The 60948-nt window shown below is 45.7% G+C and overlaps 1 protein-coding gene across 1 annotated transcript; it reads left to right on the forward strand.

Moving 5' to 3' along the window:
- Window positions 1-6736: 6736 nt before the first annotated feature.
- LOC145337431 (NACHT, LRR and PYD domains-containing protein 3-like) lies at window positions 6737-57398 on the forward strand. The gene is made up of 10 exons (XM_080182206.1): window positions 6737-6861; window positions 10637-10808; window positions 10912-10977; window positions 11843-13580; window positions 22715-22801; window positions 30525-30695; window positions 42849-43019; window positions 47756-47926; window positions 54897-55064; window positions 56358-57398. The coding sequence occupies exons 1-10, from the start codon at window positions 6820-6822 to the stop codon at window positions 56443-56445; spliced, it is 2874 nt and encodes a 957-aa protein (XP_080038332.1). The 5' UTR covers window positions 6737-6819; the 3' UTR covers window positions 56446-57398.
- Window positions 57399-60948: the final 3550 nt, after the last annotated feature.

Genomic DNA, 60948 nt, shown 5'->3' on the forward strand with positions numbered 1-60948 from the left:
ATTGTGGAGAGAGAAACAGAGATAACATTAAGGTTCAAACCAAGAGTCATCTTGGACTCTACATGTTTACTCTGTTTTCTTTCTCTCAGATGCTGCCGGACCTGCTGAAGTTTTCCAGCACCTTCTCTTTTTATACAGAGAATTGAACAGAATTAACAGTGACCCTGCATCACAAATAAACTCCCTGAAATATCACATGTAAAATGTATGACTGTTATGAGGAGTTTCCTGGTGTAATTTTACATGGAAAATTGTATTTATTACAGAGAATCAGAATTTGGAATCATCTAACACCACCATGGCTGAAGGATCAGATCCAACATCTTCAACATCTTCAACAAGAGTGAAAATGGATGTGGGTAGGTTCAGAAAATAACTCAAATAGTAATTTCTCACAGGACAGTTACAGATGTTGAGCAAGAATCTACAACTCAAATGTAAAATTAAAAGGAGAACAGGGGCGGAGCAGGATCCAAGTCTCAGATGGAGGGAGCTCGAGTTCTGGTACTGTCCAATAGATAGTTGGCATTGGGGACTATAAAGAGAATTGAGACAGTGATGAAACCTGAAAATCCCACTCAAGATTAATGGACCTATCCATGGTCTGCCCCTTCCCTGCTCTGATTCTCCTGCCCATTTGACACACCAACAAATTGCAGCACAGTTTGAACAACAATGAGTTAAGATCCCAGCTGATACCACAGGACAGGTCCAAACTCATGATCGAACTTGACTTAACTGATCCTAACTTTTATTATTTATGTAGTGTTTGGCTGTTTACTTTGGATGGCAATGACTAAACAGAGCCACTGACTCCATCCAACTCGGGTTACACACTGTCTGATCCCACTGACTCCATCCTCCCCAGATTACACACTGTCTGATCTCACTGACTCCATCCTCCCCGGGTTACACACGGTCTGATCTCACTGACTCCATCCTCCCCGGGTTACACACTGTCTGATCCCACTGACTCCATCCTCCCCAGATTACACACTGTCTGATCTCACTGATTCCATCCTCCCCGGGTTACACACTGTCTGATCTCACTGACTCCATCCTCCCCGGGTTACACACTGTCTGATCCCACTGACTCCATCCTCCCCAGATTACACACTGTCTGATCTCACTGACTCCATCCTCCCCGGGTTACACACTGTCTGATCTCAATGACTCCATCCTCCCCGGGTTACACACTGTCTGATCTCACTGACTCCATCCTCCCCGGGTTACACACTGTCTGATCTCACTGACTCCATCCTCCCCGAGTTACACACTGTCTGATCTCACTGACTCCATCCTCCCCGGGTTACACACGGTCTGATCTCACTGACTCCATCCTCCCCGGGTTACACACTGTCTGATCCCACTGACCCCATCCTCCCCGGGTTACACACTGTCTGAGCCCACTGACTCTATCCTCCCTGAGTTACACACTGTCTGATCTCACTGACTCTATCCTCCCCGAGTTACACACTGTCTGAGCTCACTGACTCCATCCTCCCCGGGTTACACACTGTCTGATCTCACTGACTCCATCCTCCCCGGGTTACACACTGTCTGATCTCACTGACTCCATCCTCCCCGGGTTACACACTGTCTGATCTCACTGACTCCATCCTCCCCGGGTTGCAGACTGTCTGATCTCACTGACTCCATCCTCCCCGGGTTACACACTGTCTGATCCCACTGACCCCATCCTCCCCGGGTTACACACTGTCTGAGCCCACTGACTCTATCCTCCCTGAGTTACACACTGTCTGATCTCACTGACTCTATCCTCCCCGAGTTACACACTGTCTGAGCTCACTGACTCTATCCTCCCCGAGTTACACACTGTCTGATCTCACTGACTCCATCCTCCCCGGGTTACACACTGTCTGATCTCACTGACCCCATCCTCCCTGGGTTACACACTGTCTGAGCTCACTGACTCCATCCTCCCTGGAATACACACTCTCTGATCTCTGACTCCATCCTCCCCGGGTTACACACTGTCTGATCTCACTGACTCCATCCTCCCCGGGTTACACACTGTCTGATCCCACTGACTCCATCCTCCCCAGATTACACACTGTCTGATCTCACTGACTCCATCCTCCCCGGGTTACACACTGTCTGATCTCAATGACTCCATCCTCCCCGGGTTACACACTGTCTGATCTCACTGACTCCATCCTCCCCGGGTTACACACTGTCTGATCTCACTGACTCCATCCTCCCCGAGTTACACACTGTCTGATCTCACTGACTCCATCCTCCCCGGGTTACACACGGTCTGATCTCACTGACTCCATCCTCCCCGGGTTACACACTGTCTGATCCCACTGACCCCATCCTCCCCGGGTTACACACTGTCTGAGCCCACTGACTCTATCCTTCCTGAGTTACACACTGTCTGATCTCACTGACTCTATCCTCCCCGAGTTACACACTGTCTGAGCTCACTGACTCCATCCTCCCCGGGTTACACACTGTCTGATCTCACTGACTCCATCCTCCCCAGGTTACACACTGTCTGATCTCACTGACTCCATCCTCCCCGGGTTACACACTGTCTGATCTCACTGACTCCATCCTCCCCGGGTTGCAGACTGTCTGATCTCACTGATTCCATCCTCCCCGGGTTACACACTGTCTGATCCCACTGACCCCATCCTCCCCGGGTTACACACTGTCTGAGCCCACTGACTCTATCCTCCCTGAGTTACACACTGTCTGATCTCACTGACTCTATCCTCCCCGAGTTACACACTGTCTGAGCTCACTGACTCTATCCTCCCCGAGTTACACACTGTCTGATCTCACTGACTCCATCCTCCCCGGGTTACACACTGTCTGATCTCACTGACCCCATCCTCCCTGGGTTACACACTGTCTGAGCTCACTGACTCCATCCTCCCTGGAATACACACTCTCTGATCTCTGACTCCATCCTCCCCGGGTTACACACTGTCTGATCTCACTGACTCCATCCTCCCCGGGTTACACACTGATCTCACTGACTCCATCCTCCCTGGGTTACACACTGTCTGATCTCACTGACTCCATCCTCCCTGGTATACACACAGTCTGATCTCACTAACCCCATCCACCTCGGGTTGCAGACTGTCTGATCTCACTAACCCCATCCTCCCCGGGTTGCAGACTGTCTGATCTCACTGACTCCATCCTCCCCGGGTTACACACTGTCTGATCTCACAGACTCCATCCTCCCTGGGTTACACACTGTCTGATCTCACTGACTCCATCCTCCCCGGGTTACACACTGCCTGATCTCACTGACTCCATCCTCCCCGGGTTACACACTGTCTGATCTCACTGACTCCATCCTCCCCGGGTTACACACTGCCTGATCTCACTGACTCCATCCTCCCGGGGTTACACACTGTCTGATCTCACTGACCCCATCCTCCCCGGGTTACACACAGTCTGATCTCACTGACCCCATCCTCCCCGGGTTACACACAGTCTGATCTCACTGACCCCATCCTCCCCGGGTTACACACTGTCTGATCTCACTGACCCCATCCTCCCCGGGTTAAACACTGTCTGATCTCACTGACTCCATCTTCCCTGGGTCACAGACTGCCTGATCTCACTGACTCCATCCTCCCCGGGTTACACACTGTCTGATCTCACTGACTCCATCCTCCCTGGGTTACACACAGTCTGATCTCACTGACCCCATCCTTCCCGGGTTACACACTGTCTGATCTCACTGACCCCATCCTCCCCGGGTTAAACACTGTCTGATCTCACTGACTCCATCCTCCCCGGGTTACACACTGTCTGATCTCACTGACTCCATCCTCCCCGGGTTACACACTGTCTGATCTCACTGACTCCATCTTCCCTGGGTCACAGACTGCCTGATCTCAATGATGATGTTTCAGCAAAATAATAAAATGTTTCTTAAGCAAAGAAAGAAAAACTATAGTAAACTACCTTTCCAGGGATATAAAAATTTACAATGTAACATTTTCATGAAATCAATTTGATGGTTTAATATTCTCAATAAGTGCATGAATGTCATTCGGCAAACTGTGGACAGATACACTACTCTCTGTAGCCAAGTGACAGATGTCTCCCAAGCACCCTCTGTGGATTTTCTTTTATCAATCCTCACTCTCAGTGCTGATCACACTGAGCCAACTTTCCTTATTATTTGTGAGACATGGGCGTCACTGGCTGCCCAACGTTTACCGTTCATTCCTAGCTGCCCTCACTGAGTGAGTTGCTAAGACATTTCAGAGGGCAATTGAGAGTCAGCTACATTGCTGTGGCTCTGGAATCACATGTAGGCCAGGCTACGTAAGAACGGCAGACTTCCTTCCCTAAAGGACATTAGTGAATCAGGTGACTTTTCCTGACAATTCACAATGTTTCCGTAGTCATCTGTAGATTCTTAATTCCAGTTTTTATTTTCTTAGTTCAAATTTCGCCAGCTGCCATGGTGGGATTCAAACCCAATCCCCGGAATATCAGCTGATTATCTGGATTAATAGTCTTTTAATATTAAAACTGGGCCATCACCTCACATGGATTCTGTTTGCCATATGAATGATTCAGTCTTTGCTGATGAAGAGTACGCTTTTGAATCTTCTCCAATTGATGTTTCTATTGAATATCATCTTCAGGGATACACAGCCAGGATTCCAGCCTCTCTTTTGTGTCCATCTGCCCTGGATCACCACATTAGATACAAGCTTCACTTGCCACAGGCTCTCTGTGACACGTAACCATGCTGACAGAACACAATTGCTTCATAGGCCTCAATAAGTTGTCACCAACTTCTGATCACATCCAAGGTCTGGCTTCTTGTAAAATGGATTTAAAATCTGCTTCTTGCAGTTGTCTCTACCTCTTGGGGCTATCACTGCTCCTTTCTTTAAGAACACTGAACATGGCCTTGTTCAGATTCCCACTGGAATCTGAATAAGATCATATTCAGTGTTGTTAAAGACTGTTTGGTGGCACAGTGGTTAACACTGCTACATCACAACATCAGGGAGCTAGGAATCGATTCCAGCCTTGGGTATCTGTGTGGAGACTGCACAATCTCCCATCTGCATGGGTTTCCTCCGGATGCTCCGGGTCCTCACACACTCCACTGATGTGCATGTTAGGTACACTGACCATGCTACATTGTCCCCTAACGATACGCAGGGGTGTGGGGGTGGCGTAGTGGAATGTCCGGTTGAACGGGGAGTGTGGGGGAGGGGGGTGTGCAGACTCAATGGATTGAATGACCTCCTGCAGTGTAGGAACTATATGTCTCTTTCTTCCTTTGAGAGTACAATCTTCCTGGAACTTTCTTTTGTTCTTTTCCCTGGTTTCCAAAGAGCATTTTTTTCTTCATCTTGGCACCAGCCACCCTGCAATCCCTATTAAGAACATAAGAATATAAGAAATAGGAGCAGGAGTAGGCCATCTAGCCCTTCGAGCCTGCCCCGCCATTCAATAAGATCATGGCTGATCTGAAGTGGATCAGTTCCACTTTCCCGCTTTCTCCCCCAAACTCTTAATTCCCTTGTCTATCAGAAACCTACTATCCTGCTACAGACCTGCTATCCTTTCTAAGTGGGAAGAATCTCTCTATCTCTACCCTATCCATCCCCTTCATTATCTTATACGTCTCTATAAGATTCCCCTCAGCCTTCTAAACTCCGAGTACAGACCCAGTCTATTTAGTCTCTCTTCACAGTCCAACCCCCTCATCTCCGGTATCAGCGTAGTGAACCTCCTCTGCACTCCCTCCAAGGCCAATACATCCTTCTGCAAATGCGGCGACCAAAACTGCACACAGTACTCCAGCTGCGGCCTCACCAGTGCCCTGTACAGTTGCAGCAAGACCTCCCTGCTTTTATATTCAATCCCCCTCGCTATAAAGGCCAGCATCCCATTCGCCTTCCTGACCACCTGCTGCACCTGCAGGCTGGGTTTTTGCGACTCGTGCACAAGGACCCCCAGGTCCCTCTGCACCATAGCATGCTGCAGCATGTTGAAACGCACACCCAATGTCTTCTCCCATGATTTCACACACACCTGAGTCAGGTACATCCCCACCTGCTCAACATAAAATTCAGGCCAATGTTCATGGGTTATTGAAGTGAGGTCAGGGAGAAGGGAGGGGACAGCCACCATGGTCTGAATCTACTATCAACAACTCACTTACTGATAAGGTGAGTAGAACAGTGTGAAGAATATCAGCTAACGTGACTGAACAATGAGAAATATGAGGTTTGAGACGATAAACAGCATTAACCATTCGATTGGAATAGAAACGAATGAGTACTAATTTACCACATAATTGTGGACCTATAGAACAAAAGAAACGATGATGTATATCACCATTTGGAAGCTCTGTCACTTAATTGGAGATAATGGTGTCCCCATATTTCCCCACCTGTCCTGGATAGTCAGATCTGTTAACTCGGGAGCAGCTAGTTTTCAAATGGATTGGATTAAAATAGCCCTCGATCTTTTTGGGAAAGCAAGAAATTTCAGGAACGCTGAAATTAAACAACCGTAGAAACCACGGAATCCCCGGAGTGTAGAAGGAGGCCGTGTTGTAGCAATGCAAATAAACACAGCTTTAATAAGCTGGTTCACAGGAGGATTTGGAATGAGAGGCAATGGAGCCGTCTGGGTAGAAAATTGATAATGTGTTGGTATTTCTTTGCTTTCACAGATCCAAACTCGACGTTCACTGAGTTCGTCACAAATTGTGACGATTACCTGTTGTTCCAATTAACCAAATTTTACCGGGATAGACTGGAACAGGCGATTGAAGAAGGGGTGGAAGGTTTGGCTCACATGTTAATCAGCGAGGACCATCTCAGTGGACAAGAATATCAGGTAAGATGGAGATTGAATTCCATTTCTTCACACATCACAAAACCTACAGAATGGAAACAAAGAAATGTGAAAAAAACTCAGTCTGTCTACTACATCTTATGTTTTGTCGTTGCATGATGTACTGAAACTTGAATTATTGACTAACGATACCAATCGGTAGGTCAACAGCAGTCCCACGTTTGGAATGAGACAAACCTCAGTGTTTCAGAACTTCTGGAGATATAGAAAGGCCAGAATTATTTTGGAAGTGGCAAGATCCCACTGACAGGACCCTTGCTTCAGCAGGTGGTGGGATCCAGGAACCTGCTGTCCTTATTAAAGGTGGCAGCTTCTACTCAAAGCTGTCAGCCCAGTTGCTTCAGCAGGTGGTGGGGATCCAGGAACCTGCTGTCCTTATTAAAGGTGGCAGCTCCTACCCAAAGCTGTCAGCCCAGTTGCTTCAGCAGGTAGTGGGATCCAGGAACCTGCTGTCCTTATTAAAGGTGGCAGCTTCTACCCAAAGCTGCCAGCCCAGTTGCTTCAGCAGGTGGTGGGGATCCAGGAACCTGCTGTCCTTATTAAAGGTGGCAGCTTCTACCCAAAGCTGCCAGCCCAGTTGCTTCAGCAGGTGGTGGGGATCCAGGAACCTGCTGTCCTTATTAAAGGTGGCAGCTTCTACCCAAAGCTGTCAGCTCAGTCAGACAGCCGGTAGCTCAGCAGCAACACCAGAAACTGCATCTGGAGGGTGAGTGCAGATCAATGGCCAAGAACCCTGAAATTTAGACAAGTTAGGTCTGGAGCCCAGAGAGAGTAAAAAGTCTGACAACACCAGGTTTTAGTCCAACTGATTTATTTGATCATAAACTCACAAGCTTTCGAGTTTTCCCTCTTCGTCAGGTGAATGGAGAGTTCTGGCCTCAGACAGAGCGTATAAAGCACAGACAGTTTAGAGATTACTGATTAGAATGCGAATCCTTACACCTAACCTGCTGTTCAAGACCTGAAGTGGCTGACAACATGTGTGGAAGGAGCACTGAACAGCAGGTTAGGTGTAAGGATTCGCATTCTAATCAGTAATCTCTAAACTGTCTGTGCTTTATACGCTCTGTCTGAGGCCAGAACTCTCCATTCACCTGACGAAGAAGGAAACCTCGAAAGCTTGTGAGTTTATGATCAAATAAATCGGTTGGACTAAAACCTGGTGTTGTCAGACTTTTTACTGTGTTTACCGCAGTCCAACGCCGGCACATCCACATCATGCCCAGAGAGAGCCCAGACCCCAGAAAGACCGGGTTTATTTGAGGGCAGGCAGCACCAATGCCTTGGCATATCTATTGCCCCGGGGGGTAGGCCCAAACGTGAATGAAATAGTGTCCCAAAAAAAGGCCTTTTCTGAGAATTGGTTTTGAGGCCACCATCTGGAATGCCTTCCTCTGCCATTTTGCCACCTTCCCACCTGGCAGCCCATCTCCAGATAGCCTGTAAAATCCCAGCCATAAAAACTTCCTTCCCCCAAACATCCTGAAAATCTGCTGGTCTAATTACTGATATATTATTATCTGAAATAAATCTAGATAATTTACTCTGGCATGATCAAAGCTTACAGTCTTACAAAGGATCTTCTTGTACAACTGGCCACTTGCTTATGAGATGTTGGAATGAAATTTCCGAAAGTGTACAATGTCTCACTGCTGGGGGTCAGAACATGAGCCAGCCCTGATTGGGTAGACCACAGGGCCCTGGGCATCATTTTATTAACAGCAGCCAATTAAGGAGTCACTGCTCGGACTCCTATCCAACTGAGAACAGTGATTCACCTCCCAGAGCTAATAACTTAATCAATGGATCTGCAGGCTCAGTAATGTCGGTGTTGGAAGTGATCTCTGCTGTTACTGCCGGGAAAAGGAGATGGCACCTTCATGCTGAGCTTCCCTTCAAGACCAGATTGCCTTTTGTACAGCCATGCCAGGGTGTGACAGGCAGGTCCCAGCAATTAGTGGGTTCACTGATCATAGCTGGAAGAGGTAGTCATTGCTGCCAGGATCCTTCCATGAACCAAGGAACATTCATAAAGGACACTCTCTCCTAACAACCAAAGTTTAGCTGAAAGTTGCTGCACACACGGGGATTACCCAACTATTGTAAAGTTCCAGTGGGGCAGGAAGAAACCTTCACATGGATATTTCATTGGTGTAATGGGATATCCATCTGGGGAGCGCACCATAGAGATTCAGACCTCTTTTAAGGTCCCATGACCCTGTCACATGGTACTCAAATTGTGAAAGAGAGTATTAATGAGTACAGAAATAAACAACCATTCCAAGGTGGATCCTGTGTTTACTTTCTCCTCCAGCAATCACTTAGTCTAAACTGAACCCTTAATGCTCACTATCTGTTAGTTAATATCCAATCCACTTGGACCATTCCCGCTTCTTCCTCTGCTTGCTATTAATTTATTAGCCAATATATAAATAAAACTAACTTCTACATCACAATAACATATTTTAACCATTTCACATTAAAATAATATCCAGTCTGACCCATAAGACTGTAAATGTGTGACCTCTGACTGAATGTTGGAAACAAACCATAAGCGTGTACTTCAGTGTAAGGCCACAATCGATTTGCTGTTTAATCTTCACAACTTTATTCTAATGAGTCCTGAATTCTCAAATCTCTGTTGTAACATCAATCCATTCACCTCCAGTAACACTCGGATATGTTCTCAGGACAGTTTTCTAATTGTTTTTATTCTCCTATAATGGAGGGTCTGAAATAATCTGTAACTGAGTGAAACTCTGACCATGTGCTCCTGGGTTAGATGGCACTGCTCCACAGGGAAACATCAGCATCTTGGACACATCTACTCTGTAGTTTATCTTTAACCTGCTGAAGAACACCCTAAAGCCACAGGGAATTGTGTGATAAAGTTACTAGAATGTTTGGATCACATTTATAAGGACTGTTGTCATCAAAAGGAGATTTTGCTCTGAGTTTATTCAAGCAAAGATCTTTAGGGGATGTTTTACAATTCTATTAAGTGTCACCTTTCCCTTATTTGAATCACTTTTTAACCTCAATGCAGTACCATCACAATTGGCTGAGCTACTTTTTCAAAAAACCTTTGCAGAATAGAAAAATTAAAAAAAACATTTTGACAGCTGTTTCAAGCTTCCCTTTGGCGTTCGTGCACCCTTACATGTGCAGTACCTCATTCAGACCACCACTCATGGCTGAGACTTCAGATGTCTTACTGACCCTTCTGTGTCTCGATTTTCCTCACCTCCTAAAGACATTTCTGTACACCCTGTTTCGTATTAGACTCATGGTCTGAATTCTCCTCTTCTTGTATGTTATAAACTCTGAATGTAAACTGGTGATGTTATAACTTTGTGAACATGGTGACATTTCACACTAACTGTAAACATGCAGGATAATAGTTTCAGATATTTCAGTTAATGATGTGGTAATGATTGGATTGTTATCTTTGGTCAATTCTTCTGATTCGTCTGTGGTAATTTCTGAGACGGCTACAGCACAGGATTACTGGCCAAGCTTTGACAGTGGTATTCCAGCCATTAAATTTAGTTTATTCACATTCATTTGAAGGAATGTTGGAATCAAGATGTGTGGAGAATATTCATCAATATTCAGAATGACATTGCATCAAAACCAGTCGCTGCTTCCTTCCTCAAAACAACTGGAAAATCCCATCCCTGAGCAAAATCTTTCGCTCTCTTTCCCAGTGTTTATCTTTCACACCACTCATCAAAACCTTCATTATTATTCTTTACAGAAAGTCAGTGAGCTCGTGGAGAAGGGAAACAGGGCAGGCAGTTCCAAACTTCTCCTCAATCTGGTGATGGAAAAAGGATCTCAGGCTCAAAGGGTGATGTGGGAATCTTTTGTGAAAATGCACCACAGCTTACGGAAATTGGGCACAATCCTGAGAGAAATAGAGGAACTCGGTATGGTAAAATCACACTGAATTCAGTTTCAGACCCAAACACTGCAAACTTTACTGTAATATTACACAGACCTGATTTCATGGAAGCTAATTCTTTTCCACAGGTTCTGATCCAATTAATTATATGAAAGTTGGGCAAGAATTATCAGAAATACCCAGCCACCTGAAAGGTAAGGGAGGAAATGGAGATTTCAGACAATTCATTTTAGTTGTCAGAATCTGGGTGTTTGAAAATGCATCTTTGCCTAGAGGTTATCAGAATTTGAGATACAGAAGTTCAAAGGGTCTAGGAGCAGGGCTAAAACCTGTTTGGAACTGATCAATTCTTGTGAATTCAGCATCAATGTAAGATTCAATCCATGTGATTTCTGACATTTCTTGTAATTATAGGGATATTGTTTCACTTCATTAAATTCACAAAACTGCATACACACTTGGCAGGACCCTGATACAGTTTTAAACCCTATACACACCTGGCAGAATCCTGATACACAGCCTGGCAGAGTCCTGAAACGCTGTGCCCACCTGGCAGGATGCCGAGATGGAGGTGCATTTCCATACAGACGCATGAGGCATACAATTTTCTCCCTCCGACTGTGCACAACATCAAAATAAAAATAGTAAAAATCTGCTATGATAGCATTCAGCCACTGAGCAATCTGTGCTGCTACTCCGAACAATATCCAGAACGCAGATGCAGAAACATGGCTGAAGAATTCAATCATTGAACGACAGGAATCTCCACTGTTGTGCAATCAGGATCACGTGGGGATTTGTACTGTCTACAATACACGGCAGCTTGGGTAGTATTCACAATTAGAGAGAAAATATTACCGGAATAGAGATCTGTATTCAGATACAGATAGAATCAAGTAAGGATATGAAAATGTTCTTGGCTTTTGTTCACTTTCAAATGAGATTTCCATTAACTTTTTAATGAATTAAATCTGTTTTCAGCATAGTGGTCTTGAGAAGTTACTTATTAACACAAATAACAATTAAAAAAAACACATTTTCCCTCTGTTCTGATTGAAGATCTCCAACAGAAACACAAGGAGACACTCCGGGTACAAACTGAAACACTGAGAGTGAACACTATCCTCATAAAGGAGAAAGTTAAGATTTTCCAGCTGGTTGATCGATATGCTGAGCTAACAGTTATTTCCAATGTTCGAGATCGGACACTTGTCGAACATGAATTACTGGCAAGAGGCCGAAAGCATGAAGAATGGAGAGTGAAACATCTCCGGAAAGAACTAGAAAAAATCCGAACTGATCAATTGTTCCAGAGCAGCTTTTCCCAGAAAAAATCCAAATCTGGGAATTCAGCAGCAGTGAGCGGAGTCCCGGGAATTGGAAAAACAACAATGGTACAAAAGATTGTTTATGACTGGGCCACTGGGAAAATATACCCACACTTTCAATTTGTCTTCAGTTTTAAATTCCGGGATTTGAACACTATTAACTGTAGAATAAACCTGAGGAATCTGATACTGTTTTTCTATCCTTACTTTGGGAATATTCTGGGAGAGCTCTGGAAGAACCCAGAGGGATTGCTGTTTATATTCGATGGTTTGGATGAATTCAAGGACAGGATTGATTTTGCCGACAATCGGAGAAATACAGAACCTCAGTCCATGTGCACAGATCCTGAATGCTGGTGTGAAGTATCTGTCATTGTGTACAGTTTAATACAGCACAAGCTGCTCCCAGGATGTTCATTGCTAGTGACCAGCCGCCCCACTGCGCTACATTTATTAGAAAAGGCTGAGATCAGTGTCTGGGCTGAAATCCTGGGATTTGTTGGTGATGAACGGAAGAAATATTTCAACAAGTTTTTTGAAGATCAGATGGTGGCAGCAGCTGTTTTCAAACATGTGGAGGAGAACGAGATCCTGTACACCATGTGTTACAACCCTTCCTACAGCTGGATCCTCGCTCTGTCACTGGGTCCCTTCTTTACACAAAGAGACAGGAAACAGCAGCAAGTTCCCAAGACCATCACCCAACTATATTCCTACTATATTTACAACATTCTGAAAAACCATAGCCAAGAGATTGAAAACCCCCGTGATATGTTACTGAAGCTTGGTGAGATGGCCTACACAGGAGTCTCCCAGAAGAAGATTGTGTTTGGAAATGAAGATTTGATTGAGTACAATCTACAACCTTCCCAGTTCCTGTCTGGGCTCCTGATGGAACTTTTAGAGAGAGATGATTCTGTCCAGAGTGTGGTTTACACATTCCCACACCTCACCATCCAAGAGTTTGTAGCTGCACTCTCACAATTCCTGACTCCAGATCCCGGAGAGATCGGGAAACTCCTCAGTGAAGCCCACAGCCAGGAAGATGGGCGATTTGAGATATTTCTCCGTTTTGTTGCTGGTCTCTCCTCCCCACAGTCAGCTCGACCCCTGGAGGAGTTTCTGGGTAAATTTCTTCATCAAACAACTTGCCGAGTGATTGACTGGGTGAAGGAGAAGGTTGAAGAACAGATTCGGAACATGTGGAGTGAAACTGGGAAAAGGAACCTCCTGAACATATTCCACCATCTGTTTGAGTCTCAGAATAAAGCACTGGCTGAGAACACAGTGGGATCTATGGAAACACTTTCATTTAGTGAATTGCGACTGACCCCGATTGACTATGCAGTTCTGTCTCATGTCATTGGACTCTGTGATACAATAAAACACCTCGATCTACAGCAATGCTACATTCAGTGTGAAGGGATCCAGCGGCTGCGACCCGTTCTACACAAGTGTCAGGAGTTGAGGTAACTGTTTGTTTGGTCTCATAGCGGATATTTTCATTGTTGAGAAGCCATTTCCTTTGTTCTAATAAAACAGAGGCATGTTCATTCGAGGAAGTCAAGAGAGAAACAATGTCCAATGGTCACGGAGAAAGTGTGGGAGAATGGTGCAGAGTAATAATGTTCATTTCAGAGCAGCTGCAGACATGATGGGCCGATTGGCCTCATTCTGAACCTTTAATGATTCTATGATTCTCTGATAAAACGACATCATTTCATGAGGGCAGATTCTCATGGGTAAACAGGCATGGGCAATAAATGTTGGCAAAACCAGTGATGATCACATTCCTTGAATGAATAAAAACATTATTGGGATGAATTTTAAATAATTGGAGCTGTAAAGGTCTCCCTCCAAAATCTGAAAAAGGATCTTTCCCTCTCCCAACAGAAACCATCTGATTATGTACGATGCTGTACAGAAATTAGTTTCTCTTGTTCGGTACAGCTTACAGTTTGTGTTTAATTATTATCAGGATTATTTTACTGAGCTCTCCCTCTGTTATATATTACAGTAGGTGTGTGTTATATTGGGACAATGTCCCTTTATAAGTCACGTGATCACTGGTGACATCCTCAGTTAGGGTTACTTTCTGAATCCCTGCATTGCCCTGCCTCTACTGGCAGCCTCTGAACACCGTCTTGCTTCTTGGGTTAACTGGTTGTAACTGAAACTCAGTGTTTGTATCATTCATTGTGGGCCCCTGAATATAGCCAACCATTTTTTTAACCTCTATAACTCTTACAACGTCGTAAACATTAAATTAAAATGCAGGGACAGTTTAAAGTGAAACCAGGCAGGCAGCTTTATTTAACATGAAGTGAAATTAAAGTTTTAGTCCTTTCTGAGCTCACAAGCACAGAAACACAAATTAAACTAAAACTCATGAATTATTGTCCAATGCCCACAAACACAAACAAAACCCAAGATGCTGTATTCTTTATTAATTGCTACCTACACTTGTCCTGCTAATGGCAATGATCAATGATCAATACACATATACATCCAGTCCTTCTGCTCCTGCAATCCGTTAACAATTCTACTGATTATTTTATATTGCTTGCTGATATGACTCAGATTGCATCAGATGATTTTTGAATATCCGTGTACACCACATCAACAGCAGAACCATCATTGACCCTTTCTGCTGCTTCCTCCAATCCAAAGCAATATAAAGCCAGTTGCAAACAGCATTTTTTTTAAACCAACCAATGAATTTAGTTTTCCTCTGTGTCACTATTAGATTTACCATTTCTCTTGATGTCCGTGGTAGGGAAGTTGTTGGAGAGGATTCTTAGAGATAGGATGTATGCACATTTAGAACGGAACAATCTCATTAGTGACAGGCAACATGGTTTTGTAAGAGGGAGGTCGTGCCTTACAAATCTGGTGGAATTTTTTGAGGAGGTGACAAAAACGGTTGACAAAGGAAGGGCCGTAGATATCATCTACATGGATTTCAGTAAAGCGTTTGACAAAGTCCCTCACGGTAGGTTGGTGAAAAAGGTTAAGGCTCATGGGATACAAGGACAGGTGGCTAGATGGATTGAGAACTGGCTTGGTCACAGGAGACAGAGGGTAGCAGTGGAAGGGTCTTTTCCTAGCTGGAGCCCTGTGCTGCAGGGCTCCGTACTGGGGACCTCTGCTATTTGTGATATATATAAATGATTTGGAAGAAGGAATAACTGGTGTCATCAGCAAGTTTGTGGATGACACGAAGATGGCTGGACTTGCTGATAGTGATGAACATTTTCAGACAATACAGCAGGATATAGATAGGCTGGTAAATTGGGTGGAGAAATGGCAGATGGAATTTAATCCAGATAAATGTGAGGTGATGCATTTTGGTAGAACTAATGTAGGGGGAGTTATACAATAAATGGTAGGACCATCAAGAGTATAGAAACACAGAGGGACCCAGGTGTGCAAGTCCACAAGTCCTTGAAGGTGGCAGCACAGGTGGAGAAGGTGGTGAAGAAGGGATATGGTATGTGTCCCTTTATAGGCAGGGGTATAGAGTATAAAAGCTGGAATCTGATGCTGCAGTTGTATAGAACGTTGGTTAGGCCACATTTGGAGTACTGCATCCAGTTTTGGTCGCCACACTACCAGAAGGATGTGGAGGCCATAGAGAGAGTGCAGAGGAGGTTTACCGGGATGCTGCCTGGTATGGAGGGTCTTAGCTCTGAGGAGAGATTGGGCAAACTGGGGTTGTTCTCCCTGCAAAGACGGAGAATGAGGGGAGACCTATTAGAGGTGTATAAAATTATGAAAGGTATAGATAGGGTGAACAGTGGGAAGTTTCTTCTCAGGTCAGAGGTGACGATCACGAGGGGTCATGGGCTGAAGGTGAGAGGGGCGAGGTATAACTCAGATGTCAGAGGGACGTTGTTTACACAGAGGGTGGTGGGGGCCTGGAATACGCTGCCAAGTAGGGTGGTGGAAGCAGACATGCTAGGGTTGTTTAAGACTCACCTGGATAGGCACATGAGCAGACTGGAAATGGAGGGATATAAAAAAATGTTCTAGTTGAAGGTCAAGATCCTCAGGACGTTCCTGGGAATGAATAGATTCCTATCAGTTATCCAACAAATTTGAAGACTCACCTTGTCAATTACATTGGAGCTATTGGGGAACTTCCATTACTGTCTGCATAGCCTGTTGTATGTCCATTTGTGTTTATTGATGCCTCTTTTTTACATCCACAGGTGATTCGGTCCACCTTGTTGCCCAACAAGGTGCATACATGCAGTGGGTTGTGCAAGGGTTGCTCTTGGATGTTGCTTCGAGAGTTGCCTCATGTTTCATGTCCGTTAGTGTAGCTTAAACTGGACCAACTGATGGGCAACACGACAGCTCAGTGACTATCACTGATTGCTGTACAGTTACAGGGACGCGGGTCGGATCTCCGGCTTGGGTCAAGTGTCTGTGGGAGTTTGCACGTTCTCCCCATGCTTGCGTGGATTTTCTCCGGGTGCTCCAGTTTCCTCCCACACCCGGAAAATGTGCTTTTTAGGCTGGTTTGTGTCAATAAGTTGTCCCTGAATTGGATCTCCCTTAATCTGGCATACATATAATTCCCTAAATTTCCACCTCCCTTTATTGTGGAATTCCACTAGAGGTTGACAAAAACATTGATGAGCGACAAAATACTTGAACAAGGTGCTCACTGAGTGTTAAGATGGATGGCATGGGCTTGTAGGGCTGAAGGGCCTGTTTCCTGTGCTGTGCTGTTCTTTTGAACTAATCGTGGGCCAGCTCAGAGTAGCTGAATGATCAACTCCCCTCTGACCCTTGGCTAAGTTTAACACTGCTGCTCCAGTCGGGAGCCGCAGACTTGATGAAAATGAATTAAACCACTCTTTTCGGTTGTGGTTACTGGCTCCTGGCCTTCTCTTTGTCCACTCTAACAAACGGGGACAGCTGGGAATTAAACTTGTATCATTGCCTGGAGAACAATTATGCTCATTATTATATTACCATCATTGCATTTAGGGACTCCCGTGGTGTTGGTGCACCCACAGTGCTGTGAGAAAGAGAATCCCAGGACATGTGACCCAGTCACTGTGAAGGAACGATGATATATTTCCAAGTCGGGATGATGTGTATTTTGAAGGAAACTTCCAGGTGGAGATGTCTCCATTTATCTGCTGTTCTTGTCCTTCTAGGGATAGAAATCACAATATTGGGAGGTGCTGTGTAATGGGCCATTGGGAATTGTTACATTGCATCTTGTAGATGGTACACACTGCTAGCTCTGTATCTCTGTGGTGGATGGAATGAATGTTGAAGGTGCTGGGTGATGTACCAGTCAACAAGCAGAGTTATCCTGGATGGTGGTGAGCTTCCTGAATCTTGAGCTGCTCTCATGCAGACAAGTGGATGGTTTTCAATCACATTCCTGACATGTGTCTTGTAGATGGTGGAAATGTTTTGGGAAGTCAGGAGGTGGGTTACTCTGTACAGAAATCCTGGTCTTTAATCTTCCCTTACAGCTACAGTGTTGATATGTCTAATCTGTTTCTGGCCATTGGTAGCATCCAAGGTGCTGATAGTCGGGATCCAGGGGATAATAATCCCATTGAATGTAAAGGGAAATGACTGTATTCTCTCTTGGTGGAGATGGTCATTGCCTGGCACTTGCCAGGCCTTCCCTTAATATTGTTCAAACCTTTCTAAATATGGACATGTTCCTCATCACTATCTTGCAGAGTTGAGAATGATGCTGAACATTGTGCAGACATCAGCAAACATCTCCAGTTATAACTTTACGGTGGATGAAATGTAATTGATGAAGCAGCTGAAGATGGTTGAGACGAGGGCCCTCTCCTGAGAAATTCCTGTTGTGATTTCCTGGAGATGAGATGACCCTCTCTTCACCCACTCCAACAAACTGAGATATCTGGGAATTAAACTCCTATCAACTCTTTGGAAAGCAACTATGCTCATTATTATATCACCAGCATTGCACTTAGGGACTCCTCTGGTGTAGGTGCACCCACAGAGCTGTGAGAAAGAGAGACCCAGGATTTTGACCCAGTCACTGTGAAGGAACGGTGATATGTTTCCAAGTCAGGATGGTGTGTATCTTGGAAGAGAACTTCCAGGTGGAGATGTTTCCATTCGTCTGCTGTCCTTGTCCTTCCAGGGATAGAAATCCCCAGTTTGGAAGGTGCTGTGTAACGGACCATGGTGAGTTGCTGCACTGCATCTTGTAGATGGTCCAACAACCACAACTATCTTCCTCTGTGCTGGTGTTACTCCAACCAGCAAAGGTTTTTTCTCTTATTTCCATTGATATCAGTTTTTCTCTGGCTCCTTTTTGCTACATATGGTCATATTCTGCCTTGATGTCAAGAGCAGACACTCTCATCTCACATCCTGTGTTCATCTGTTGTCCGTGTTTGCATCCTGTGTTCATCTGTTGTCCGTGTTTGCATCAAGACTGTAATGCGGTAGGGGACTGAGTGACCCTGAGTAAGCACAAGCTCAGAGTCAGCGAGCAGGTCATTGCTACAAAGAACAACACAGCACAGGAAACAGGCCCTTCGGCCCATGAGCCCGCGCTGCCCATTATAACACTCTGTGAGTGCCTCATTCCAATCCTCCTTCTACCCATGACTTCTGTCTACATCTCAGGGACTCCACAATAAAGGGGCACACATTTAGGGAATTATATGTGCGCCAGATTAAGGGAAATCCAATTCAGGGACAATTTATTAAAACCAATCAGCCTAAAAGCACGTTTTGGTGGGTGCGGGAGGAAACCGGAGCACCCAGAGAAAACCCACACAAGCACGAGGAGAATGTGCAAACTCCCACAGACACTGACCCAAGCTGGAGATCCGACCCGGGTCCCTGTAACTGCACAACAAACAGTGATAGTCACTGAGCTGTCGTGTTGCCCATCAGTTGGTCCAGTTTAAACGTACACTAACGATATGGAGCACTAGGCAACTCGCGAAGCAACATCCAAGAGCAGCCCTCGCACGACCCACTGCGTGTATGCCCCTTGTTGGACAACAAGGTGGACCGAATCACCTGTGGATATATAAAAAAAGACACCAATAAACATACAACAGCCTATACAGACATCCAGGAAGATCCCCAGAAGCTCAAACGTAAGAGACAGGTGAGCCATAAAATTTGTTGGACGGCCCATAGGAACCTGTTAATTCCCAGGAACACCCTGAGGCTCTTGATCTTCAACTGGAACATTCTTCTGTATCCCTCCATCTCCAGTCTGCGCATGTGCCTATCTAGGTAAGTCTTCAACAACCCTAGCATGTCTGTCTCCACCACCCTACTTGGCAGTGCATTCCAGGCCCCCACAACCCTCTGTGTGAAAAACCTCCCTCTAACATCTGAGTTATACCTCGCCCCTCTCACTCTAAGCCCGTGACCCCTCGTGATTTTCGCCCCTATCCTGGGAAAAACCTTCCCACTGTTCACTCTATCTATACCCTTCATAATCTTATACACCTCTATAAGGTCTCCCCTCATTCTCCATCTTTCCAGGGAGAACAACCCCAATTTGCCCAACCTCTGCTCATAGCTAAGACCCTCCATACCAGGCAGCATCCTGGTAAATCTCCTCTGCACTCTCTCTGAGGCCTCCATGTCCTTCCATGGTCCTTACGGTGACCAGAACTGGACGCAGTACTCCAAATGCGGTCTAACCAACGTTCTGTACAACTGCAGCATTAGACGCCAGCTCTTATACTCTGTATCCCTTCCTATAAAGGTAAGCATGCCATATGCCGTTTTCACCACCTTCTCCACCTGTGTTGCCGCCTTCAAGGACTTGTGGACTTGCACACCTAGGTCCCTCTGTGTTTCTATACTCTTAATGGTCCTACCATTTATTGTGTAACTCCCCCCTACATTATTTCTTCCAAATTGCATCACCTCACATTTATCTGGATTAAATTCCATCTGCCATTCCTCTGCCCAGTTTACCAGCCTATCTATATCCTGCTGTATTGCCTGACTCTGCTCCTCACTGTCAGCAAGTCCAGCCATCTTTGTGTCATCTGCAAACTTGCTGATCACAGCACTCTTCCAAATCATTTATATATATTACAAATAGCAGAGGTCCCAGTCCTGAGCTCTGCGGAACACCACGGACCTCCAGCTAGAAAAAGATCCTCCCACTGCTACCCTCTGTCTCCTGTGGCCAAGCCAGTTCTCAATCCATCTAGCCCCCTGTCCTTAACCTTTTTCTACCAACCTACCATGAAGGACTTTGTCAAACACTTTACTGAAATCCATATAGACAACATCCACGGCCCTTCCTTCATCAACCGTTTTTGTCACCTCCTCAAAAAATTCTACCGGAGTTGTAAGGCACAACCTCCCCTTTACAAAGCCATGTTGCCTGTCACTAATCAGAGTACTATGTTCTAAATGAGTATATATCCAATCTCTAAGAATCCTCTCCAACATCTTCCCTACCCCTGACATTAAGCTCACTGGCCTATAATTTCCCGGGTTATCCCTACTACCCTTTTTAAACAACGGTACCATGTTCACTACCCTCCAATCCTCTGGGACCTCACCTGTGTCCAAAGAAGAGACAAAGATTTCCATCAGAGGCCCAGCAATTCCATCTCCTGTCTCCCTGAGCAGTTGAGGATAAATGCCATCAGGCCCTGGAGATTTATCAGTTTTAATGTTCCCTAAAAAATCCTAACACTTCCTCCCTTGTAATGGAGATTTTCTCCAACGGATTGACAACTCCCTCCAGGACACTTCCAGACAACAAGTCCCTTTTCTTTGTGAATACTGACGCAAAGTATTTATTCAGGATCTCACCCATTCCCTCGGGGTCGAAACATAGTTCCCCTCCTCTGTCCCTGAGAGGACCGATTTTTTCTCAACAACTCTTTTGTTCCTAATGTACGAATAAAATGCCTTTGGATTGACCTTAATCCTGTCTGCCAAGACCATTTCATTCCCCCTTTTCGCTCTTCTAACTCCCTGTTTGAGTTCTCTCCTACTCCCCCTTTATTCCTCCAAAGCTCTCTCTGTCCTCAGTTGCCTGGACCTAACATACTAATTAATTGTCACTTGTTAGTCTTGTTAGCCTTTCTGTGCTGATGATCGAGAGTAGACTGATGGGATGGTAAATGGACAGATTGGATTTGTTCTCTCCTTGTTGTTTACTGTCACACATGGAAAATTTCCCACCATTTTGGGTAAACATCAGTTGTTGTAGCTCAACTGGAACAGCTTGGCTAGGAACAGAGCAACTTCTGGAGCAGTAATCTTCAGTACTGGAATATTGTCAGGATCTGTGGTCTTTATAGTATCCGTTACCTTTAGTTATTTCTAGACACCATGTGGAGTGAATCGAATTAGCTGATGACATATCTGTGATGCTGGGGACCTCTGGATGGTTCAGCCACTGAAGTTAATTACTAATATTTGGGCCATATCTTTTGTACTGATGTGTTAAGTCTCCTCCGTCCATGAGGATGGGATATTTGTGGATCCTCCTTCTGTTATTTCATCATCCACTACCATTCACAGTTAAATGTGGCAGGACTGCAGAGCTTAGATCTGAGCCGAGGAAACCAGCATTTCCTGAATGAGGAAAATCTCCAGTCAAACTGTCAGTGATATGAAACAGGATTTTCGGATAATCCTTTTCCTATGTGAGGAGCTACTGGGAAGAGGGAATTCCCGGTAATTTCCAGAGATAAAACACTAGCCATACCTGCAGAAAATGTAGAGCCTGTTTACTGTGGAATGTAACGGGAGACACCCCTCCCCTATAAACTAATCAAACAGAAATATTTCAACTTTCTAATAGGAGAATAATCTTTCCTTGTTGTATAAAATCTAGGGGATGGATCTTAAAGAAACAGCACAGTTTCACACTATAACTCACCCTGAGACATTATACAGATGATATAATGTCAATAGTTAAGAAGCACAGAGAATACTGAGAGATCCACTCTCACAGCTTTACCATTTAACTCTCAGTAAAATGTACAAATTTCATTAAATCCTGGATTTATATAACAGCAGAAATGATTTTAAATTCAGGAAGCGCAGCCGGGTCAGTGCGATTCAGGAGGGTAATTCTGATGATCAGGAAATGAGACCAGAATGTGGGACATGTTTAAAATTACTTTCTTGTTCACAGGATGTGGAATCACCTCCTCTCGGGGCCATTAGCAGTGGAAAATAAATGCTGATCTAGCATCGACACCCATATCCCATGGACAATTAAACAAAATATATATTTTGAGAGGTGTAAAAGTGTTTCCCCCAGTAGGCAAACCAGTGAGAGTGAATTGTTCATCATTTTTCAATGCTGACTACTGCCTTTTCCATTCAACAGAAAGGGTTTGACATTAATTGATTTATTATTGTCACATTTATTAGTGCCAAAGCATACCGTACATAGAGAAAGAAAGGAAAGAGTTCAGAATGTAGTGTTACAGTCACAGCTAGGGTGTAGAGAAAGATCAACTTGGGTGAGGTATAGTATCGTAACTTAAATCAGTTCACCATTGGTGCTAAGTTTCTGACAGCTATTTCTCCTGCTGAACATTAATATGAATTTAATGTGTTTCTCACTTTCTCCATTTAGTCTGCGTGGCAATAAAGTGGGAGATTCAAGAATGAAACTATTGTCTGCAGCTCTGAGGAATCCAGAATGTAAAATACAGAAACTGGAGTAAGTATCAGACTGTGTGAGATTGTGTTAATAATCAGTGAATGTCTAACACTGTAAATTATAATCAGTGTCAGTAATAGTGTCATTAATAACCATTCCACATCATTCCTGTCAGTATTCGTGTTAAACACCACAGATTCACTCTGATTGCTGAAATATTTCTCTCTCTGATCTCCAGTTTGGAGAGTAACAGCCTCAGATATTCTCACCTCTGTTCTCAGTACAAACCAGTCAGTGATGTGTCTGAACCTGAGTTACAATAAACTGCGAGATTCAGGAGTGAAAGATTTAACTAATCATTTATAATTATTCTCAAAACCATTCATGAGAATAAAAAAGATGGACAAAACAATTAAATGTTTATAGAATTACCAGATATGGCTGGTCACATGTTTAATTTAGTTTAATTTGTCATTCAGATTATAGATGTTTATATCTGTCGGCTTCTCAGTTTGATTAAACATAGAAAACTGCTGTATATTGGTAAGGCAGATTACAAACTACATGGAATTCTGATGAGTTTTATCCCGAGGGATCCACTCTCAAATTTATATTAAACAGAGCTTAAGGAGCATCTTAAAAGAGAATGCAGAGATGGAGGTGGGGAGGGTTATGAAGAGAGTTCCAGAGCTTACAGCCCAGCAGTTCAAGGCACAGCTCAGCTGGCAATGGCAATAATCACAGTGCAGAATAGTCTGAATCATGTCCCTATTAATAATGACATTGTTTTTAAGCACAAATAATGATACTAAATATACCATTACTATCAGTATTTGTGTTATTAAAAACACTGTCCGCTATTAGTAAACACATAATAAGCTTGGGAGCAAAGTTGGAGACCCTGAAATAAAAGAGACAAAGGCAGCCTGGATATGAAGTTATCTGAGTGACAGGAAACAGGCAGGAGAGGTAAACTGTACCCTTTCATTGATAGGAAGCTGACAGTGGCTTTCCCCAGCAACCAGTACTGTGTTACTACGACTAATTTTCTTTACATATACTACTATATTAGACTTGGCTTTATCTAAAAATGAGATGTGAACCTGGTGAAGCTCCAGCACATGGCCACCAGACCACAGAGCGGAAGCAGCATATAGAACATTACAGTGCAGTACAGGCCCTTCGGCCCTCGATGTTGCGCCAACCAGTGGAACCAATCTAATGACCCTCTAACCTAAACTATTCCAATGTTATCCATATGCCTATCCACTGACCATTTGAACACCCATAAAGTTGACAAGTCCACAACTGCTGCAGGCAGGGCAATCCACACCCTTACTACCCTCTGAGTAAAGAACCTACCTCTGACATCCGTCCTATAATTACCACTCCTTAATTTAAAGCTATGTCCCCTTGTGTTAGCCATCACCATCCGAGGAAAAAGGCTCTCATTGTCCACGCTATCCAATCCTTTGATCATCTTGTATGCCTCCATTAGGTCACCTCATAACCTTCTTCTCTCGAATGAAAATAACCTCAAGTCCCTCAGCCTGTCCTCATAAGACAAAAGAACAAAAAAACAAAATCAGCCCGGAGAAAACCCACGCAAGCACGGGGAGAATGCGCAACTTCCACAGACACCGGCCCAAATCCATGTGTCTGCCCAGCAATCAGTGATAGTCACTGAGCTGTCGTCTTGCCCAGTATCTGGTCCAGTTTAGGCACACACTAACGACATGAAGTACTAGGCCAATCTCAAACAACCAAGAGCAGCCCCAGTACGACCCATCGTGTGTATGCCCCTCATTGGACATGAGGTGGACCGACTTAAAATCTGTGAATGAAAAGGAAAAAAAACATTATTATTGTACCATATCCATTTACCTTACCAGGGACGCCCCAATGCTAATGACCCTTATTTAAAACAATCTCCTATATCCACCCATCTCCAACCTGCTCATGTGCCTGTCTAAGTTACTCTTAAAGGACTCTACTGTGTTTGCCTCCACCACCTTACTTGGCAGAGCATTCCATACCCCCACTACCCTCTGTGTGAAAAACCTCCCTCTAATATCTGTGTTGTACCGCTCCCCCCTCACCTTAAGTCCATGGCCCCTTGTACTATGTGTCTCTAACATAGGAAATAGCTTACCTCTGTTTACTCTATCTATACCCTTCATAATCTTATATACCTCTATTGGATCCCCCCTCAGTCGCCGTCTTTCAAGGGAAAAGAGCCCCAATTTCTTCAATCTTTCCTCATACCCCAGACCTTCCATACCAGGCAACATCCTGGTAAACCTCCTCTGCACTCTCTCCAGAGTCTCCACGTCCTTCTGGTAGTTAGGCGACCAGAACTGGACGCAGTACTCTAAATGCGGCCTAACCAATGTTCTGTACAACTGCAACATTAGACTCCAGTTCTTATATTCTATACCCCTTCCTATAAAAGCTAACATAGCATAAGCTTTCTTCACCACACTCTCCACTTGCACTGCCACCATCAAAGACTTGTGCACTTGCACCCCCATGTCTTGCTGCGATTCTATACTCCTTACGGGCTTACCCTTTATCATATAATTCCCCCCTACATTATTCCGGCCAAAATGCATCACCTCACATTTATCCGGATTAAACTCCATTTGCCATGAATCTGCCCAATCAACCAGCCTATCAATATCCCGCCGTATTGCCAGACACTGCTCCTCACTGCCTGCCAATCCAGCCATTTTGGTGTCATCAACAAATTTGCTGATCACACCACTTACTCCCTCTTCCAAGTCATTTATGTACACTACAAAGAGAAGAGGTCCCAGTACCGAGCCCTGCGGCACACCAGTAGTGACAGACCTCCAGCTAGAAAAGGACCCCTTCACAACTACTCTCTGACTCCTCTTTGCAAGCCAGTTCTCTACCCATCTAGATACCTGACCACATATCCCATGAGCTTTAATCTTCTGTACCAACCTACCGTGAGGGACTTTGTCAAACGCCTTACTGAAATCCATATAGACGACATCAACGGCTCGTCCTCCGTTGACTGTTTTTGTCACCTCCTCAAAGAATTCTACCAGATTCGTAAGGCAAGACTTCCCCTTTACAAAGCCATGCTGCGTATCCTTAATCAGATCGCAACGCTCCAAGTGCGCATACATCCTATCCCTGAGAATCCTCTCCATCAACTTGCCTACCACTAACATTAAACTCAACGGCCTATAGTTACCCGGGCTATCCCTCCTACCCTTTTTAAACAACGGTACCACGTTCGCTATCCTCCAGTCCTCTGGGACCTCATCTGTGTCCAAAGAAGAGACAAAGATTTGCGTCAGAGGCCCAGCAATCTCATCCCTCGCCTCTCTAAGCAGCCGAGGATAAATGCAATCGGGCCCTGGAGATTTATCGGTTTTAATGCCCTCTAAAAGCCCTAACACTTCTTCCTTCGTAATCGATAGATCTTTCAATTAGTCTACCGCTCCCTCAATGACCGTACCAGACATCAAGCCCCTCTCCTTTGTGAATACCGACGCAAAGTATTCATTCAGGATCTCCCCCATTCCCTCTGCCTCGAAGCACAATTCCCCACATCTGAACCTAAGAGGACCGATTTTACCCCTAACCACCCTTTTGTTCTTAAGATTGGAGTAAAATGCCTTTGGATTCTCCTTAATCCTACGTGCCAAAGCCATCTCATGCCCCCTCTTTGCTCTCCTAACGCCCCGTTTGAGATCCCTCCTACTCTCTCTATATTCCTCCAACGCTGTCTCCGTTCCCAGTTGCTTAGACCTGACATACGCCTCTTGTTTCTTCCTAACCAGGTCTTCTATATCTCTGGTAAGCCACGGCTCTCTAATCCTACCTTTCCTATCCTTTCTCCTAACCGGCACATGCCTTTCCTGCACGCATTGCAGTTTTCCCTTGAACCTTCCCACCATACCAGGCAACATCCTGGTAAACCTCCTCTGCGCCCTTTCCAATGCCTCCACATCTTTCTTATAATGCAGTGACCAGAACTGTACGCAATACTCCAAGTGCAGCCGCACCAGAGTTTTGTACAGTTGTAACATGACCTCACGGCTCCGAAATTCAATCCCTCTACCAATAAAAGCTAACACACCGTACGCCTTCTTAACAACCTTATCAACCTGGGTGCCAACTTTCAGGGAACGATGCACATGTACCCCGAGATCTCTCTGTTTGTCAACACTACTAAGAGTCCTTCCATTAGCCCTATATTCTGTACTCCTGTTACTCTTACCAAAGTGAATCACCTCACACTTTTCCGTATTAAACTCCATTTGCCACCTCTCAGCCCAGCTCTGCAGCTTATCTATGTCCCTCTGCAAACTGTAACACCCATCCTCACTGTCTACAACTCCTCCGACTTTGGTATTGTCAGCAAATTTACTAACCCATTCTTCTACACCCTCATCTAGGTCATTTATAAAAATGACAAACAGCAGTGGCCCCAAAACAGATCCTTGAGGTACACCACTTGTAACTGAACTCCAGGTTGAATATTTCTCATCAACCACCACCCTCTGTCTTCTATCAGCTAGCCAATTCCTGATCCAAACTGCTAAATCACCCTCAATCCCATGCATCTGCATTTTAAGAACATAAGAACATAAGAAATAGGAGCAGGAGTAGGCCATCTAGCCCTTCGAGCCTGCCCCGCCATTCAATAAGATCATGGCTGATCTGTTGTGGCTCAGTTCCACTTTCCCGCCCTCTCCCCATAACCCTAAATCCCCTCTCTTATCAAGAACCCATCAACCCGCTTCTTAAAAATATTTAGCGAGGCAGCCTCCACCACTTCAACGGGCAGAGAATTCCAGAGATTCACCACCCTTTGAGTGAAGAAGTTCCTCCTCAACTCCGTTTTAAACCGCCTCCCCTTTATCTTGAGGCTGTGCCCCCTAGTCCTACTGTCTTTTTTGAGCGGGAAGAGTCTCTCCACCTCTATCCTATCCATCCCATTCATCATCTTATACGTCTCAATGAGATCTCCCCTCATTCTTCTAAACTCTAACGAGTACAAGCCTAGTTTATTCAGCCTCTCCTCATAGCTCAATCCCCTCAACTCCGGTATCAGCCTAGTAAACCTCCTCTGCACTCCCTCCAGGGCCAAAATATCCTTGCGCAGGTGCGGTTTTCTGCAATAGCCTACCATGGGGAACCTTATCAAACGCTTTGCTAAAATCCATATACACCTCGTCAACTGCCTGACCCTTATCCAACTCTTTGGTCAGCTTTTCAAAAGCTCAATAAGGTTTGTGAGGCACGACCTACCCTTCACGAAACTGTGTTGACTATCCCTAATCGGTTTATCCCTAATCAATATGATAGACCGAGCTCAATCACACCAAAACCAATGGATCAGATCAGAGATCTGCTGTCTTGCCAAATCCACTCAGAAATAGTGTTAGACATGGAACAAATGTTGGACATGCCGGTTACATTAGGCGACACAGTGGTCAGCACTGCTGCCTCACAGCGCCAGGGACCAGGGCTCAATTCCAGCCTTGGGTGACTGTACGTGTAGAGTTTGCATATTTTCCCCATGTCTGTGTGAGTTACCTTCCACAGTCCAAAGGTGTACAGTTTCACCTGATTGGCTATGCTACGTTGTCCCTGAGTGTCTCAGGGTGTGTAGGTTAGGGGGATTAATGGGTCATATATGTGGAGCTCCAGAGATAGGGCCTGGATATGATATGCTTTCAAAGAATTGGTGAAGACTCGATGGGCCAAAGGGCCTCCTTCTACACTGTGGGAATTGTATGATTCTATAAACATGCCACAAGAATTCCATCATTACTGATGAGGGAACCCAGAGCATCAGTGTCACCTTCAGCCAGAAGTGCTGAGTAGAATGATTAATCTCAGCCTCCTCCTGAGGTCCCCAGCATTACAGATATCAATTTGATTCACTGTATGTGAGGTAAAGAAATGACTGAAGGCACTGCGTACTGCAAAATCTGTCAGCCTGGCAGTACCCCAGCAATGGTACTGAAGAATTGTGCTCCATAACTAGCCATTCCCCGAGCCAAACTGTTCCAGTACAGCTACAACTCTGGATCTACCGGACAATGTGGAAAAAAGCAGGGCAAATCCAATCTGGTGAATTACTACTCCATCAGTCTGCTCTTGATCATCAGAAAAGTGTCATCCTTCCAGTGCCTCATGAACATCACTGCAGGAGTTCCTCAGGGTGATGTCTGAAGCCCAACCACCTTCAATTGTTTTATCAATGTCCTTCCTTCCATTATAAGGTCAGAGTGAGGATGCTCACTAATGATTGTACAATGCTCAGTACTGTTCACAATTCCTCAGATACTGAAGCAGTCCATGTCCATAAACAGCAAGATCTGAACAAAACAGAAAATGCTGGAAAATCCCAGCATCCTGACAGCTTCTGTGGAGAGAGAACAGCTAACCCTTCGAATCTGGGTGACTCTTCGACAGAGCTAGACTCTAAAGGTCTGAAGAACGTTCAGGCTTAACCTGAGAAATGGCAAGTAATGTTTCACTCCACAAATGCCAGGGAAGGACCATCTCCAACAGAAGGGAATCAAAACCATATTCCCTTTACATTGAATGGCAGCACCATCACTGAATCCTCGACCAGCAACATCCTGAGTGGTGGGGCCGCACTGGGACCATTGAACAGACACTGAACTGTAAACACTGTGGCTCCAAGGGTAGATCACAGCCTGGGAATTCGGAGATGAGGAACTCACCTCCTGTCTCCCAAATTTTTGCCCACCATCTGCAAGGCACAAGTCAGCAGTGTGATGGACCTATTCAGTATACTCAGCAAGGGTCTCAAATGTCCTGGTGGTGTGCTGTGCGCTATACAACCTGGAGTTAGAGTGGAGAAGTTTTGAACAAAGTGTGATGCAATACATGTTGACCATATGCTTCATGACGAGGAACCCCTGAGTATCTGTGCAGTTGTACACCCAGGTCCCTTTGCCTATTAGTATTAATATTTCATTGTGGGCTATGGCTACTAACACTGTCCACACGGCAACATCATCAGCTTCCAGTTGAAATATCGATACATTTCCAACCATTATCTTCACAGAATTGTTACGGTTCACAATGAGGCCATTTGGCCCATCGTGCCTGTACTAGCTCACCAAATTAGCATTAAGAATGTGTGTCATTCTCCAGCCTTTTTCTCGTATCCTCGCTCAATGTTTCTATTCAAATAATCATCTAATTCCTTTCTGACTGTTTCGATACAGCCTCCCTCCACCACACTTCCCGGCTGTAATTCCAGACCCGAACCACTGGCAGTGTGAAAAAGGTTTCTCTCTCATCATCTTCAACCCCACCACACACTCCATTCCCGAGCCACTGACCATCCCATGTCCCTCCCTGTGACTCAGGGTAAGGACATGGGAATCCTGAGCTCTTCCCTTTCACCATCATCCTTTTTTTCATTTAATCACTTCGGCACTTCCATTTTGTCCTTTCCCTGTCACCCACCGATTCCCCAGCTCCCTGTCACTTCAAACAAATTAATTCACTGCTACTTCCAATTTAAAATGTTAACTAATTCAACTAAATCTGTTTCTGTCTTCACAGATATTGCCTGACGTATTGAAAGTTTCCATCATATTTCAGATTTACTGCATTAATATAACTTTGCCTTCTGTATGAACTGAAGTTGAGTTTCTTGAATGTCCCGCGCTGTACATTATTATTGTTAATGATCTTATTCTTAAAAACACTGTGGATTTACCCTGATTCCTGTTATTTTTCTCTCTCTGATCTCCAGTCTCTGGGATAATGCTCTCACCGATTCTTGTGCCGAGGACCTGGCCTCTGCTCTCAGTACAAACCGCTCACTGATAGATCTGAATCTGTGTCGCAATAAACTGGGAGATTCAGGAGTGAAACGGCTGTCTGTGGCTCTGAGGAATCCGGACTGTAAAATACAGAAACTGAAGTAAGTAGCAAACTGTGTGAGATTGTATTTATAAGAACATAAGAAATAGGAGCAGGAGTAGGCCATCTAGCCCTTCGAGCCTGCCCCGCCATTCAATAAGATCATGGCTGATCTGTCGTGTCTCAGTTCCACTTTCCCGCCCTCTCCCCATAACCCTTAATCCTCTTTCTTATCAAAAACCCATCAACCCGCGTCTTAAAAATATTTAGCGAGGCAGCCTCCACCACTTCAACGGGCAGAGAATTCCAGAGATTCACCACCCTTTGAGTGAAGAAGTTCCTCCTCAACTCCGTTCTAAACCGCCCCCCCCTTTATCTTGAGGCTGTGCCCCCTAGTCCTACTGTCTTTTTTGAGCGGGAAGAGTCTCTCCACCTCTATCCTATCCATCCCATTCATCATCTTATACGTCTCAATGAGATCTCCCCTCATTCTTCTAAACTCTAACGAGTACAAGCCTAGTTTATTCAGCCTCTCCTCATAGCTCAACCCCCTCAACTCCGGTATCAGCCTAGTAAACCTCCTCTGCACTCCCTCCAAGGCCAAAATATCTTTGCGCAGGTGCAGCGCCCAAAACTGCACACTGTACTCCAGCTGCGGCCTCACCAATGCCCTATACAGCTGCAGCAAGACCTCTCTACTTTTATATTCAATCCACTTCGCTATGAAGGCCAGCATCCCATTCGCCTACCTGACCACCTGCTGTAACTGCAAGCTGGGCTTTTGCGACTCATGCACAAGGACCCCGAGATCCCTCTGCACCGTCGCCTGCTGCAGTTTTTCGCCACGTAAGTAATAGTCCTTCCTACCATTCTTCTTACCAAAGTGGACCACCTCACACTTGCCAACATTAAATTCCATTTGCCATTTCCTGGCCCATTCGCCCAGCCTATCTAGATCCTTCTGCAGACTCTCCACACCCTCTGCACAATTTGCCTTTCCCCCAATCTTGGTGTCATCAGCAAATTTTGACACCCTACACTCGGTTCCCTCCTCCAGATCATCTATATAAATGGTAAATAGCTGAGGCCCCAGCACTGACCCCTGGGGCACCCCACTAATCCGAATAGCACCCATTGACCCCCACTCTCTGCCTCCTATTTGACAACCAATCCTCTATCCACGCTAACACCCTACCCCCAACTCCATGTCCCCTGACCTTCTGCAGTAACCTCTTGTGAGGTACCTTGTCAAACGCCTTCTGAAAATCCAGAAAGACCACATCCACCGGCTCTCCTCTATCCACTGCCCTAGACACATCCTCATAGAACTCCAGTAAATTTGTCAGACACGACTTCCCTTTAATGAAACCGTGTTGCGTCTGCCCTATCAAGCAATTCCCTTCAAGATGCCTCGCAATTTCCTCCTTAATGACGGATTCTAACATTTTATCTACCACAGACGTTAAACTAACAAGCCTATAATTCCCCGCCTTTTGCCTGGCACCCTTTTTAAACAACGGCGTAACATTAGCCGTTTTCCAATCTTCCAGCACTTCCCCGGAATCCAGCGATGTCTGGAAAATAACCACCAAGGCACCCACTATAACCTCCGCCATTTCTTTCAGAACCCTCGGATGCATTTCATCCGGTCCTGGGGACTTGTTCACAATCAGCCCCTCCAGTCTGTCGAGCACCACCTCTCTAGTAACAGTAATGTCATTAAGGCCCTCCAGTCCTACCACCTTTCCATCGCTAACACCCGGCAAATTATTCACGTCCTCCTCCGTGAAGACAGAAACAAAAAAGTTATTCAAGACCTTAGCCATATCCCCATCCCCTACCACTAGCTCCCCTTTCTCATCCTCTAAAGGACCAACGTTCACCCTAGCCAGCCTCTTCCTTTTTATATATTTATAAAAACTCTTGCTATCCTTTTTTATATTAAGCGCTAGCCCAGCTTCATAGCTTCTCCTACCCTCCTTTATCAACTTCTTTGTCAATCTTTGTTGACATTTAAACCTTTCCCAATCCTCTTCTCGCCCACTGCTCTTAGCTACTCTAAATTCCTCCGCTTTTAATTTAACACTTTCCTTCACCTCCTTCGTTATCCACGGCTTATTACCTCTCCTCCTACTATCCTTTTTGACCATCGGAATAAATTTCCGCTGAGCACCAAGAAAGATCTCCTTAAAGATCCTCCACTGCTCCTCAGCAGACCTACCTTCCAACGCGCTCCCCCAGTCCACATTCGCCAATTCTTCTCTCATCTTCTACCATACTCCCCTCTATTCAAACAAAGGACGCGTGTCCGGGAACCCACTTTCTCCTCCTCCATCTGCAACAGAACCTCCACCATACAATGATCACTCTCTCCAAGAGGATCCTTCACCGCAAGGTCCCTAATTCTACCCGCCTCATTACATAGCACCAGATCCAAGATAGCTCGCTCCCTCGTCGGCTCCAACACACACTGTTCAAGGAAATTATCCCGGCAGCATTCCAAGAACTCCTCCTCGAGCCCACCTCGTCCAACATGGGTCGACCAATCAATATGCAGATTGAAATCCCCCATAACTACTGCCGTCCCATTCCTGCACGCCACACTTATTTGCGCGTTAACAGCCCGCCCCACCTCCAGATCCTTATTCGGGGGCCTATAGACGACACCCACCAGCGTCTTCCTCCCTTTGCTGTTCCTAATCTCCACCCACAACGATTCCACTTTCTGCTCTTTGGCTCCGATAACATCCCTTGCTACCACCTTGATACTATCCTTAATCAGCAGAGCTACGCCACCCCCTCTTTCCTCCTGCCTATCCTTCCTAAACACTTGATAGCCCTGTACATTCATCTCCCAGTCCCTGTCACCTTGCAGCCACATCACTGTAATGGCCACCAGATCGTATCCATTTGTGTCGATCTGCGCCACCAGCTCATCCACTTTATTCCGAATGCTTTGTGCATTCAGATAAAGCGCTTTCATCCCAGCCTTCACCTGGACCCTATTTGCCGTAACGCCATCAATTGGGACATCCTCGGCCTCTTCCCTTACCTGTACCCTATCCTTAACTTTAGACCTCGTAACATCACCTACCCTCGCACCCTCCCCCCCCCACTAATTAGTTTAAAGCCATGTCTACAGTCCTCTTTACTCGATTCGCCAGCACTCTGGTCCCAGCACGGTTCAGACCAACCCCATACCGCCCGAACAAGTCCCACCTACCCCAATACTGGTGCCAATGCCCCATAAATTCGAACCCATTCCTCCCACACCAATCCCTGAGCCACCCATTCACTTCCTTTATCCTGTCAACCCTATGCCCGTCTGCACTCGGTTCAGGCAGTAGCCCAGAGACGACCACCTTGTCGGTTCTACTTTTTAATTCCATTCCCAGCTTCTCATACTCCCTCCCCAGATCCTCAGTCCGCACTTTGCCTACGTCGCCGGCACCCACATGTACCACAACGACCGGGTTCTCACCCTCCCACTCCAGATTCCTCTGCAGCCCAGCTGCGACATCCCAAACCCGAGCACCAGGCAGACAACACACCCTTCTGTGCACTTTGTCATTGTGACAAAGGACAGTGTCAATACCCTTCACCCCACTATCCCCAATCACTACTACGTTCCTTTTCCCCTTCTCTTTGCCTATGTCCTGCTGCATCACTGTACCGTGTGCAGTTTGCTCACCAACCTCACCTGCCTTGTCCTCTTCCAGAGTGGAAGCAAGAACCTCAAACCTGTTATGCAGATTAAGAGGCTGAGGCCTCCGCTCCTCACCGCCTGCCTCCTCCCAGCAGCCCCCTTTTGTCCCTGACCCTTAGATTTAGCCAGTCTAGAGGGGGTGGATGTCACTTGCACCCCATTGACAATGGCACCCTCTCTCCCCCTGATGAGCCTCAGTGTCTGTAGCTCAGATGCCAGCTCATCCACCTTGAGCTGGAGCTCCTCCAGCAACCTGCACTTACTGCAGACATGGTCACTGGGAAGGACCCTGGGGTCCACCAGCTCCCACATCATACAGAAACCACACATCACATGCCCCTCCATTATTCACTGTAATATTTTTTGGGAATTTTTTTTTTTCTCCTTGTTTCTTGCTGTAGTAGTTTTGAAAAAAATTTTTTTTTCCTTGTTTTTTCAACCTGGCCTTTTTACCTTCCAGCCCTTTTTGATATTAAGCCCTATTAGCTCACTCTGCTTCCCACTCACTCCGCTGCCCGCTCAGACGCTGCCCGCTGTCTACACCAGGCCTCCTTTTAAAACTGGCGCTGATTTAAAACAGGCTGTTCCACAAATGCCTTTTAACCACACCCTCAGAATTCTTAAAGCAGTAAATACAATAAATAAATGCTTTAAACAGTTCTACAAAGAGTAAAGTGCTTTAAACTTATTTTTAATCAGGTTTTTAACAGGCAAAATCTTAGCTCTCTCTCTGCTCCAATAAATAACTGAATATTCAATAATATAATTTCACCACTGGTATTTGTATAAAAACACTGCCCATTACTATTGGTGTCAGTTATGAATAAGGAAAATTGTTTTTCCTCTGATTCCTGTTGCTTCTCTCTCTGATCCCTGAGCAACAGGATGTCAGTCCCACAGATCCTTATGTTGAGGGTGTGGGGGAATAATGTTATGGTGCACCCTCTGAGGTTCTCTCCTCCTCCTCAGATGTGCACAGCTGTCCCCGGACACAGCATCCATTGATTTGTGAAAGTGGGGAGAGTGAATAGATGACAGTAAATGGAGGGCAGGACATGGTGGTGGAGTCTCGCTGTTAGTAACAGATGACAGTACAGAAGTGAGAGGTGAACTTAGTTCCAATAATCAAGATGCAGAATCAGTTTGGGTAGAGATAAGAATTAACAAAATTAAAAGGTCACTTGTGGGAAGCATTTATAGGCCCCTAACAATATTCAGAATCTCTGACACAATACACAGGAAAAATAATGGGATTTTGTAAAAACATACTGCAATAATCACGGGTGATTTTAATTTTCATATACAAAGAAGAACAGAAAACAGTAACACCAACCAGCTTGAGATTCCTTTCCAAGCCACACAACATCCTGACTTGGAAAATATTACTTTGCCATCATTACTATGGGATCATAATCCTGGATGTTCCTTCTTAACGGCATTGTATCGGATAGCTGCAGAATTTAAGAAGATGGTTCACCACCCACTTCTCAAGGGCAACTGGGGATTGGCTGGAAGTGTTGACATTGCCCGTGACACCATCATCCTATGAAAGAATTAATAAAGACCAGCGCTACCCACTGAAGGGATGGGGAATTGTGCCTGTGTGTAACCCAAACACCGTCACAGAGGAGAGAAAACAGCTGCTACAGGGCAAATAGAGTGACCACTGAGCAGAACAGAGGGTTTCTAAAGATAGATCTGATGGAACCCTTCAATATACCCAGTGAGGGTCTCAAATATCCTGGTGTTGTGCTGTGCTCTGTACAACCTGGATGTATAGTGTAGAAGCTTTGAACAAAGTGTGACTTTGAACAAGTGTGATGTTGACCAGATGCTTCATGATGAGGAACCCCATGGACCACAGGCCAGGAACCATGGGATATGTGTCAGGGAGGATGGAGATTAACTATTACAGATATGTTTTACATGAATCTTACTCACACAGCCATTCAATGTAATAAATCTTCCACCTTCTGCTCCCTGTTGCTGTTTCTGTGAATGTTCTACCATTTCTCTGGAGCTCTCACTACATGAGACAAAGACATTGGAAATGTATTCACATCATTCAGTGTAATATTTCTGATCTCTCATTCCCAGTGAACTGTTGAAAACCCAGTAATGTGGGGAAGGATTGTTTTAGTAGTGTATCATCTCTGAATTTATTAAAAACACATGCATAACAAGGTGACCGGCAATAACAAAGTATAACCCCGTGAAACCCAAGGAGGCAACCCTACCCTGACAAACACAGCCATTCCTGCACTTTCTGCTGAGCTACAGGCAGGATCTTTCCCTCTCTCCCTGGGAATTTCGATGACCATGGTCTTTGTCCTTGGATTTTGAGTCCTGGAAGGATCCGGCCGACTGTGAATCCTCTGCACAGATACTGGAGTTGTCCCTGTCATCATAGCTTCATAAGGTGCTTGTGTCACAGTCGGAGCAGAAGAGGACCCACTGCCCACACCAGGGACATCCTGAGAGGAGCCCCCAGATGCTGCAGGCAGTTAATGCTATATCCATTCAGGGCAAACTGGACCCTCCCTGCTCAGCTGAGGAGTGAGAGATCCTGACAGTGACTCCAGGCACATTTTCTCCTCTTGTCCAGCCACTGCTTCACAGAGCTCATGGAGGTGGTGATAACAAGCAGGTCTCTGTGTATCTCCAGTGGGTGATAGGCTGGATGTGACTCTCCATGAAGGTCACCAATCTCTCTGTGGAGGATGTTATTTGTGCTCATACCTGAGACATGGTAACACTGCTGGTCTGGATTGACTCCTCCATCCTTTGTGTATGGATATACACAGCCTTTGGAAACTCCACCGGATGTTAAAATACCTTACACTGCAGCTCCAGTATCTGCTGCATTGTTAAAGACTCCAGTCACATTTCACCTTCCACAAGCTGGCTCTGTCCTCTCTGCTCAAAGTTGAGTTCAGTCACACTATTACTGCCTCCATCAGCTGCTCGGGTTTGTGTGTGCTGTCCTGTGCTGCCAGATTGTAACCCCTTTGCTACTCGTGTGAGACAGTATCTGCTCTGGTGGATGTTATGGGGAATAATGTGACAGTCTATACTCAAACGACCCCTCCTCATCTTCAGAGGTGCACACCCGTCTCCCGCTCACCGCAGCTGTTGATTTGTGAGAGAGTGAAGATTGTTAGAGGGTAATGCACATTCCAACATGTCCTGGAGACTGTTCCTAACCCAGAGCTCCATCTGACCAATGGAGAACACACAAGCACCAGGTTTTGGACTCAGCAGCAGAGCCTCTCCTGTGCCCATCACTCACTCACTCACTCTCTCTGGATCCACAACCCATCTCACCATCAGTGATTGCCCACCCAGCCTCCAGGTCTCCCAGCTCCAGCACTTCATCTTCCATTGGCATAAGGATAACACATCCAGACACTGTCACTCTTGGCTCCTTCTCTGACGCTCTGTGCCCTCTTCTACAAGCACATAAATTTCCATTGTTACTCACCCATCAAAGACACACACAAGCCTATGGTGCTGCCAGACTGCCCATCATGGGCCCACCAGGATGGTCACTCAGTGTGGGCAGTGCAGCAGTCATCTCTGACTGACCGGAACCCTTCACAGAGAGGCTGACATGTTCCTGAAGATGGATGCTGCTGTTTGGACATTGCCAGTGTCTGGGTGGAGATGTTCTTTCCACAATTTCTCTTCCATCCTTATTCACATATCAGCCTGTAAGTTTAACGCTCACCTTGTCAGAACATATCAGGTTATTGATCCTTTTGCCTCACTGCAGCCACGTGCTGCCTGCTCTGGCCCTCGGCAGTTTCTATCCAGACTTGCTTGGGTTGATGTGACAGGTCTCCTCCTCCAGTCCTGAGGGAACAGAACCTCCCTCCAAACCAATATAGCCTTGAGAATTTCCAGGGAAGTGTCAGTGAATTGGGTTTAATCTGCCTTCTGCCATTTCAGCCCTTTGTTCATTAACCAGGGCTCCCTCACTGCTCCCTTCAGAGCCTTTAAAAGTGCTGCTGGCTGCCTTTAAATCTGGTGCCAGCTTTGCCTGATTGGGATCTTCCCCTGCAGACAGTGGTTAAGCTCTGGACTGCACAGGGTTTTGGGGGAAGGTGAGGGAATGACACTTAGTGAATTGCTCATTCGGAGAGTCAGTGCAGACACAATGGGCCGAATGGCCTCCTTCTGCTCTGTAACAATTCTGTGATTCTGCCTGTGCTGCCTGAGTGGGCGGATTCCCCTAACCTGTCAGATATTAATGTGTCCGTTCTGGTTATGTGTGGAGTTGGTTAGTTCAGTTGGTTTGGTGTCTGGAGTGTGATGTGGAATGAGGCTAATGTTGAGGGTTTGGTCCTCGTACCGGCTGTGGGGTTCATGGAATTCCACCTCCTCCCAGTGCCCGACGTTTACTAAGTTTTGTCCCTGAAGCTACATGGAACAAATTGCCTCTCTCTATTGGAGAGAAATATTAATATTTCATTGGGGACTATGGTTACTAACACTGTCCACACGGCAACATCACCAACTTCCAGCTGAAACATCGATACATTTCCAACCATTATCTTCACAGAATTGTTACGGTTCACAATGAGGCCATTTCGCCCATTGTGTCTGTACCAGCTCACCAAATTAGCATTAGGAATTTGTGTCATTCTCCAGCCTTTTTCTCGTATCCTTGCTCAATGTTTATATTCAAATAATCATCTAATTCCTTTGACTGTTTCGATACATAGAACATAGAACATTACAACGCAGAACAGGCCCTTCGGCCCACGATGTTGCGCCAACCAGTTAAAAAGCATAAGAACATAAGAAATAGGAGCAGGAGTAGGCCATCTAGCCCTTCGAGCCTGCCCCGCCATTCAATAAGATCATGGCTGATCTGTCGTGGCTCAGTTCCACTTTCCCGCCCTCTCCCCATAACCCTTAATCCCCTCTCTTATCAAAAACCCATCAACCCGCGTCTTAAAAATATTTAGCGAGGCAGCCTCCACCACTTCAACGGGCAGAGAATTCCAGAGATTCACCACACTTTGAGTGAAGAAGTTCCTCCTCAACTCCGTTCTAAACCGCACCCCCTTTATCTTGAGGCTGTGCCCCCTAGTCCTACTGTCCTTTTTGAGCGGGAAGAGTCTCTCCACGTCTATCCTATCCATCCCATTCATCATCTTATACGTCTCAATGAGATCTCCCCTCATTCTTCTAAACTCTAACGAGTACAAGCCTAGTTTATTCAGCCTCTCCTCATAGCTCAACCCCCTCAACTCCGGTATCAGCCTAGTAAACCTCCTCTGCACTCCCTCCAAGGCCAAAATATCTTTGCGCAGGTGCGGCGCCCAAAACTGCACACAGTACTCCAGCTGCGGCCTCACCAATGCCCTATACAGCTGCAGCAAGACCTCCTTACTTTTATATTCAATCCCCCTCGCGATGAAGGCCAGCATCCCATTCGCCTTCCTGACCACCTGCTGCACCTGCAAGCTGGGTTTTTGCGACTCATGCACAAGGACCCCGAGGTCCCTCTGCACCGTCGCCTGCTGCAGTTTTTCTCCACGTAAGTAATAGTCCTTCCTACCATTATTCCTACCAAAGTGGACCACCTCACACTTGCCAACATTAAATTCCATTTGCCATTTCCTGGCCCATTCGCCCAGCCTATCTAGATCCTTCTGCAGACTCTCCACACCCTCCGCACAATTTGCCGTTCCCCCAATCTTGGTGTCATCAGCAAATTTCGACACCCTACACTCGGTTCCCTCCTCCAGATCATCTATATAAATGGTAAAAAGCTGAGGCCCCAGCACCGACCCCTGGGGCACTCCACTAGTCACCATCCGCCAATCCGAATAGCACCCACTGACCCCCACTCTCTGCCTCCTATTTGACAACCAATCCTCTATCCACGCTAACACCCTACCCCCAACTCCATGTCCCTCTACCTTCTGCAATAACCTCTTGTGAAGTACTTTGTCAAACACCTTCTGAAAATCCAGAAAGACCACATCCACCGGCTCTCCTCTATCCACTGCCCTAGACACATCCTCATAGAACTCCAGTAAACTTGTCAGACACGACTTCCCTTTAATGAAACCGTGCTGCGTCTGCTCTATCAAGCAATTCCCTTCAGGATGCCTCGCAATTTCCTCCCTAATGACGGATTCTAACATTTTACCTACCACAGACATTAAACTAACCGGCCTATAATTCCCCGCCTTTTGCCTGGCACCCTTCTTAAACAACAGTGTAACATTAGCCGTTTTCCAATCTTCCGGCACTTCCCCTGAATCCAGCGACGTCTGGAAAATAACCACCAAGGCATCCACTATCACCTCCGCCATTTCTTTCAGAACCCTCGGATGCATTCCATCCGATCCTGATCCACAATTAATCCCTCCAGTGTGTCGAGCACCGCCTCTCTAGTAACAGTAATGTCATTAAGACCCTCCAGCCCTACCAACTTTCCATCACTAACACCTGGCAAATTATTCACGTCCTCCTCCGTGAAGACAGAAACAAAAAAGTTATTCAATACCCATCCCCATATCCCCATCCCCTACCAATACCCATATCCCCATCCCCTACCACTAGGTCCCCTTTCTCATCCTCTAAAGGACCAACGTTCACCCTAGCCAGCCTCTTCCTTTTTATATATTTATAAAAACTCTTGCTATCCTTTTTTATATTAAGCGCTAGCCCAGCTTCATAGTTTCTCCTGCCCTTCTTTATCAACTTCTTTGTCAATTTTTGTTGACATTTAAACCTCTCCCAATCCTCTTCTTGCCCACTCCTCTTAGCTACTCTAAATGCCTCCGCTTTTAGTTTAACACTTTCCTTCACCTCCTTCATTATCCACAGCTTATTACCTCTCCTCCTACGGTCCTTTTTGACCATCGGAATAAATTTCCGCTGAGCACCAAGAAAGATCTCCTTAAAGATCCTCCACTGCTCCTCAGCAGACCCTCCCTCCAACGCGCTCCCCCAGTCAACATTCGCCAATTCTTCTCTCATCCTACCGTACTCCCCTCTATTCAAACAAAGTACGCGTGTCTGGGAACCCACTTTCTCCTCCTCCATCTGCACCAGAAACTCCACCATACAATGATCACTCTCCCCAAGAGGATCCTTCACCGCAAGGTCCCTAATTCTACCCGCAAAAAGTAATCTGGCCAGTATGGGGAACCAAGCACAAAATAGCACCAAGGCACTGTATACAGCATAACACACCCTCTCACAGAGAGAGACAGGGAGAGAGAGAGAGAGACAGGGAGAGAGAGAGAGACAGGGAGAGAGAGAGAGAGACAGGGAGAGAGAGAGAGACAGGGAGAGAGAGAGAGAGAGACAGGGAGAGAGAGAGAGACAGGGAGAGAGAGAGACAGGGAGAGCAGTGACCCTCTAACCTAAACCAAACCCTTTCCATCCATAAACCTATCCACGGATCTCTTAAACGCCCCCAAACTAGGCACATTTACAACTGCAGCAGGCAGGGCATTCCAATCCCTCACCACCCTCTGGGTAAAGAACCTACCCCTGACATCTGTCCTATAACTACCACCCGTTAATTTAAAGCTATGCCCCCTTGTGCTAGCTTTCTCCATCCGAGGAAAAAGGCTATCACTGTCCACCCTATCTAATACGATGGAAACTTTCAACAGGTCAGGCAATATCTGTGAAGACAGAAACAGATTTAGTTTCAGTTCAGTTAGCTAAAATTAGAACTTGGAAATAGCAGTGAAATAAATTGTTTGAAGTGACAGGGAGCTGGGGATGGGCGGGTGACAAGGAAAGAACAAAATGGAAGTGCCGGAGTGATTAAATGACAAAAAGGATGATGGTGAAAGGGAAGAGCACAGGATTCCCATGTCCTTACCCTGAGTCACAGGGAGAGACATGGGATGGTCAGTGGCTCAGTCCCCTCTTAGCCGCCTTCTTTCTAACGAAAACAACCTCAAATCCCTCAGTCTCTCCTCCACCACACACAGCCCACCTCCACCACACTTCCCGGCTGTAATTCCAGACCCAAACCACTGGCAGTGTGAAAAAGGTTTCTCTCTCATCATCTTCAACCCCACCACACACTCCATTCCTGAGCCACTGACCATCCCATGTCCCTCCCTGTGACTCAGGGTAAGGACATGGGAATCCTGAGCTCTTCCCTTTCACCATCATCCTTTTTGTCATTTAATCACTCCGGCACTTCCATTTTGTTCTTTCCTTGTCACCCGCCCATCCCCAGCTCCCTGTCACTTCAAACAATTTAATTCACTGCTACTTCCAAGTTCTAAGTTTAGCTAACTGAACTGAAACTAAATCTGTTTCTGTCTTCACAGATATTGCCTGACCTGTTGAAAGTTTACATCGTATTTCAGATTTACAGCATTAATATAATTTTGCCATCTGTATGAACTGAAGTTTTGTTTCTTGAATGTCCCACGCTGAACATTATTCTTATTAATGATCTTATTAAAAACACTGTGGATTTACCCTGATTCCTGTTATTTTTCTCTCTCTGATCTCCAGCCTGTTTGGTAATGATCTCACTGATTCCTGTGCCGAGGACCTGGCCTCTGCTCTCAGTACAAACCGCTCACTGATAGATCTGAATCTGGGTTACAACAAACTGGGAGATTCAGGAGTGAAACAGCTGTCTGTGGCTCTGAGGAATCCGGACTGTAAAATACAGACACTGCAGTAAGTAGCAGACTGTGAGAGATTGTGTTTATAATAACTGAATATTCAACAATATAATTTGACTGCTGGTATTTGCATAAAAAACACTGCCCATTACTATTGGTGTCAGTTATGAATAAAGAAAACTGCTTTTCCTCTGACTCCTGTTGCTTCTCTCTCTGATCCCTGAGCAATGGGATGTCAGTCCCACAAATACTGATGTTGAGCGAGTCGGGGAATAATGTTATGGTTCACCCTCTGAGGTTCTCTCCTCCTCCTCAGATGTGCACAGCTCTCCCCGGACACAGCATCCATTGATTTGTGAAAGGGGGAGAGTGAATCGATGACAGTAAATGGAGGACAGGACATGGTGGTGGAGTCTCGCTGTTCGTAGCAGATGACAGTACAGCAGCGAGAGGTGAACTTAGTTCCAATGATCAAGATGCAGAATCAGTTTGGGTAGAGATAAGAATTAACAAAGTTAAAAGATCGCTTGTGGGAATCATTTATAGACCCCTAACAATATTCAGAATCTCTGACACAGTACACAGGAAAAATAATGGGATTTTGTAAAAACATACTGCAATAATCACGTGTGATTTTAATTTTCATGTACAAAGAACAGAAAACGGTAACACCAACCAGCTTGAGATTCCTTTCCAAGCCACACAACATCCTGACTTGGAAAATATTACTTTGCCATCATTACTATGGGATCATAATCCTGGATGTTCCTTCTTAACGGCATTGTATCGGATGGCTGCAGAATTTAAGAAGATGGTTCACCACCCACTTCTCAAGGGCAATTGGGGATTGGCTGGAAGTGTTGACATTGCCCGTGACACCATCATCCTATGAAAGAATTAATAAAGACCAGCGCTACCCACTGAAGGGATGGGGAATTGTGCCTGTGTGTAACCCAAACACCGTCACAGAGGAGAGATACAACAGCTGTTACAGGGCAAATAGAGTGACCATTGAGCATGTCAGAGGGTTTCTAAAGATAGATCTGATGGAACCCTTCAACATGCCCAGCAAGGGTCTCAAATATCCTGGTGTTGTGCTGTGCTCTGTACAACCTGGAGTTAGAAGCTTTGAACAAAGTGTGATTTTGAACAAGTGCGATGTTGACCAGATGCTTCATGATGAGGAACCCCATGGACCACAGGCCAGGGACCATGGGATATGTGTCAGGGAGGATGGAGATTAACTATTACAGATATGTTTTACATGAATCTTACTCACACAGCCATTCAATGTAATAAATCTTCCACCTTCTGCTCCCTGTTGCTGTTTCTGTGAATGTTCTACCATTTCTCTGGAGCTGTCACTACATGAGACAAAGACATTGGAAATGTATTCACATCATTCAGTGTAATATTTCTGATCTCTCATTCCCAGTGAACTGTTGAAAACCCAGTAATGTGGTGAAGGATTGTTTTAGTAGTGTACCATCTCTGAATTTATTAAAAACACATGCATAACAAGGTGACCGGCAATAACAAAGTATAACCCTGTGAAACCCAAGGAGGCAACCCTACCCTGACAAACACAGCCATTCCTGCACTTTCCGCTGAGCTACAGGCAGGATCTTTACCTCTCTCTCTGGGAAATTTCGATGACCGTGGTCTTTGTCCTTGGATTTTGAGTCCTGGAAGGATCCGGTCGACTGTGGGTCCCCTGCACAGATACTGGAGTTGTCCCTGTCATCATAGCTTCATGAGGTGCTTGTGTGACGGTCGGAGCAGAAGAGGACCCACTGCCCACACCAGGGACATCCCGAGAGGAGCCCCCACATGCTGCAAGCAGTTAATGCTATATCCATTCAGGGCAAACTGGACCCTCCCTGCTCAGCTGAGGAGTGAGAGATCCTGACAGTGGCTCCAGGCACATTTTCTCCTCTCGTCCAGCCACTGCTTCACAGAGCTCATGGAGGTGGTAATAACAAGCAGGTCTCTGTGTATCTCCAGTGGGTGATAGGCTGGATGTGACTCTCCATGAAGGTCACCAATCTCTCTGTGGAGGATGTTATTTGTGCTCATACCTGAGACATGGTAACACTGCTGGCCTGGATTGACTCCTCCATCCTTTGTGTATGGATATACACAGCCTTTGGAAACTCCACCGGATGTTAAAATATCTTACACTGCAGCTCCAGTGTCTGCTGCATTGTTAAAGACTCCAGTCATATTTCACCTTCCACAAGCTGGCTCTGTCCTCTCTGCTCAAAGTTGAGTTCAGTCACACTATTACTGCTTCCATCAGCTGCTCGGGTTTGTGTGTGCTGTCCAGTGCTGCCAGATTGTAACCCCTTTGCTAATCATGTGAGACAGCATCTGCTCTGGTGGATGTTATGGGGAATAATGTAACAAAGCACCCTCTGAGGACCCCTCCTCTTCCAAGGTAGACACTTGTCTCCCTCTCACCACAGCTGTTGATCTGTGAGAGAGTGAAGAATGTTAGAGGGTAATGCAAATTCCAACATGTCCTGGAGACTGTTCCTAACCCAGAGCTCCATCTGACCAATGGTGAACACACAAACACCAGGTTTTGGACTCAGCAGCAGAGCCCCTCCTGTGCCCATCACTCACTCACTCACTCTCTCTGGATCCACAACCCATCTCACCATCAGTGATTGCCCACCCAGCCTCCAGGTCTCCCAGCTCCAGCACTTCATCTTCCATTGGTATAAGGATGACACAATCCAGACACACTCACTCTTGGCTCCTTCTCTGACGCTCTGTGCCCTCTTCTACAAGCACATAAATTTCCATTCTTACTCACCCATCAAAGACACACACAAGCCTATGGTGCTGCCAGACTGCCCATCATGGGCCCACCAGGATGGTCACTCAGTGTGGGCAGTGCAGCAGTCACCTCTGACTGACCGGAACCCTTCACAGAGAGGCTGTCATGTTCCTGAAGATTGATGCTGCTGTTTGGACATTGCCAGTGTCTGGGTGGAGATGTTCTTTCCACAGTTTCTCTTCCATCCTTATTCACATATCAGCCTGTAAGTTTAACGCTCACCTTGTCAGAATATATCAGGTTATTGATCCTTTTGCCTCACTGCAGCCATGTGCTGCCTGCTCTGGCCCTCGGCAGTTTCTATCCAGACTTGCTTGGGTTGATGTGACAGGTCTCCTCCTCCAGTCCTGAGGGAACAGAACCTCCCTCCAAACCGATATAGCCTTGAGAACTTCCAGGGAAGTGTCAGTGAATTGGGTTTAATCTGCCTTCTGCCATTCCAGCCCTTTGTTCATTAACCAGGGCTCCCTCACTGCTCCCTTCAGAGCCTTTAAAAGTGCTGCTGGCTGCCTTTAAATCTGGTGCCAGCTTTGCCTGAATGGGATCTTCCCCTGCAGCCAGTGGTTAAGCTCTGGAATACACAGGGTTTTGGGGGAAGGTGAGGGAATGACACTTAGTGAGTTGCTCATTCGGAGAGTCAGTGCAGACACAATGGGCCGAGTGGCCTCCTTCTGCTCTGTAACAATTCTGTGATTCTGCCTGTGCTGCCTGACTGGACGGATTCCCCTAACCTGTCAGATATTAATGTGTCCGTTCTGGTTATGTGTGGGGTTGGTTAGTTCAGTTGGTTTGGTGTCTGGAGTGTGATGTAGAATGATGCTAATGTTTTGGGTTTGGTCCTCGTACCGACTGTGGGGGTTCATGGAGTCCCAACTCCTCCCATTGCCCCACGTTTATTAAGTTGTGTCCCTGAAGCTACATGGAACAAATTGTCTCTCTCTCTATTGGAGAGAAATATTAATATTTCATTGGGAACTATGGCTACTAACACTGTCCACACGGCATCATCACCAACTCCCAGCTGAAATATCGATACATTTCCAACCATTAACTTCACAGAATTGTTACGGTGCACAATGAGGCCATTTGGCCCATCGTGTCTGTACTAGCTCACCAAATCATAAGAACATAAGAAATAGGAACAGGAGTAGGCCATCTAGCCCTTCGAGCCTGCCCTGCCATTCAATAAGATCATGGCTGATCTGAAGTGGCTCAGTTCCACTTTCCACTTTCCCCCCATAACCCTTAATCCCCTTGCCTACCAAAAACCCATCTACCCGCGTCCCAAACATATTCAGCATTAGGAATTTGTGTCATTCTCCAGCCCTTTTCTCGTATCCTCGCTCATTGTTTCTATTCAAATAATCATCTCATTCCTTTCTGACAGCTTTGATACAGCCGACCTCCACCACACTTCCCGGCTGTAATTCCAGACCCGAACCACTAGCAGCGTGAAAAAGGTTTCTCTCTCATCATCTTCAACCCCACTACACACTCCATTCCTGAGCCACTGACCATCCCATGTCCCTCCCTGTGACTCAGGGTAAGGACATGGGAATCCTGAGCTCTTCCCTTTCACCATCATCCTTTTTATCATTTAATCACTCTGGCACTTCCATTTTGTTCTTTCCTTGTCACCCGCCCATCCCCAGCTCCCCGTCACTTCAAACAATTTAATTCACTGCTACTTCCAAGTTCTAATTTTAACTGATTAAACTGAAACTAAATCTGTTTCTCTCTTCACAGATATTGCCTGACCTGATGAGAGTTTCCAACATATTTATTCATATTTCAGATTTACAGCATTAATATGATTTTGCCATCTGTGTGAACTGAAATTGTGTTTCTTGAATGTCCCGCGCTGTACATTATTATTGTTAATGATCTTATTCTTAAAAACACTGTGGATTTACCCTGATTCCTGTTGTTTTTCTCTCTCTGATCTCCAGTCTGAATTACAACGTTCTCACCGATTCTTGTGCCGAGGATCTGGCCTCTGCTCTCAGTACAAACCGCTCACTGATAGATCTGGATCTGGGTTACAATAAACTGCAAGATTCAGGAGTGAAACTGCTGTCTGTGGCTCTGAGGAATCCGGACTGTAAAATACAGAAACTGGAGTAAGTAGCAGACTGTGTGAGATTGTGTTTATAATAACTGAATATTCAACAATATAATTTCACCACTAGTATTTGTATAAAAACACTGCCCATTACTATTGGTGTCAGTTATGAATAAGGAAAATTGCTTTTCCTCTGACTCCTGTTGCTTCTCTCTCTGATCCCTGAGCAATGGGATGTCAGTCCCACAGATCCTTATGTTGAGGGTGTGGGGGAATAATGTTATGGTTCACTCTCTGAGGTTCTCTCCTCCTCCTCAGATGTGCACAGCTCTCCCCGGACACAGCATCCATTGATTTGTGAAAGTGGGGAGAGTGAATAGATGACAGTAAATGGAGGACAGGACGTGGTGGTGGAGTCTCGCTGTTAGTAACAGATGACAGTACAGCAGCGAGAGGTGAACTTAGTTCCAATGATCAAGATACAGAATCAGTTTGGGTAGGGATAAAGGATTAGCAAAGTTAAAGGATCTCTTGTGGGAGTCATTTAATCTCCTCTAACAATATTCAGAATCTCTGACACAGTGCACAGGAAAAACAATAGGTTCTTGTAAAAACGCACTGCAATAATCACGGGCGAATTTAAGTCCACATACAAAGAAAAACAAAGAATCACACAACACAGTAACAGGCCTTCAATTCACCAAGCGTGACTCCTAAGGTGAGAGGGCAGCATGGGATCCAAGGGGCTTTGGCCTTGTGGATCCAGAACTGGCTTGCCTGAAGAAGGCAGAGAGTGGTTGTGGATGGGTCTTTTTCTGCATGGAGGTCAGTCACCAGTGGAGTGCCCCAGGGATCTGTTCTAGGACCCTTGCTGTTTGTCATTTTCATAAATGACCTGGATGAGGAAGTGGAGAGCTGGGTTGGTAAGTTCACAGACGTGGTGTTGTGGACAGTCTGGAGGGATGTCAGAAGTTGCAGTGTGACATAGATAGGATGCAAGTCTAGGTGGAGAAGTGGCAGATGGACTTCAACGCAGATAAATGTGTAGTGGTCCATTTTGGTAGGTCCAATGGGATGAAGGAATATAATATCAAGGGTAGGACTCTTGTCAGTGTTGAGGAGCAGAAGGACTTTGGGGTCTGGGTCCATAGGACTCTTAAATCGGCCTCGCAGGTGGAGGATGTGGTCAAGAAGGTGTATGGTGTACTGGCCTTCATTAATCGAGGGATTGAGTTTAGGAGTCAGGAGATAATGCTGCAACTTTATAAGACCCTATCAGACCCCACTTGGAGTACTGTGCGCAGTTCTGGTCGCCTCACTACAGGAAGGATGTGGAAGCTACCAAGAGGGTGCAGAGGGGATTTACATGGATGTGGCCTGGATTGGGAAGCATGGCTTATGAAGATAGGTTGAGGGAGCTGGGACTCTCTCCCTGGAGAAACGAAGGTTGAGAGGCAACCTGATAGAGGTTTATAAAATGTTGAGAGGAATAGATAGGGTGGATTCTCAGAGGCTATTTCCCAGGGCTGAAATGGTCGCTATGAGAGGACACAGGTTTAAGTTGTTAGGGAGCAGATACAGAGGAGATGTTAGGGGTAAGTTTTTCACTCAGAGGGTGGTGAGTGAGTGGAATCGGCTGCCGTCAGTGGTACAAAGAACAAACAAAGAGCAAAATCAGCCCGGGAAACAGGCCCTTCAGCCCAACGAGCCCACGCCACCATCTCAACACCACCAGTCCCTCTCTCCACCCACGACCCCTGTCTAATATTTTATGGCCATCCAGATTGAGGGAAAACTGATTTAGGGACAATTTATTCCTGCCAATCAGCACATCTTTGGGGTGTGGGAGGAAACCGGAGCACCTGGAGAAAACCCACGTAAGCACGGGGAGAATGCGCAAACTCCCACAGACACCGGCCCAAATCCACGTGTCTGCACAGCAATCAGCGATAGTCACTGAGCTGTCGTCTTGCCCAGTATCTTGTCCAGTTTAGGCACACACTAACGACATGAAGCCCTCGGCCAATCCTGAACAACCAAGAGCAGCCCCAGTACGACGCATCGCGTGTATGCCCCTCGTTGAATACAAGGCGGACCGACTTAAAACCTGTGAATGAAAAGAGAAAAACATTATTATCATACTATACCCATTTACATTACCAGGGACGCCCCAATGCTAATGACCCTTATTTAAAAGTTCTCCTATATCCACCCATCTCCAATTCAGTCATGTGCCTGTCTAAGTTACTCTTAAAGGACTCTCGCGTGTTTGCCTCCACCACCTTACTTGGCAGAGCATTCCATACCCCCACGACCCTCTGTGTGGTGGTAGAGGCGAACTCGCTGGGGTCTTTTAAGAGACTTCTGGATGAGTACATGGGATTTAATGGGATTGAGAGTTATAGATAGGCCTGGTAGGTATGGATATGATCAGTGCAACTTGTGGGCCGATGGGCCTGTTTGTGCTGTAGTGTTCTATGTTCTAATCCATATTCATACCCAGTACTTACTGCCCAGGAGCGGTTTCTATTCCTCTGTTCGTCTCTTGTTCGTGTGTCTATTAAGATACACCTTGGACATTGGTAACATACCTGTTTCCAGTACCTCCATCGGCAGTGCATTCCAGGCACCCACCATCCTCCTGAGTGAAAAACTTCCCCACACGTCTCCCCTAAACTTTGCCCCTCTCACCTTCATCCTGTGCCCTCTTGTATTTGATCGTCCCACCCTGGAGAAAAATCTGTGACTTTCCACCATATTGATGCCTTTCATAATTGTGTAACCTCGATCAGGTCGCCCCTCAGCCTCCCTTTTTGTAGTGAAAACAATCCATGTTTATCCAACCTCTTCTCATACCTTAACCCTCCTTGATTAGGCAACATTCTGGTAAACCTTCTTTGCTCTCTCTCGAAAGCATCCATATCCTTCTGATAGTTTGGTGAACAGAACTGCAAGCATTATTAGTAATGTGGCGTTATTAAAGTTTCACACAGCTGTTACGTAGCTTGCCAACTTTTATACTTGATGCCCCGGTCATGAGGACAAGCATACTGTGTGCATTCTTGACTACCTTATCCACCTGTGCTGCCACTTTCAAGAATCTGTACACTTATACACACAGATCCCTTTGTAGGTCAATGCTCTGATGGATTTACCCATCGACTGTATAATTCACTTCTGAATTAGGTCTTTTGAAAAACAGCAGCAGAAGTTTTCCAGCTGTTGTTAATTTAAGGAATGTATTAGATTAAGTGAAGATGAGGCACCGGGATTGGCACTGCTGCCTCACAGCGTCAGGGACCCGGATTCATTCCAGGTCTGGACGACTGTCTGTGGAGTTTGTACATTATTCTTGTTTCTGTGTGGGTTCCCTCCGGGTGCTCCTGTTTCCTCCCATAGTCCACAATGTGCAGGTTAGGTGGATTTGGCCATGCTAAATTGCCCCTTAGTTTCCAAGACGTGTAGCTTAGGGGGATTAACAATGTAAATATGTGGAGTTACGGGAAAACGGGCAACTGCCGATCTGTTAGTCTGACATTGATACTCCAGTAATCTACAGTAAGGGAAGTGATAACAGAACACTGAGGAATTAATGACAGAATTAGCCAGGGCCAACATGGAATTATGAAAGGCTGGTATGGTTAGCACAGCTGTTATCATAGCGCCAGGGACCCAGATTCAATTCCACCCTTGGTGTGTATTTTGTACAGTCTTCCCACATCTGCCTGTGTTTCCTCTGGTTCCCACCCACACTCTAAAGATGTGCTAGGTAGCTGGATTGGCCATGGTAAAAATGCCCTTAGTGTCCAATGACGTGTATGTTAGGTGGATTACCCCGGGTAAATTTGTGATGTCCTGGGGAGTGGAACTTGGTAAAATACTCAGATTATCTCGATGGGGCGAATGACCTCCTCCTACACTAGGGATTCAATAGTTGCATGATTCAAACTCGAGTGGTTATTAAAGAAAATTGGAGCACATGGAATTGTGTCTAATATACCAGCATGGATTGAGAACTGATTAATAGACAGAAACAAGGAGTTGAAATAAATGGGTTATTTTTGGGTTGACAGCCTCTAACCACTGGAGTACGGCAGGGATCAGTGTTTGGGTCTCAGCTGTTCACGATTTGTACCAATGATATGGATGTGGGGATCAAATATAATATTTCCAAATTTGTGAATAATAGAAAACTAGATGGAAATCTGAATTGTGAGGAGGATGTAAAGATGTTTCAATGGGATGTGGAGAGGCTCAGGGAGGGTCCAAAAGTTTCCCAGGTGGACTACAGTGTGTAAAAATGTGAGGTTATCCAATTTTCCAGGGGAAAAAAGACAGAAATTAAGACAACTCCAAAGATATTTTGATATCTTGTTCATGAGGCAGTCAAAGCGAAGATGAGAGCAGTTAAGATAACAAATGGCATGTTAGACATTATTCTAAGAGGATTTGAGTTGAGGAAAAATATGCCTTACTGCAATTATATGCAGCCTTTCTAAGACTACACCTGGAGAATTATGGACAGTTCTGGTCCTCTGACCGAAGGAAAGATATACTTGGCAGGTAAAGAAGGTTCACTGCAACAGATCCAGGGACAGATGGGTTGTCCTCTGAGGAACAAAAAAACATTATTCTCAGGCCTTTAGAAAAATGACAACTGACCTCATTCAAACCTACACTATTTGACAGGGTTCAATAGGCCAGATGTAGAAAGGATGTTTCCCCTTGCTGGAGGGTCTGAAACCTGGGACACAGTCTGAGAATAAGGGGCAGTTATTTAGGCTGAGATGAGGGGTACTTGTTACCCATTAGAATGCTGGTGAATCTTCGGAATTTTTTTCCCCCAGAGAGCTGTCATTCGGTGTGTGCAAGACTGAGCTCGATATATTTCTACTGATTAAAAACATAAAGAAATACAGGGATAATGCTGGAAATGGTGTTGAAGTAAAAGATCAGCCATGATCACATTGAATGTTGGAACGGGTTTGAAGGACTGAATGGCTGATTCTGCTCCTGTTTCTTCATTTTTTTATTGCAATGGGAATGGAATGTAAGAGTCGGGAGATTTTGCTGCAGTTTTACTCAGCCTTCATTAGAACACAACTGGAGAAATGTGTATAGTGTTAGGCTCTTTACATAAGAAAGGATAGAATTCTGTAAGAACCAGTTCAGAGAAAGTTCACTCGACTCATTCCGGGGATAGAGAGGTTTATTTATCGAGGAAAATTTGAACAGGTTGGAGCAATGTGTATGAAGTTCAGAAGATTTAAAGGTGATGGCATTGAGACAAATAATATCCTGAGGGGATGAGACACGGTGCTTACTGAGAGGCTGTTTCTTCTTGCAAGAGAGACCAGAACAAGGGGATGAATTTTAAAATGTAATTGTCAGTCCCTTAAGACTGAGAGGAGGAGAAATTTATATCTTAGATGGTCGTGAGTGAGTGGAACTCGATTCCCTTGAGACTCGTGGAGGCAGAGCCATTGAATATAGTCAAAGCTGAGTCACGAATGATTTTGGATTCAGAAGCGAATCAAGGATTATAGAGGAGCGAGCGGGAAAATAATTGTGACTACAATTAGAACAGCTGTGATGGAGTCTGCTCGAGGGGCTGAATGGTGTTTGTTGTCTTGCAGTTATTTTGTTCTTATCCCAGTACGTCCTTCAGACTGCTCTCTGTGCCCAGTGATGGATACACAAGCTCTATGTTTTGTCCTCACCAGACACTCTCCTGTGCCCATTCATTAGGCCACCCACTCAACCCATCTCACCAGCAGTAATTACCCACTCTGTCCCCAGGCCTTCCTGATCCAGCACTTCATCTTCCATTGGTGTAAGGGTGGCAAGACCTGGATGTCTCCACTCTTCTTCACTCATTCCCTGATGGTGTTTGCTCTCTTTCTAAACACACAAATTGTTCCTCACTCATCAAACACATGCACTAGCCCAGGGTTGTCCAACGAGTGGACCAAGGGGTGAATGTAACTGGGTCGAGATGTTCTTTCTACAATTTCACTCTCATCCTTATTCACATATCAGGCTGTGCTGCACTCACCATGTCAGAACACACCAGGACATTGATCCTTTTCCACACTGTAACCACGTGTCTGAAACCTGCTCACCTCCCAGCAATCTCCATCCAGACTGGCTTGTAATGATGGGATAACCTCCTCCCATCCGGAGGGAACAGGACGTCCCTCCAAGCCTGAGCAGCCTGGAGGAGCCCCTCCCGGGAGGAATTAGTGATTGGGGGGTAACCCTTGCTCTGCTTTCTGCCATTTCAGCCCCTCATTCAGTAAGCAGAGCTCCCTCGCTGCTCCCTCCAGAGCTGCTGTGTTTGAAAGTCCTGCTGGCTGCCTTTGGAGATGGTGCCAGCATTGCCTGAACCGGGACTGTCCCCTGCCCAGGCTGCCTCAGTGGGCAGCTCTCCCTGCCTGCCAGCCGATAATTGTCCACCTCTGACAATATCACCTTCATAACTCTGCCTATCCTGCCCACACAGACACACCACCCATTTCCAATCCCCATGTTGGGAATTCACAGCTTCTGGGAAAATCACAGCCATTATCTTCACACTCACCACAAACTGCATTCCCAAACCACTGACCATCCCATGTCCCTCCCGAGCCACTCCGAGTAAGGACATGGAGATCCTGTGATTATGGTCCTGTCCCATCATCACTTTTACCATTTAGTCACTCCTGTAATTCCAGTTTGTCCTTTCTTTGTTTCATCCCCAGCCACCCACCGCTGTCCCTTCAAACCTGTCAATTCACTGCCAGTTCCCAGTTCCAATGGAAGCTCAAACTTTACCCCTGTTTCTCTCTTCACAAATATTTCCCTAACCTGCTGAGCATTTCCAGTTTACTTATTTTTCATTTTCAGCATTGAGTATTTCCTCATTCTACAGAAATGCAAGTTGTGTTTTTGGAATGTCTCCTACAATACATTATTATTGTTATTAACAGTATTATATAAAACACTGGGGATTGAGCCTGATTCCTGTTATTTCTCTCTCTGGTCTCCAGACTGTTTAAGAACACACTCACAGATTCTTGTGCTGAGGATCTCGTCTCCGCTCTCTGTACAAAACAGTCACTGAGGATTCTGTACCTGGGGTTAAACTCCTTCACAGATCAATCTGTCCCTGCTCTCCGCCACCTCATACTGACCTGCAGGAGTCTGGAATGGATCTGGTGAGTGTTTGTGTTAATTTTTAGAGTAACAATTAAAATATAAATGGATTTAAAATATAAATGGGCCTGAATCTTCCAAGCAGCAGCAATGGTAAGCAGATTGCCAGAATGTGTGAAAATTCCCCCAACCTATAACTGCTGCATATTTCTCCCAGAATCTTCAGCACAGTGACCCCGGGGAGCTCCATCAGAGCAGAGTCGGGGAAGAGAGAGCACACACCCTATTTACAGCACAGTGACCCCGGGGAGCTCCGTCAGAGCAGAGTCGGGGAAGAGAGAGCACACACCCTATTTACAGCACAGTGACCCCAGGAGCTCCATAGGTGTTAGTTGATTGGGGGAGTGAATGGGTTGGTGTGTAGCTGGATGAATGGTTAGTCAGGGAGCTGGGAAGAGGTTGGAGGATTAGTTCTGGGTGTCGGGGGAGTGGATGAGTTGTATTGTGTTGGGTTGGAGGGTTAATCGGGAGTTTGGATGGTGTCTGGGAGTTGGTCATGTTGTTGGGGTCTAAACAGATGTGGTTGTGTGGTGGGGGGATGGGATTGGTTAACAGCTTTGAAGAGGGCAGTGGGGTGGGGTTGGTTCTGGGGGCAATGAGTTTAAGTCAGAGGTTTAGTCAAGAATGTATTCAAGAGGCAGCTGGATAGAGCACTTGGGGTGAACGGGATCAAAGGTTATGGGGAGAAAGCAGGATGGGGCTATTGAGTTGGACGATCAGACATGACGGTGATGGATGGTGGAGCAGGTTCGAAGGGCCAAATGGCCTCCTCCTGCTCCGATCATCTATGTTTCTATGTCAGGTGAGGAGAGGTTGGCTCAGGATGAGGCCAAGTTGGGAGGGTTAGTCTGATTAGTTTAAAGGCTCATGGGAGGTGGCCAGGCTGGAGGGGAGGTAGGGATCAGTGGGTCTAGTCAGATAGTGGGAGGTGTAGTATGGGGGATCAGTGGGAAGTGATTGGGGGACTCGGTTGTGCTATTCAGGTATTAGTCCAGGCGGTGAGCTGTCTAACATTACCTGAGTAACTATCCAGGTAAATTTTGTGGATCTGTCCCAAGTCTCTGACTCTAACTGCAGCAGGGGAATTCCCCAATAGTAGTTACTACCTCTGGGACAATTCCCAGGTAGATCAGTGTGTCAGGACATCCACAGGGTCCCGATTCTCATCTTCAGTTGTGTGTCTGGGTCTCTGGTGATCCAGAGACCAGAAGATTTGTCCCATTAACTCCAGTCTCCTGTTATTTACCCTGTTGTTCAATCTGTTTATTTCCTGTTTCATCTTTAATCTGTTTCAGGCTGGGGTGGAATCGGTTCAGTTCAAATGGAAAGAGACATCTGGAGTCACTGCGGGAATCCAGACCGGGACTGACAGTGTCAGTCTGAACATTTCAATCTCTGAACATTGCTGCTCCACCGGTTACAGTGAAATCCTGAATTGTGAAGATCTTCGACAGCTCCTTCCAAACCCTTCATTCCTGCCCCTCTCCCTCCCTATTCCATCAGACCCTCCAGCCTGGCAATGATTTCCCTGCTTACCTGGTTTCCCAGCTGGAAAACTGTTGTAGTTTTAGTCTCCACATTGAAGGAAAAATTGCTGCAAACCATTGTTTAAGCAGCAATGTGTTGTCAGTGTTCTCAGCAACAGAGTCTTCACCCTCCTTTCAAAATGGAGCAGCAGAGATCATTCTCCAGAGAGAGGGAACAGTGTGTGTGATTCCGACAGTACCCAGCAGAGGACAGATTGGTCAATCTTGTCAGAGTTTCCTTTCTGTCTCTGTGAATGAATTAAAGGCTCCACCAGCCTCTCCTCAAAACCTCTTTCACTATCTGGGGATTAAAGTGACACAATGCCACCATTTGCTGGTGGCTCACACCTACTGCAGGCGCTGCTCTGTGTGAGCCTCAGACAAGTTCAAAGTCCCATGTCTGCATCTGGGAACCGGTTACTGCAGTGTGAATATTGAACAATATTGACAGGGATTGGAGTTTACAGCAGGAACCTCGGCTGGTGAATTAACCCTTTTATCACCAGACACTGTACATGAACTCTGTTCCCTCATTGGGAACCATTGGAATGCTGAAACTAATACGTACACAAGCTAATGAAGAGCAGGGGGACTAGTGTAAATACTGTACATAACTTTTTAGTTTCACTCTCACTGTTAGCAGATACAGGAGCAGAATTTAAGGAATTCTGCTCATTCTGCACACAGTAAATTTTTAGGCAAGTATATAGTTTTGAAATTTAATGACTGTAATTTGTATACTACTGTAAAAATGTTTTTATTCTGCACTGTTTGCAATTTTTAGACATGTAGGTTTGCAATAGTTTGTGATTTTTATAAATAAAGTATATTTTTGAAACAAAAAAAATCAGCTCATTGAGTCCACTCCACCATTTAATCATGGCTGATAAGTTTCCAAACCCATTGTCCCATCGTTTCTCTATAACATTTGATCCCCTAACCAATCAGGAACGTATCTATCTCTGTCTTAAATACACTCAATGAACTGGCCATGCACAGCCTTCTCTGGCAATGAATTCCACAGATTCACCACCCTCTGGCTGAAGAAAGTCCTCCTCAACTCTGTGCAAAACGGTTGTCGTTTTATTCTGAGGCTGTGCCCTCGGATCATAGTCTCTCCTACAAATGGAAGCATCTTCCTCATGTCCATTCTATCCAGGTCTTTCAGTATTCTGTAGGTTTCAATGAGGATCCCCTCGTGTTTCTAAACTCCGAGTACAGACCCAGAGTCCTCAAACACTCCTCCAACATCCAGCTTTTCATTCCTGGGATCATTCTTGTGAACCTCTCCTGGATCTTCTCCAGGGACAACACATTCTTTCTTTAATACAGGCCCAAATTTGCTCACAATAATCCAAAGGTAGTCTGACCAGAGCCTTATAAAGCTTCAGCAACCCTGGTTTTGGTGGCACAAAATATTTTAATTTCTAAATGTGGCAAAGACCTTGAGGTTAACAAATAAAACTCAGCTGATAAAGTCACTTATTACATGTCAGTGTCCCAGATTGGTCTGTCATGGTTAACCTAACAACAGGAGATTCAGATTCAGATTCCAGTCGCTTTCTCATCTGCTGGGATTTTAACTGATGATATATCTTTTGATTTGAATTATTTGTCACGTGTATTAACATACAGTGTAAAGTATTGTTTGTTGTGCACTAGACAGAGCGTAACGTTCATCGAGGAGAGAGTAGAAAATGTAGTGTTATAGTCACAGCTCTGGTGCAGTAATGCACTACGGTGAACTAATGCAAGATAGGTTCATTTAAACGTCTGACGGCAGCTGGGAAGAAGCTGTTCCTGAATCGTGACCTCAGACGTAGAACAGGAGCCAGACCAAACCGTGAGACAACCAAAAAGAATGCTTTCTATGGTGCACATTTCAAATTTACTGAGAGTCGTAGTGGACGTGTCAAATTTCCTTCGTCTGTCTGTGATCGCCTTGGACAAATATTAAATTGGAGAGATGTTAATGTTTGAATTGTAATATCTAATGGTCTAAAGTATCTGGGAGCAGAATGGATTTGATAAAGGCTGGAATACAGACTGGGGGAATGAGCGGGAAGATGTTGTGCTGAATGAATGGTTCTTCTTGTAGGAGGGATGGATGGAGAGAGGGAAGGAGGGTGAGTTGGACAGAGGGAGGGTGAGGTGGATACAGGGAGGGTGAGGTGGACTAATGGAGAATTTGAGAAGCTGTAGTTCACATTTGAAGAGGTTCCCAGGGCCTCTGAGCAGCTGAACTTGGGAAGCCTTTGGGCAGAGATGGTGCTGCTGCTGTTTCCCCTCCTGGCCACCAGGAGCCGCTGTAACCCTCCCGGACAATGCTGCAGCTGCTGCTCCTCCCAGTGTCACCTCCTGCCACCTCCGGCCCAGCCGCTGCTCGTTGGTGGAACATCCGGGGCCTGTGGAGGGGCGGGGCCTCTGCCATGTTGCCGTGATGTCACGGTGAGGCCCCTCCTCCTCCCCCACCGTTTGTTTTTAAATAAAAAGGAAGAAGTGAGTGTTGAGCAATGGGGAAAGTGAGAGAAATTCCGAGCCGGAAACCCCGCCAGGAACCGAATCAAAATTAAATCAAATCCATATTTATATCCAGAGGCCGGGGCGGGACCGCGCCTGCGCGCTGTGTTCTCCCAGACTGCACCGCGCAGATCAGGATTAAAAAAAACACAATTTTAAAAAAAAAACGACCTTCCTGAATCGAGCAGGAACCAAAACTCTGCCGGGAGCCGATTAGGAATAAAAAATATCAACATTTAAGAAAAGATAAACAGCTACCAGCCGGTGTGCATGTGCGGGAGGGGGATTCTCCCAGAGGGCCGCACACGGGCCGCCGCCGCATTGAAACCCCTGGCAACGGCAAGATGGTGCGTCAACACCAGATTCATCAGCCGCACTCACAAGACAACCCCGAACATCACCCAAGCACAATGCAACGCCAACCACACTCTCAAGACCAACCGCAACATTGTCATCAAACCAGCAAAGGAGGGGCCACCGTCATACTGAACAGAACGGATTACTGTAAAGAAGTGTTCCGACAACTAAACAATGAGGAACACTACAGACAGTTACCCACAGATCCGACCAAAGAACACACTCGTCAACTCAACACTCTGATCAAGACCTTCAATCCGGACCTTCAGAGCACCCTCCGTGCTCTCATTCCATGTACTCCCCGCACTGGAGATCTCTACTGCCTCCCAAAGATACACAAGGCAAACACACCCGGCCGTCCCATCGTATCGGGCAAGGGCACCATGTGCAAAAACCTCTCCAGCTATGTCGAGGGCATCCTGAAACCCATTGTACAAAGAGCCCCAGCTCTTGTCGCGACACTATGGACTTCCTACGGAAACTCAGCACACATGGAGCAGTTGATCCAGGGACACTCCTCGCCACAATGGATGTCTCGGCACCCTACACCAACATCCCCCACAACGATGGCATTGCTGCGATTGCCTCAGTACTCAATGCTGACAACTCCAGTTTCCAGATGAGGACCCAACTAGACAGCAGGCATTCTTGGACTGGGTTTTGTGCAAAGTGAAAGGATTATTTGGAAACCTAGTTGTGAAAGAACCCTTGGGGACGAGAAAAAAATAACATGGTCAAATTCGTTCTCAAGGTGGATAGTGAGGTAACTGATTCTGAGACCAGGGTCCTGAATCTCACTGAAGGTCACTATGATGTTAAGAGGCATGAATTGGCCCTGATGGACAGGGAAACATCACTGGAAGGAAAGACAGTGAGTGACCAAGGCAGATAGTTAGGGAAAGAATAAATGAAATTCAGAAGTTGTTTGTTCATCTTTGGTGCTGGAACGGTCTGGCATCTGTGACCCTAACCATGACTTACAACGGAAAGTAGAAATAGCATCAGGCTTTAGGAAGAATCGTACAAATTTGCAAGAAAAGCAATATGCACGAGAACTGAGAGAAGTTTAAATTTCAGCAAAGGACAACCAAGGGATTGATTAAGAAAGAAACATGTACGTTTGCAAGCTGGACACATCAAAAAAAACACTGACTGTAAAATGTGCTATAAGTATGTGAAAAGGAAATGATTCACAGAGCAAATGTGACAGCCAGAAATGGGAGGATTCATAATCGGGGAAAAAAAGGCTGAGGAATGAAATGTGAACTTTGGTCTTCATACAGGAAGACGCAAATAATGAATCAGATGTTCTGGGAGGAAAAAAGAACAGTTCTAATGAGGAGATGAAGGCAATCATCAGTCGTCATGTTTTATTTCCAGGTGGGGGTGGGGGGGATTGGTGGAATTGAATGTGGATAGATTACGGTTCCTGATAATATTCATCCCAGACAATTTAAGAAAGGGAAATGTTATATTGATTAGT

Source organism: Carcharhinus amblyrhynchos, unplaced genomic scaffold (assembly GCF_965287045.1).
Source record: "Carcharhinus amblyrhynchos unplaced genomic scaffold, sCarAmb.v2.hapA scaffold_48, whole genome shotgun sequence".
NCBI lineage: Eukaryota > Metazoa > Chordata > Chondrichthyes > Carcharhiniformes > Carcharhinidae > Carcharhinus > Carcharhinus amblyrhynchos.

Coding starts and splice junctions, on each gene's coding strand:
- LOC145337431 (XM_080182206.1), top strand. CDS start 6,820: ATGTTAATCAGCGAGGACCATCTCAGTGGACAAGAATATCAG. Junction 6,862..10,636: donor TCAGTGGACAAGAATATCAG/GTAAGATGGAGA, acceptor TATTCTTTACAG/AAAGTCAGTGAGCTCGTGGA. Junction 30,696..42,848: donor TGTAAAATACAGAAACTGAA/GTAAGTAGCAAA, acceptor TCTGATCTCCAG/CCTGTTTGGTAATGATCTCA.